The sequence below is a fragment of the Lactuca virosa genome, chromosome 8 (assembly GCF_052849685.1).
Source record: "Lactuca virosa cultivar CGN04683 chromosome 8, Lactuca_virosa_CGN04683_v6, whole genome shotgun sequence".
Classification (NCBI taxonomy): domain Eukaryota; kingdom Viridiplantae; phylum Streptophyta; class Magnoliopsida; order Asterales; family Asteraceae; genus Lactuca; species Lactuca virosa.
The window spans coordinates 102,728,748-102,800,836 of NC_136433.1; the positions used below are offsets into that span (position 1 = coordinate 102,728,748).

At 34.5% G+C, this 72,089-nt stretch overlaps 3 protein-coding genes and 3 long non-coding RNA genes across 6 annotated transcripts; 1 reads left to right on the forward strand and 5 right to left on the reverse strand.

Moving 5' to 3' along the window:
- The first annotated feature begins 4,397 nt into the window (after nt 1-4,397).
- Nucleotides 4,398-7,153, forward strand: LOC145128820 (uncharacterized). The gene is made up of 3 exons (XR_013717114.1): nt 4,398-4,747; nt 6,347-6,507; nt 6,895-7,153. It is a non-coding gene; the product is annotated as an uncharacterized LOC145128820 (long non-coding RNA).
- A 4,589-nt stretch (nt 7,154-11,742) lies between these two features.
- LOC145129212 (Pectin lyase-like superfamily protein) lies at nt 11,743-16,062 on the reverse strand. Its single transcript, XM_079063928.1, has 6 exons — nt 15,861-16,062; nt 15,410-15,466; nt 14,873-14,950; nt 12,687-13,433; nt 12,450-12,588; nt 11,743-12,371 (listed from the first exon to the last, which is right to left on the reverse strand). The coding sequence occupies exons 1-6, from the start codon at nt 15,938-15,940 to the stop codon at nt 12,153-12,155; spliced, it is 1,320 nt and encodes a 439-aa protein (XP_078920054.1). The 5' UTR covers nt 15,941-16,062; the 3' UTR covers nt 11,743-12,152.
- A 19,158-nt stretch (nt 16,063-35,220) lies between these two features.
- On the reverse strand, nt 35,221-36,207 carry LOC145128604 (uncharacterized). The gene is made up of 3 exons (XR_013717008.1): nt 35,844-36,207; nt 35,553-35,754; nt 35,221-35,453 (listed from the first exon to the last, which is right to left on the reverse strand). It is a non-coding gene; the product is annotated as an uncharacterized LOC145128604 (long non-coding RNA).
- Nucleotides 36,208-36,526: 319 nt separating this feature from the next.
- LOC145129033 (uncharacterized) lies at nt 36,527-38,103 on the reverse strand. The gene is made up of 4 exons (XR_013717249.1): nt 38,004-38,103; nt 37,586-37,828; nt 37,356-37,431; nt 36,527-36,573 (listed from the first exon to the last, which is right to left on the reverse strand). It is a non-coding gene; the product is annotated as an uncharacterized LOC145129033 (long non-coding RNA).
- An 8,541-nt stretch (nt 38,104-46,644) lies between these two features.
- LOC145129485 (RAF-like serine/threonine-protein kinase 20) lies at nt 46,645-51,548 on the reverse strand. Its single transcript, XM_079064225.1, has 9 exons — nt 51,323-51,548; nt 48,593-50,988; nt 48,417-48,503; nt 48,181-48,333; nt 47,909-48,072; nt 47,664-47,811; nt 47,459-47,581; nt 47,140-47,227; nt 46,645-47,032 (listed from the first exon to the last, which is right to left on the reverse strand). Exons 2-9 carry the CDS (start codon nt 50,684-50,686, stop codon nt 46,836-46,838), a joined length of 3,054 nt encoding a protein of 1,017 aa, XP_078920351.1. The 5' UTR covers nt 50,687-50,988; nt 51,323-51,548; the 3' UTR covers nt 46,645-46,835.
- Nucleotides 51,549-52,515: 967 nt separating this feature from the next.
- LOC145132342 (protein ROOT HAIR DEFECTIVE 3-like) lies at nt 52,516-58,324 on the reverse strand. The gene is made up of 23 exons (XM_079067095.1): nt 58,149-58,324; nt 57,432-57,581; nt 57,276-57,342; nt 57,100-57,202; nt 56,940-57,010; nt 56,730-56,793; nt 56,252-56,317; nt 56,122-56,169; nt 55,976-56,038; nt 55,828-55,884; nt 55,587-55,745; nt 55,424-55,492; nt 55,249-55,340; nt 54,900-54,978; nt 54,619-54,784; nt 54,282-54,406; nt 53,866-54,128; nt 53,668-53,764; nt 53,439-53,594; nt 53,229-53,333; nt 53,049-53,143; nt 52,857-52,953; nt 52,516-52,758 (listed from the first exon to the last, which is right to left on the reverse strand). Exons 1-23 carry the CDS (start codon nt 58,150-58,152, stop codon nt 52,657-52,659), a joined length of 2,298 nt encoding a protein of 765 aa, XP_078923221.1. The 5' UTR covers nt 58,153-58,324; the 3' UTR covers nt 52,516-52,656.
- Nucleotides 58,325-72,089: the final 13,765 nt, after the last annotated feature.

Consider the following 72,089-nt stretch of genomic DNA (forward strand, 5'->3'; position numbering starts at 1 on the left):
TCCTAAGCCCACTAATGGCCCAATTTGCTAAATTTGGCCCAACCATTCTAATGGGCCTTACCCTAAAGCCCAAACATAATCTTAGCCCATAATATCTAACTTCTAATGGCCCACTAAGGCCTAAAGGGCAAAGTCCAATGTATGGCCCAATCCGAGGCCCACAACACTCAAACCCTACATCTGTTGAGTACGCGGGGGTACTCATTTGTACGCTAAGCGTACAACTGTATGACTTGGACGCTGTGCGTACATGCATGTACGCCCAGCGTACTGCTCTGTTAAGTCACTTTTCCCATTAAGCACTCAATACTCCTATCCACAGGCTATAAGCACAGATCCAAGTCCTCTTCAACATCTTAGTCCATAAAGTCACTGACTTGGTGACTTTACATGACCCAAATAAGCCCAAACTCCAAAAATAGTATTCTACTTCCATGAAAGTGATCTTAACTCATGCATGAACCCATTAAGACATTCAAGATGGCAACTTTCTGCCTTAGGGACTCATTTAGCACTGAGAGTGGCAACTCTAAGCCTAGGAATTGGATTTGAACCATAAAGCTTCATCCTTGGGACCAAAAAGGTCCAAAAACTCAACATAATAGATCTAAGTATTCAAGAGGCAAGTTAAGACTTTATACCTCAAAATGGTATGAAATGAAGCACCAATCTCAGATCAACACCAAAATGCTCTCTAATGGCCTTCTAAGCTCCAAGAACACTCAAAGAAGGATTAGGGTTTCGTGGTGGCTGTCTAAGAGTGAAATGGAGGCTGACCATTGAGGCATATTATTCCTTTTATAGTGGCATACCCTAAAATTTAGGGTTCTAGTCTAAATGGAGTATTCCCCGCGTACCTCTATGTACGCCCGACGTACTCACGAACCACCCACGTCCATTTTACTCCTCTTCGCCGAGCGTACTTTCGTGCCTACCACCTTGCATGCATGGTACCTTCTTGCCACTTTTCTCCATTAGGGACCAATATTGCCAATAACTTCAAAGTGCTATAACTTCTTCGTTCTAAGTCCGTTTCCGACGAACTTTATATCCACGAAAAGATGGCGGGAAGCCCTACGCTCCTAGCTACACCCTAAGCCTAAAAACCTTTCTAATAAAACCCGAGACCCATCAAAGACTGAATCGTCACATTACGCTTATACCCTTGGCCTTCGAAGACACAATCGAACACTTTCAAAACCGGGTGTTACACAAAATCTAATAGAGTTAGCTCAAAGGACCGTTTGTTAAAACTTTTCGAACCACAAGGACCATCTGTGAGGGTTTTTGAACTTAAAGATCAAACTTTATATTTTTGAAAACCACAGGGACTATTTATGAAGTTTTGTGAAATTAGTATGTTCTTTCAATTTGAACCACCTTTTTCAACAAAAAGGTTACCTATAATGCTCTTGGCATATAAGATAATAAATCCAAAAATAAAATGCAGAAGAGAGAAAATGGAACAGACCTCTCACACATTAAGGTGATGTTTGTTTTTTTTGCAAAACCTCTTCTTGACCTATTAAGTTTGCGCCGTGCAGACAGCACGCAGACGTTTGGTCTTGCAGATTGTTTGTTTTTTAGAAGACCGCAGACCTAAAAAGGTATGCGCGTCATCTTCTTGGCGCAGATATAGACATATGTCTTCTAACATCTTCTAGCATTTTCTTTCCTCTTCCACAATCTGTATTTAACTTTTAAAAACTAAAATATTTTTTTTTGGTAATTATTATTATCGTTTTTCATTTTTTATACTTTTCCTCCTCCTTTCTTTTTATGTATTTATTTGTTACTGTATTTATTGTTTTTTTTATATCATAAGTATTAACCCAAATGTTTATGTATGTGATTATGTACATGTTTTTTTATTCAGATAATATATTTATCCAAATAATTTTGACATAGTTTTATAGATATTTTTATTTGTGTGCATGTTTACATTTAGTAGGTAAATCTGGTAATTTTTTTTATGTTATTTAGGATAGAAATAAACATCGATTAATTAGTTCATATATATAATATCAAAAATCTTAATGAAGTTTTATTTTTCAGTTATCATAATTTATACCACATTAATAACTTAATTCATTTAACTTTTTGATTATTGAATCCCAACATAGTTTTAACCATTCGAATCATCACAATGTCGAATTTTGTATCGGTTTCAGTTTATTATTTTCGATTTGCTGCTGATGATATATGGTCCATTAGCATGGCCTAGACTGCTCTAGAGCGCCAGCCTGGCCTGACGCGCCCCTGTCAACCCTGCCTGGCGTTCCCTTGCCAGCCTTGCCTGACACTCCCTTGCCAGTCGTGCTGGGGACTCTCCTACCGGCCCGGCCCGACGCTCCCTTGCCTAGTGCCCCCTTGTCGGCCTTTCCTAGTGTGCGCCCGCCAGCCCCGCCCGGTGCCTCCGGGCCGTTGCTGAGCTCCTTGCTAGTTGGGCCTGAACTGGGCTGGCCTAAGGCCTGACCTAATTCCCCTTGACCTAATTGTCCACTATAAATAGAATAGTGCCTCCTCCATAGATGAGGACTCTTCCCCCAAGTGGCTCAGCCGCCTCTAGACCTCTCCTCATGGCTCAGCTGCCACACTATACTCCGGCCGGGTGGCTCGGCCGCCACCCGCCGACGTCAGCCACTATACACCACCACCAGCACCAAGATGGTCCTCTCCAGCTAAGGAGAACCATTTCAGATCTACCAGCTGATCTAACTTGATCGTCGAAGTCGGCTCCTGGGGCACAGTCCCCGGGGCGGCTATAACGGTTTTGCTCTGTGATGTCCAGATCTCCGCCGCAACAGAAGACCAGAAGAGGCGTTTAAGATCTATGTCACATCAGTTGTGTTTTATCATATTTTTTATCGATTCGGTTTTTGCTCACCCCAAACTATATTTGTGAATTAGTTGTATGCTTTATTTAGTTGCTTAAGTTATAGTTGATGAAAATTTTAGTTTTTTTTGTAATATTTTTATGTTTAAAAAAACCGATATATCTAAATCTCAATTTATTTTAGCATGCAGACATTAAAAACCAAACAGTCTTCTTCTTTCAGACTGCAGTCATTTGGTCCATCTTTTCTCCTGCAGAGGTTTGTAGATATGGTCCGCAGATTGCAGACATTTTGTCTCCGAAAAAACAAACAACACCTAAGTTCCAGTGTATTTCTTCTCATTGTCTGTAAACCAATGCAGGTGCCTAACTCTCTCTCTCTCTATATATATATATATATATATATATATATATATATATATATATATATATATATATATATATATTCTAATATAAATGAATAGTTTTAATCTCCTTTTTCCAAGTGTCACTCTAATACAAGTCATCATTATTATTATGGCATGTGTCATGTAAATATATTAGGCAACTCATTTCAAAATTCAAATTTATATTTTCTAATTATATGTTAAATTTGAAGTTATAATAACTTTAAAAATTTGATATATCTCTTAATTAATAATTTATTTAAAATGATTTATTTAAAATAATTGATTAATAATTATAAATTCTTATTATGAAAGTTTAATTAATTTTATAACCCGTGGTTCGTACGGGTTATAAGTTAGTATTCTAATAAATAAATAAGTTTATTCTTTTATTGACAAGTGTCATACTATTAGAACTCGTCATTAATATTATATGTCAACTATAATGCCACTTGTCAACCTATTAATTATCAATTTTAAATTTCTCAATCTAATTACTTTAAATTAATAATTGATTCTCCATTTTAAATTTTAAATTTTAAATTTTTTTACTCTAATTATATTAAATTAATAACATTAGATTAAAAAATAAAATAAAATAAATATAGATTATAAGGTGATATAATTTCACATATTTATTTAAATCAACGATTATAACTTTATATAACTAAAAACATATCTCTTAAGTAATAATTTATTTAAAATAATTGATTAATAATTTTGATTTTTTAATATGAAAGTTTACTTAATTTTATAACCGTGGTTTTCACGAGTTATAAACTTATATATATATATATATATATATATATATATATATATATATATACATTATAAAGGAAATTTTACTATTTCTAAAAATAGCTTGAATATAATAATATTATTTTTTTAAGACGTTAAAACTATTAAGCTAAGAGTACAAGTAATCATTAATAAAATAATATTAAATTTTAAACACAATTCTATTTAGATTAAATTGTACAAAAAAATAATACATAAGTACAAGTATCCAATCCAGTCATTAAAAGATGTTACTCCTTCATTTTTGACGGGGCTCTTTATCTTTAGTATCTCTATTTTATTTTACCTGGTCCTCCGCCTTTATCTTCGGAAATAAATCCCAAATTATAAAACTCCAATTCTCCTTCATCGCATTTGTTTTCATGAATTCAAGATATACGTTTTTACTTCATCATCTTCGCAATTCATAGGCTTTCTTGATCTAGGGTTTTTATAGCCCTTCTAAAAACCCTAGCCCCAATCATGCTTATTGTCGCCATCACCAACCATCACCCCTGTGCTCATTGTCGCCACCAACAACCACCACTCCTGGCGGTCAAACCGCTAACCACCACCTGGTAACCCCCACAACTATCCATCATCATAGTTGTTAACCATCCATCGTCACCACCTCTATCGAACCATCTACCGTTTGTTGCATTCCTTTCTCGCCATTCAAGAAAATTCCAAAATGTTGAAAGCGACGATGGAAAGTTATGGGTTCTGTCAAATCCAAACTTGGTTCATGGTAATTTTTCTCATTTTGAATTATCGATACAACCTCTAAGTTTGTTTCTGTACAATAATTTTGGTTATGTTGTTTCTAATTGGTTTTTGTTGTATGTACGGTTTCTAAAATTCTTCACCTATAAATGATTAATTTGGTTTTTTGTGATTTTTCTCCGCTTATAGATAAAGCTCTCTCCAAATTCATCATCGTTTCTTCTCAATCTCTCTAAACCCTAGCCACCACCATTTTCCATCTTCCTTATCTCCATCTCTTCCTCCCTCGATAAGAAACTGTAAATTAGCTGACAATCAACACCGAACTTCGAACGGTAAAGACTAACAAAAAGGAGAAAGAGAAATTCAACTATTTTCTGCTTCAGGATCGTAAACAGACTCTTATTCATGATAGTATATGGGATAGAACCAAATTATATCGATTCAGTTTTCAAAACGATTTGAAAACCTAAATCTTGGTTCAGTACCGCATACGATTATTTTTCAAAATGATTGTGAATTCCTTTTCCATTAAATCTTTGCACGTCTCCTTAAGATTTCTCTGTGCAGTCGCTTTTCCCTATCTATTGCTCTTCTCAGGTCGGTTTTTATGGACTTTATGGTTTATTTTTTTATTTTGTTGCGGTTCAATTTAATGTTTATGGTTGGTGTTTTCCTCTACAAGCTTTATAATTATAACAATTTGCTAACATTGTGTTCCTTGTATGGTTTTAAATCTTATATTTATTTGGGTGTGAATGTTTATTTTGTTGATCTATACACCAACATATTTTTGGCCCAGAGACGCCTCAATTAGAAACAAAAAAAAAAGTAAGTTTACGTTTGATATTTGTTTTTCAAAAATCTTTTCAAATTTCAAATTCAGGGCATATAATGTTATTGAGAGTCAACGGCATAATTGGAATTTGACAAATGTTAATTTTGGTTTTAGTAGCGTGTAACTGATTGTTAAATCTAAATTCAAGTATAATGAAGTGAAATTGTATGCTTTATTGTTATTATCCTTATTGCTCTCAGTTTCTAATTGGAAATCTCCATCTTTACTGAACTGATTGTGTCACATATAAATAAAAAGAAAGGTGTGTAATTTATTTGTAATTTTGATTAAATTTTCCTTTTTAGCCATTTTCGTGGAATCTCCATTGTAATTAGAGGTGTGTATTCTATTTGTAATTTTGTTAAAGATATCTTTTTAATCCATTTTAATATTAGATTTAAGTTCAGTTGATGTTAACATGACATGTTTATTGAAGCCTATGGTTACATATGCTAGGTATTTTAGAAAAGAAAAAAGGATTGACCCATGGCATTTTAGGGAGTAGAGTAACCCCACCATCTTGTTTTACTATGGACATCATTTGTGGGCTGAAATGTCAAAAACCTTATATAAAAAAAATGTCATCCTAAAAAATAGTGGTTCTATATATCATCATTTATGTTACTCTTGAAATTCGTTTATTTTTATGTAGTTTTTGTTTGTTTTCATTTCAAAAAAATTAAAATAGACAAATAAACATGATTTGAAGATTGATGTAATTATTGTTTTACCCTTCAAGAATGGTTCAAGGTCACACATTTTGAATCTCAATTGTTTTTTTTTCAGTGTGCAACTTCTGTGGCAGGAGGTGGAATTTTGTGAAAATGGGCTAACAATGACTATCAGATCGGTGATCCGCATATGGTGATTTTCAACATAAGCTTGTTAGAGATGATATTTTAAATGATTGACATGCTGCTTGAAATGTAACTCCGTTTCCATTATCGGTAAATGAATATAAAGATCTTGTTATTATGAGTAAAGAGTAAAGTAGATTGTCTATATTGGTAAAAAGAGTAAATCATGTTTTTATTTCTCGCAGTTTACCCAATAGGAGCTGAATTTAATGTTTGTAATTTACTGTCGAAAACATTCTCATAAGTTGAAATGTTTTTTTGGGAAAGGATCCAATGATTCTTTTAGGATGAACCTCAAAATGTTTATTTTACCCTTTTTCTTTATTTTCTCTAGACTGCACAATAATCTTTTTGTGCCTCTTTTTGTATTTAAATGACTAAACTATTTTATGTGGCTATCAGTATCCTATTTGACTTCAAAAGTCAACATATTTTTCTTTTAATTGAGTAACTAATGCATTGTTTTTGGGCTTCAAGGTCTGAGATTTAAAGTTGATTTTAAAAAAAGACGAGAAATCCTTTCAACTTAAGGAAGGTCATTGGATGACCATAACCACCACTTACACAAATAAAGGCGATTTAGAGAGTATCAATGAGCTACAAAAAAGTGCAGGTGACTTTTAAAGCTAGGAAACAACATTGAACCATCCAAGATCGTTAGATGAAATGGTAGCTCTTCACCTGATTGGCGCTGCATTTTTCATCAAGATATGTGTAGTCAAGTAAAGATGGATAGAGTTAGCATGATCATTCACTTTCACTGCAAAATCATTTGATTTTGTTAATTTTCTTGATAAATGTTAAGTTTATGATGTCGATCCTATGTGACAAAATGGAACAATTTCAAAAATTACTTAATGAGACTTTTATATTAGAATCTTAGCATATGTTTAGGTTGATCATAATATCTCAATTGTTGCAAACAGGGCTCAAGAGATGTCAACTGGTTTATCTCAACCTAATGTTTAGCATATTTAACATTATGTCTAGGCATCTGAACATATTTAAATTAATTTTCTCACTCCGATTTATGCAGTTGTTCTAATTTGCTTTCGGTTTATACCATAAAAATATTTTTCTAATAAAATAAAGATAACATCTTAACATAACTAAATCCATCTCAACAGTAAAAGCTAAAACATTTCAACCGACTCACCTACCCCAACATATATGTCTACAATCCAAATCTGTCAAAAAAAAAAAAAAACCGTTTGAGCCATAAAATCTCCACAATCGATTCATTTTATTACATGTTTATATTTTCTGAATATGACATGTTTTCAAAAAGAAAATAATCAATGAAAGAAAACTGATTGCCGCCCGCCGCTATGCGCGGGTGTCCTGCTAGTATATATATATATATATATATATATATATATATATATATATATAGTCTTGGAGCTTTATGGCTGTCATATTGTTCAAGGAAGATCGACTCTTTCGATTATCAATTCATCGTATATTAGCTTGTTGTTTAAATTAATCATCGTTATTATGAAAAAAAGGTAAAGAAAAAGATAACGTATTCAACATTATACCGTCTAAAACCAGTTCATTTTAGCAAAGCTTGACAACTTTTTGTATTTTACCAAAACTATTTTTTGTTGAGAACAAATGTTAAATACAACGGTTTGAACAATCGAAAATAATAATAATAATAATAATAATAATAATAATAATAATAATAATAATAATAATAATAGTTTGTGGATTTTTCGAATGCGTATAGACAATTGAGGTTTTTATTGATATGAATTTGAAGTACTAAAATACAAGATGATTATTTTAAAAGGTACGTCGATGGGCTTCCTCGCCATCAGATGCAACTAGACGTGGTGTCGAAGAGGTGAAAAAAACCGGAAACCAAATGAAAGATCAAATTGCATCTCACGCCGAAAATGTAAGGGAAAAAAAATCAAGTTGCTTTTTATTTAATTTTTCGTTATTACCAAAGGGGACGTGATGTGGTTGTATCTCAACAATATCAGGTTTGCTGGTAAAATATCACTCAGCCAATAGGTTAAGGGCTATCAAATCAAATAAGTAAAAAATTATAATCACACATTTATTGATTTAAACTCATGAAATACAAGATAGTATTGAATGACCTTAGATGATTTACATCTATTTATTTATTTATATTTTCCCAATTTTGAAAAGATGGCAAACATAGCGGAGAAAGCGAAAAAAACCGTACAGGATGCATGGAATGGTACTAAAGAAAAGGCTCAAAAAATAGATGTAAATTTGGTAATGTCAAATTTGGTAATGCCAGGGAGTTATAGAGTTATAAAGACTAAGCAATCTTTCTTAATTATAACCAAATATTAAAATTTGGTAAAGTCAGGGAGTTATAAGAAAAATCATTTTAAAACTATAGTATTTAGTTTGCCGTTTGTATGTAAATTCATCGTTAAACATACAACTTAATTGTGTTTTCATTCAGCTGTAATGTTTTGTCAAAATACATGTTATTTTGTTTGTCCTTCCTAATGTTTTCCAATTAACGCCAAATTTGATCAATTGTATTTCTTATTAATCTAATATAAAAAATAAAGAAATGTTTATTGTGGAGTGAAGATATAATTGCATTAAGTCGATGTATGCGTTATGCATGTAACCATAGTTGTTTTGGTTAAAGCTTGATAGCGACCATGAAGCCCATCGCATTTTCACTAGAGCTGTCAAAAATCAATTCAACCCACCAACCCAACCCAAATCTAACCCAAAATTAGCGGGTTGGGTTCAGATTTTCAACTCATTTAACTTAAATGAGTCAACCCGTCTAACCCATTTAATTAAATAGGTTGGGTTGGTTAAAAATTATCAACCTGTTGTGAACCCTTCAACCCATTTAACTTTAATATATATATATATATATATATATATATATATATATATATAATTTAATATTTATTTGAATATTATCATGTATTAATCAAAGTATTAATTTGTAAATTATAATGTTGCATTATTATTATCTATGTTTAATAAAAGTCAATCCTAATTTTCATCCTCTTTTTAGCACCAATATCAACACTTTTAAATAAACATGTTGGGTTGAGTTGAAATTTTCAACCAAATTATTAAATGGGTTGAACCCGAACCCAACCCAAATCGACCCATTGCCACCTCTAATTTTCACATCAACAAAATGGGAAAATAATTGTAGTTTAATTTAAATCTGTTTTAAGTAAAAGAGAAACCAAAAGGCTTCTAATTCAGCGGTATCCGGTGTTGCCCACCCTCTTTGAGGTCGAGAGTTCAAGCCCCACTGTGGACATAAGTGAAATAATTTAGGAGTACATGTCAACATTTGATATGGTAGGAGGATGGATAGAAATAAAATATAAGAGGATATTTAATTTCTCTAAGTAAAATAGTAAATTAAATCGTCTATTCGTTGACATTGATAAATTGAAACAAAGTTTTTTTGAATTTTTGAAAGAATCAAGCCAATACAAAATGCAGTCATACATAGCCCATAGGGTATTGATACGAACAGGCCGCAAGTCTGCAACGGTGAACGGTCCATATTTGGACTTAAATTTGGGCTGCTATTTTTTACGCCAACTGGACTAGTGATATTTGGAGTAAATATACAGGGTTTAATCATGCTATATAAATATATATATATTTATGACTTCATCAACTAATTTTATTTTATTTTTGTTAGTAATTAGAAATTGCACCAAACTTATAAGTTTCATGTCTGTTTTTTTTTTTTTGCGCACATGGACATATTCTGTACATTACATGGTCACTTTTATAATTTATTTTCTATAAAAGAAAAATAATATTTCATTATACGAAAGTCTTGTGGCCAAAGTCTTAAATCCAAAGATTATACATGAATCATTCAATAAAAAAAATTGCACAATGACATTTTCTGTAAATTATTAGGATAACTTTGATAGTATTTTCTAGACTACGATTTAAAATTTTATATTTAAAATTTTATTATGATTTTAGTTCAAACTTTTAAAATGAAAATTATAATATTTTTTTTTACGATTTAACTTCTTTTAAGATTAACTTTACAACTTATTTTTTGAACTTTTTATAAAAAAAAAATTAACTTGTTGTACATGCTTTTTTACATTTTTTATAACTTTTTGAACCACATTTAACTTTTTATATCTTTCTTTTTTTTTTTAGAAAATTTTAAAATTATTCTAGAATCGTGTTAAAATTTTTCTATAACTAACACAATCACTAAAATGAAACCTATAGAACCAATTAAAAGAAAAAGTAGACTGAAACATATAAAATTAACTTTGTTATTTAATCTATTTCAAGATCGAATATAGGAAATAAGTTATATTACTCAAATACCAATGTTGGTTTTATGTGTTTCGATATTTTTTTGGTTGTTTTGTGGGTTCAATTTATTTCCAAATTCGGGCTACTTTTTGTTTTGATTGTAAAACAATTTAAAAAACGTTAAAAAGAATTGTAAAATGTTCTAAGCTACTGTAAATAGTTGTGAAATAACTTGTAGAAAAGGTTAAAAATGTTGTAAAAAAATTATAAAAATGTATAAAAAGTTTTAAATGATGTACAAAAAGTAGTAATTTTTTTTAAAGCTGTAAAAAGTAAACTTGTAAAGAAAAAGTATTTTGGGTCGAATTTAAAAAAAAATTTATAAAAATTTCAACCAAAATCGTAATGAAATTTAAAACTTAGTCCAAAAATATAAAATACAAGATGACATGATATATTTGATATAACATGTAAAACCAAAAAAAAAAATCTGTTATTGGTAACAAATTCAAAATAATTTGTTTAGCATAAAAGTAAGGGCAAAATACAGAAAAACACAACAATTTATCTATCAGTATTTAGAAGAACCTTTATATTTAGAAAATTTTTTATATTTTTAGTTACCTATCTACCAAAATATCTATTTTTTTAAAAAAATTATGGGTTGTTTTGTGACATAATATTTATCTTGTTCGTTTTTAGGTTGACAAAGAAAAAAATAAACCATGTCAGTTATTTTTGCTTGAGTAAATGATATATTTCTTATGTTTTACCATAGATAAACACACGTAGGTTATTTTGGTTTCCATCTTAACTTAAAAACAAAAAAAGATAAATATAATTTTACAAAACAATCAGTAAATTTTTTTACAAAACGAATATTTTGGTTAATGTTAAGGTAATTAAAAATATAAGGTTTTTTTCTGTATATAAACAAAATATATAAACAAAATATAAAAGTTTTTATGAATGTTAGTAAATAAATGATTATTATTATTTTTTTTTGTATTTTGCTAAATTCATATGTTCATATTCAATTTGCATCAAGTATTTGCAAATCACTTTCAGAGAATTAATCGCTGTGTTTATAACCGGATCTATTGAACAAGGAGTACATTTCTCTTGATGAAATAACAAGGCGGGGATTACAAATTGACAATCACTAATCACATTAATATGCTGTTTACTTGCTCTCCATCGAGACAAGTATCTGTAAACAACGCAAGTCTATGCAAATTTGCAGAGTTGGTAAACAGATTAGAACAACGCTTCTGTACCTGCTCCATGGAAGCCGGTCGAGGTTGAACTTTGAGCAATTGGAAGTAAACCGGTTGTTGTAAGTTACATCACACAGAGAAAATGTACAATCAATCAGATTATTTCCTTTAGGAAAAGTAAAAAATAATTGGGTTCTTATCTAATTCTCTTCCTTTCATTTTTGCGTTTTCATTTTTTAAAAGATTTTTATCGATCTAACACTGTCTACCTCGCCGGCAGATAAGTGCACCGGCGCCTGAGGTAAGAGTGGCCACCGCTGAAGACGGTTTAGCACTTAAACTTGACGCCTTTGCGTAACTCCCCCCTGCTCCGGCACCCGATGGTATAAAATATGCTCCGTTCAACATTAAGTCTCCGTCCGATCTCCAATTCCATTTCTTCCATTTTCCGGTTGTTACCACTCTCTTTGTCACCTGTTTAAAATATATAATAGTTAGCGATTTTTATATAAAATTATGAATGAGTAGTTTTAAATTTTAATCAGCAGGTACCTCTTTGGCATTAGGATTAGCCGGAGCAAGGTATCTGTTTCCTTGACTGTTAATTGTGGGGTTTGCACTTCCACCGATAGCATACATTTCCCAATGTGTGTAGTCGTTATTTACAACATGGAAATACCCATGTCTACACCTACACATATAATCAAAACAATTCAAGTCAATAAGGAATTAATTAACTTGTAGTCTAATTTTGTTCATTAATTATTACTTTGTTACTTAATTATGTACCTTGGCATTCTCTGAACAAGGCCTTCACCGAAATGGTTGTAAGCAACAGTCACCTGCATAACCTTGTCACGGACGTACGAGTCACTGTGACCCAGTAACATGACCTCATTGTGGTGAGTGAATAAATTATTAGAAATCGTAATAGCAGTTGAACCCATGATAGCATCGATTAACCCATCAGCACAGTTCGATAACGAGTTGTGGTCGATCCAGACATGACTAGCGCCAAATAGCGAAATCCCATCGCCGTCCGCTATCGTTCGCCAACCGTAATGCGACGGGGAGCTTCGAACCATGGCGTTTCCGGTCTGTTTACAGTCGTGGATGTGAAGACCGTGTATGATGATGTTTGTAACGTACTGGATTGTGATACACGCGCCGTTTGCGATATGGACGTTAACGCCACGAGCGTCGATTGTTTTGAAACTGTTCATGATTAGTTCTTGTTTTAGGGTAATAACCATGTCTCTCTTGAATACAATCCATAAAGGTTTGTCTTGGATGACAGCGTGTCGTAGAGTTCCTGGTTTGGGGTTGACGGCGTCGTCGTCGTTAGGGTTTGTGACGATGTAGAACCTCCCGTCACGGCCGCCGACGGCGTTGCGTCCAAATCCGATAGCACATTCAGCGAGGCGCTTGCGGTGGCGCTGCCAGTTGGGGTCGCACCGCCAGCAATCGTCCATAGGGTTTCCGGTGCCGCATGAAAAGTAGCCTAACTTCCTCCTTTCTGTACCATTACGAATGCTCCTGAAGATTGACGGTGGGTCGGTCAAAAATAAAAAATAAAAAAATAAAAAATCCAGTTGTTTTGCTGCATCATAATTAATTTTTTACTATTTTAATAGAGTCGACAATATATGTTGGCGGTGGATCAAATTAAACTAATAATATAATAGATATTGAGATGTGAAAGAGAAACTGAAATGGGGTAAAGGAAAAGGGAAAGATCGATACGGTGTATACGGAAAATACATGATTTTGTTGGTAGTGAGTAAATGCGTAGGTAGGGAATAGGGATGATAATAATTGATTGGGTATTGATGTAGCGTCGGTGAGGTGAAAGGTTTAAGAAAAAATTAGAAAGGTTATTAAATATGGGCATGGAAGTAGCGAGTTTCTAACTGATAAATAATAAAAATGACCCACGAGACTATGCAGGATATGTAAAGAGTGAAGACCAGATCTGGTATTTGTGGGACCTGGTCAAATTGGCATTTTCATTTTGCCATGAAATATTGAAATTTAATGTACATGCATGCAGGATTTAGAGTGTCTGGGCGAATAAAGGTAACACGTGAAGAGTATATATCTTTGTTTATCAAAATTGTGTTACTTACCCTAACTTGGCGTTTTGTCGTGCCATTCTACATGTTACCATTATATATTGGCCAATTGGGGCAAGCAAACAGAAAGAAAAGAGGAACTCTATAAAGCTAGGCAATCCATGTGAAACACTAAGTTAATCACGTGAATTAGAAAGCAAATGAAAAGTACACTAATATAATTACTTATAACTAGGAGCACGTAGTAGACAAATGCAACAAGGTAAAAACCAATAACAAATGAAAGATACACTAATATAATTACTTAAAGTAATTCGAAGAGTAAGAAAGTCGTTATTAGTCAAAATATAGCAACTTGATAATTAAGTTATTATTGTACCATTAACCATGAAGAAAGAAACTCGTCTTGTATTTGAAACGTGATGAAAATTAGAATATGGGGAGATAATCATCCACATGTATCCGTGCTATTATAATTTGTACCAACTTTATGGAGCTAATAGAGAAGTTACATCAGATTAATGTTGCTATTTGCTTTGCATCACGTTTTTTAATTTATAGAGTGATTATATTATCAGAAGGTGGGGACTGCAATAGGCTTATAGGCAAATAGACAACAGAGTAGAGGAGACCTTAACACTGTTTGGTGATAGAGGACGGACCATGTGATTCTTTTTAAAAATTATTATAGTACAAGCTGCATTTTACTTAACTGGTGCTATCTTTGATGTGTATGTATGTATGCATTCATGTATATGTATATGTATATGTGTGTGTATGTATATGTCCTTATTTTAGAAATCACTGATTCTAAGTCTGAACAAATGACCTTGGGGACACAAAAGGGAATATACCTAAAATTCAGGTACAGAGAGAAGAGAAAAGCGAAGAGAATAGACTCACATGCCAACCATGGAAGCCACCATTTCTGGATCATCAACAGCATCACCATTCTTGCTCATATCAAGGTTTTCGCTTGTCCTGTGAATTATATATATCAACGCAAGTTAATTAGTATTGTAATTTGTAAATGAAGCTACATGTGACAGAATTCTAAAGCATCGCATAAGAATATTTTTGAACAAATGGCTGTCATCTTCTGACAAAAAGAATAGAAACAGCAATCTCTGATTGACTTTAGTGACCGAACTTGGCCCTGTGTACTAGTTGCGATTTAAATTGAGATGATTAAATATCAAAATTTTGTCCATAAATTCATATAGTAATGTATTTCAAACAAAATTTTCATCTTCTTTGATAAAAATGTATCACCACCATATATACTAAGCTGAAGGCGTTTGTAAAATAACAATTTTTTATGAAAATATATAACACAGTAAAGTAAGAGATCCAATCTGAACAAGCAGGATCAACACAAATTTGTTATCGGTCTAATCAGTGCAATAATCTCCTACGAAGAAATGGAGTGCCTCAACTAACCTGTCAGCAATTGTTGAGTTGCTTACTAAGCTCTGCAACTCATGTTTCTCTTCTTCGCTGAAAGCACAAAAAACATCACTGAATCAAATCTGATATTTCTCTCAATTAATGCAGAATTGCAGATGTGCTAAAAGCAGCACTTAAAATGATTCAACAAGCACAGATATATGATTTCCAGTAGCTGAAAACACATGAACTTCAATTAATGAAATCCGATTTTTCTCCAAAGCTAATGAAGATGCGTCAAAAGCGACACTTTTAACAACGTTCTAATACGCACAGATGCAAAAATTAAACAGAAGAACATCAATGAATCAATTTCACTTTTCTCTGAAACTAACGAAAATGCATTACAGAGCAACACGTAATAAACAAACTTTCAGAGAGCAATGAAGTGATTTAGAAGAACTTAATACAAAACAAAGCTTCGCATCTCAATGTATCGAATTACCTAGAAACGGCATTGATGGAGACAACAATTGCAAGAAGTAGCAATGAGCAGAGCGCGAACAATTTCAAAGAGGCCGCCATTGTTACTCCAATTTTGAAACGAAGACGCAATCTGTCTCCGTATACCGTAACTTCAGTATGTGTTTCCCTAAGTAGAATTGCTTCGTAGAGAGAGAAGAATGGAAACAGAATGAGATGAGTCAATTGTCAAAGAAAACGCTGAACAGAGGAGTCCTATAAATAGGAAGGTGGAAAAGGGCGGACTTGGAGTTTGGTTAATTCCCTCTAACCCTGGTTAGGTTGTTTCTCACTCACGACTCTGGTCTCTGCCTTTATGACACTCAAAGGGTATTTTAGTCGTTACAAAATGTTCAAAAAGTAATTAATTGAGTTGATTTTGTTAACAAACTAATGAATTTGTCATTTTGTCTCTGAGATCATTGCATTTGCATCGTTTAAAAATGTAATGTAATTTTAACTAAATCCAGCAGCCGTATTCGTTTGAGATACAGGAAAATTCACCATAAACTTTTCTCGTTTTAGTTAATAATTAAAAACCATATATTTTGACAAATTTTCATCAAATAGTTAGATAAATATCATTTAAATAAACTTAAGTTTGTAAGCCGAAATGCATAACAGACTACAATTTCGCTTTCATCACAACTCAGTATTATCCATTTATTCATCTTATTTTCAATTTTGTATTAAGTTAATTTTACATTCTTGCACTTTATTACATCTAACATTTCATTTTCTGCACATTTCACATTTTAGTCTACTGTAGTACTTTTTATTTCTTATATTATTTTCCATTTAATCCATCTATATGCTTTGATTAGTATAAAATGAGTACTAATTATTATTTTAGGGTGTTTATTTGGTTATTGTTCTTTTTTTCATTTCTTATTGTAAATATAGGTTTAATGTTGAGATTGATATTGTGGAAAATCCGTTGGACTTTGTAATTGTTAGGTGCATTTCATGTACTTTTTTGCATATTTTTTGTCCAACATTATATAACATATTAATTAAGCTTATGGACAATGTCCAATATTGAGTTGTGGATAATCTTGCCTTTGTCGTTGGCTCCTGGTTTTGGTGTCGGCTTCGCTGCACTTTGTGGTTTTAACCGGCTTGCTTTTTTATCTGTATGGTAGAAGCTATGCTTCATCTTTGATTTCGGTTTATGCTTTCCGTTGTTTCTTGTATCACTTACGTGTTGTTTGTGTGTTACTTGTGCAAACATTGGAATTAGTGATCTTGTGTCACACACAATATTACTATCAGGTTAGTTTTTGATTGACCATTTTATATTTTTTTTAGTTGTTTTGTTGTTGTTTATGTCATATGTTCTTCTTTAGGTATGTTGTTTTATGATTTTGTTTTTATGTATGCTTTTTTTTTTGTGATTGTATCATTTTATTTTATTTTTGCTTTTCGGTTGTTTAGGTTTGCGTTCTTTTGTTTTTTTAATATAATTGTCTCTGTTATGTTTTATCGAAATGTGAGTTAGGGTTTTTGGTTATTGTTTTTTCATTGATGAGAGGTAGTAGTTGTAAGCTTAGTTGGATGTGTAGCTGCTAATTAGTTGTAATAGTTTAATGCTTTGTTAATATTGTTGGAAAGAGTGTCTAAGGTCATTAACTATTGCTAATATTTTTAATAATCATATGGTCTTTATGGGTTGCCCTCAAGACCCAAATTGAGTAGAATAAATAAAGAAAAAGTTAGTTTATTAATTATTATGGTTTAATAATTAATTAGAACGTAATTAGAAAATATTTCGAAAATTAATTAAACAGTTTAATTAATTAAAGGGTTGAATATTCATTAATCAATAGTTGATTAATCAAGAATGTTCCAGAACCCTTATGGGAGGGAGTAAGGGGTGGACGGAATTTCTCTTGGATAAGAGGAAATTTCGAAATTGGTATCTCATCCCACATAGGATGGAATACAAAACCTAGGAAGGGATCCAATGCTATAAATAGGGTCTTAGGGATTTTATTTTTCCTTGCATCTTGGCTTAAAGTTTCGATTCCCCTTATTTCTCCCTTATAAGGACAATTTCTAACTTTCTTGGGGTTTATGAAATTGACCATTCTCCTAGTTATTTTTATTCCAATCTTTGGTGTCATGGGGTGTGATACCATTAGAGAGATTTTGGTTTGGGTCCTCTCATCCAAGCAACTTCGAGGAAGGTAAGATCTCAAGCATGGAGATCAAATGCGACATAAGAGGGTATGCAATTCTTCTTTATGTTTTATGTTTTCATAGGGTAGCAGTAATAGTATGAAACTTAGATCCTAGGTTGCATGTGATAGGTTTATTAGGTTACAAAAAAATGTTCAATGCATAAAATCACTTAACAATTAAGAAGATGGCACATGCAACCTAAAAGGATCTATGTCTTTCACTTTGAAGGCAACATACTTTGAATAACAAAACTAACATAAACCCTAGCAATTTCGAAAATAAGAAATAAGGGTTAAGGGTTTACATAACTTTGATTTGTTGTAGCAAACAAATCACTTCAATCCTTCCTTTAAAGAGCTTGGAAAGCTAGCACACCAAAAGGATGATGCATCTACTGGCTCAGTAACGTCCCAAATTTCAAACCAAAATTTTCATTTAAAAATAAAAGTATTTTTTCAAATTACAACTTCAAAGATCTGGATAAAACCATTTGATTCAAAAACATTTATCAGAGTAACGTCAAAAGTTATTATGTGCGGAAATCTCCAATGGATGCGATGCAATCGAGCCGTGCGCCTCCTTTAATATAAGAAAACCTGAAAACATTTAAACTACAAACCTTAAGCACAAAGCCTAGAGAGTTCCCCAAAATACCACATATCATACAAGTAATGAGCCCGTCCCAACATACATGATGCGGGCCTAACCCATGTATTTGGGACCAACCCATATCATTCGGGCCCTACCCATATAAAACATACATAATTGGGCCCAACCCATAAAACATACATATACATGCAAGAGTCACAAAGACAGTTAGCATCCTACAAACATAATCCAATGGATCGGCATTGGTGCCTTCGGCTACGAGTACAGTGAAGAGACTCACCTCAATTTTGAAGACAAGATAAACCCCCCATTCGAGCCGACAATATCAACCCTTCATTGCTAAACATATCCACAATGAAACCCTAATTAATAATTAAGGAAATGATTAACCCACAAAAGGTCTAGGCTCACACTTAAACCTTTATTGGGAAAAATACCATTTTGCCCTCCAATACTAAGTCCAAAAGTCAAACCGGGGAAAAAGTCAACGGTCAATGCTTAGTTGACTTATGCCACGTGTAAATAAACTACGCCCTACATATAGAGGTTACGCACTGCATACAACCTCTGATCCTAAAAACTTCTATTAAGCTCTTAATACAACAAGCCAAACTCTCTGACTCCCAGATCTGATCTAAATAAATGTCTTAATGGTTGAAGTCTCTAACTTTATCCCTTTGCATGGCCAAGATGAACACATAATCTGATGACACCTTTTCCTCAAGAACTCATGCATGGATGGATGAGAGTTCCCCAAGCTCTCATTTTTATGACTCTATAACCTTAAAAACGTCATAAGGAGGCATTCAAATGGTCTCGAGTAACCCATACCTACAAGGACCAAGATTATGGGACAAAAAGCATAAAACCCATAAACTAATTAGATCTAACAAAAGGAACATCAAGATGCAAGCTTTATACCTCCTGGAGAATGTTGATGAAGTGCAAGTTCTGGATCTACAAAGCTTGAAGCTCACCAAATCTTCTTCCATGGACTCATCTCTTCAAAATTCACCCAAAAACACACTAAAAGCTCCAAGACTCACAAATGGCGGCTAAGGTTTCAAAGGAACGATATGAGGTGATGGAGGTTGGTTATGGGAGGGATCCCATGAAGTTAATGTCCTTAAATAGGGCTCAAAACCTAAGAATTAGGGTTTTTGTCAGCCACAGTTATGCCATGGATAACCTAAGTTATGCCATGCGTAACTCATTAAAAATGTTTTTCTTATTAGCCGCTACGCCATGTGTACTTAGATTACGCCCTACGTAGGGCAAAAACCGTCATCTTCCAACTCAACTTCAAATAGCCATAACTTCTTCGTTTCAACTCCATTTTCGGCGTTCTTTATATGCACAGAAAGGTATTGACGAGCCCCACAATTCTATCTAATTACTTATGGCTTAACACTTGTCAAACTAAAAACCATACTCCATGTAATAAGCTTGACGAATAACTTTTCCCATTTTATCCTTTGGTTCCCGCACACAAGTCAAGGGCTTAGATCTCATAACCAATCACTATCAACCTTCAATAAGGTCTAAAATTTACTTACTGTAAGCCCAAAGCCTTTACATGATCGAATATCGATCCACAACCATGAATTAAGAAATGACCCAAAACATGGTGTTATAACTCTCCCCCACTTAAATTAGATTTCATCATCGAATTCATTCCTTACTACTTCCTATGCCACACCAATCGACCGTGCCCGAACTTCCTGAATTCCAATTAGATATGCGAAGTCATCTCATATAGATGACCGTCTTCCAATACTGTTATCAAAGCCTAATCTTAGCCGAAATCACTTATCCTGACAAAGAAATGAACTCTAACATTATGTCCTCGTCCAACGAAAGAAAACCTAACTACTCTTCCCAAAGACCCCAAAACCTGAACCGTGTCTGAATTCCCGAAAAACAGAACCATCCCATCCCACATCCATAAAGACTCCAATCCACAACCCGAACCGATCGAAACCCTTCCGAACCTGAATTGTCTCGCTGAAAATTGGAAAAACAGGATCCTTGACCATTTATCAATGTAGAAACCTTACATCTGAAAACAAAGGTGACTCCCAACGCGAGTCTCACCCATAGGTGCCAAACCAATACATAACTCAAATCAAGATAACCAAAGATTCACATATTTGATCTATCCGAGATCTACTGATTCCACGCTAACCTTCTACTAACTGGGATGCAGAATCCTTAATCGTTCGCTGAGACTGACAATCTCACGCATGGTCACACAACGAGACTCCGCCTAAGAGTCTATTGATAAAGGCTACCCTAGCCTATCTACTACACGGATCCAATCCGTTGATCACATAGTTTCCCTAACCCAAACATGATCTAACACCTCCACTATGCTAGTCACTACCGGATCCCTACCTTATGAGTCACGTACTTACTGATTCATGATATACCATGACACCATTGATTCCATGTATGCAATTTATTAAATCTAAATGCTCCATGTATGCAGGACAGTAAATGCGCAAAAAATTTCCCATATCTTTTCAACCTGCTACACATTTTGACACAAATGGCTATGTATATTACAAAAGACAACCAGGTGTTTACCACGTGTTGCGAAAAGGAATGAAAATTGAGAAATGTTATGTAGTTATGTATAATAAGTGTTTATTCAGTCGCTTCAATGCACACATTAATGTTGAATAATGTAGTTGGAACACAATGACTAAGTACTTATTCAAGTATATTTCTAAAGGTGTTGATTGTGTAACTTTTTCTATATAAATAGTTGAAGTGGATGTAAATGAGATGAGTTTTGGATCAATTGTGGTTGTGAAAGAAATCCAGAATTTTGTTAATGGGCACTTTATCTGTCCTCATGAAGCATCATGGAGAATCTTTACTTTCCCAATTCACGAATGGCACCTAACAGTTCAAATTTTAGTTGTTCATTTAGAGAACATACTAAATACAATGTTTAAATAAAACACAGTCACTTATCAGAAACCCAAGTTTTGGCAGGAAAACTCTTACAACATACCAAAGGGCCTTTGGCCTAGCGGTAAGGAGTGGCTTTCTTATTTAAGAGGTCATGGGTTCAAGTTTCGTTTGAGACATAGGTGGTGATAGTTAGGAGTAGATTAGTTTGTCGTTTAAAAAAAGACACTCTTACAACATGGTTGCATAATAATTGCAAAGAACTGATAGTCAGTTGCTAACGTCAGCTACTGAAGCTTCTTGTTTAGTGCAAGAACTGGTAGTCAGCTACTGACATCCCGATTATGATAGGGTGTCATTTTCCCTTAACATGTAGCATAGATTCTTAGTCTGTGTGCTTACATTGACATGAGTTGCAAATTGTTGAGGTGTCATTTCGACCGACCTCATGCTTGTCATTGAGACTTTAGTATGGTGCTAAAACGGTAAACATATTTTAATATTCCAATCATGTCAAGGTGTTGTATGCTCTTCATAGATAATGTTACCACTTGCTTTGCATATACTGCAATAGGTTGCGGGTTTACCAAGTGAGATTTTGGTTAACCTTGAACTTTTCGATGAGTTTTCTTGTATGAAATAAGAAACGGAAGTTTAGTTGGGTGAAGTGGGATGTTACTTTAAACTCGAGAGGTAATGGGGTTTTAGATGATGGGAGTTTGTCCTCTTTTAATTTTGCTTTGTTATATACGTGGAGGTGATGTTTTTTTTAATGATTCTAACTCTCTTTGGGTTAGAGTCATTAAAGATTGTTATGGGTTGTTGGGTGGATTTGATAGGGGTCATGTTAGAAGTATTGGAAGGGGGTATGGACTGGGATTTTGGGTGTGATCAGTCAGTTGCATGACAGGGAAATTGTTTCATTGTCTTCTATGAGTAGAGTTGTGGGGAGTGGGGCGGATACGCAATTTTGAACATATTTTTGGTGTTGAAACGAACCCTTTCAAAATCGTTTTCCTAGATTGTTTTGTAACATCCCAAAAACCATAGTAATTTTCTTTAACATTTAAATGAAATAAAAGTCATTTTCATGAAAAAAAACATCATAAAATATTCGTTTCACAATATAAATCCAAAATCAGAGTGTTATATCAAACAACATCCCAATAAAACACGAAAGATGTCGAGGAGTGTGTACAGTCATGCCTTTATTTTTCCTCGATCCTCAGAAGTAGCTGAAACATTTAAATCCACAATTGTAAGCCACAGTTTAGCGAGTTCCCCCAAAATACTCCATCCAACAATACACATACAATGCATGCATACAAGGCCAACAACAGAGGGCTGGACCGCCACCTGAGCCTACTACATCGAGCTGGACCGCTCCCGAGCCTACAACAATGAGCTGGACCGCTCACTTTGGGCCTATAGTATTACACTGGACCGCCCGTGTCTCTTGGATTTCAACACATAGTTGGACCGCCCTCAACCTATCCACAATATGTCGACATATATAAGTAAAAGACAATAACCAACAAACAGTCACATGCAATCTGTAACGACCACATTTTCAAACCAAAATTTTCATTTTTAAAATATAGAAAAAAACAATTTTAACAAAATCAATCCCAAGAAAAGTCATAATGTCAATTACAATTCCACATCAAAATATCAGAGTGTCCCAACATGTCCAAACAAAATCTTTCGGCAAATGTGTACAATCAAGCATTCGCCTTCCCGCGATCCTCAAAAGTACCTGAAACACATTTACTCAATAATTGTAAGAACAAAGCTTAGTGAGTTCCCCAAGATATCATATACAATACAACATATAAAATAGTTATGAGTTATCAGCAACCCTGGAGACTATCCGAAGTCTCAATGGGCAACAACACGCCTCGTGGGTTATCAGCAACCCTAGAGACTACCCGAAGTCTCAACACACATAAACAACACATACACAATAGTCTCACTTAGATCCACCTGGTCATCATATATATACAGCTATTCTACCACATATGTAAGAATAAGTGAGGAGACTCACCTGATACTGATGACTGATAAATCTCACTCCCGAACTGTCGGGACTAGACTCCGCCTAATAAACATAACAAGTAACCCTAATCAGTTAAGGTCATTAACCCGACTCACAAGTCCAATTCCCACAACTACGCCCCTTAAAGGCAAAAAGACCATTTTGCCCTTCCATGGTCTAAAACCCTCAACTTTTGACCAAAGGTCAAAAGTCACAACAAGTCCAATGCATACGTTAGGCGTATGCTTCTTACGCACGACGTAGTCCACGAAACAAAAAGGGTCGGGGTCAGGCCTGGCTACGTTGGGCGTAGCCAGGAGTACGCTCAGCGTACGTCGTCTGATCCCAAAGACCACTTCCTAACGACTTAATCATTAAGACATGGAATCCAAACATAGATATGACCTCAAGAGAATGTCTTAATCCATAAAGTTCACAACTTTAAGCCTTTGCATGGCTGAATAAGGTTAAACCTCAAAACCCTAAATTAAACCATACTAAAAACCACCAAACTCTTGCATGAATAGAAAAAGGACAATCAAGCAAGCATTTTTATGACTCTAGATGTCCTAAAACACATGAAAGGACAACTAATATGCTCTGGAGTGTTGGATTAGGTGTCTAAGCTCAAAACTATAATTGGTATGTACTTGAACCGATACTAGCATGGTCCTTTTGGGTTGCCTTCACCATAGCAATTTGATAGGATGGATATTTGAGAAAGAGGTTATTTGTGATTTATTAATATATTATAAGATTAATATATTAATTGAGAAATCATATTATTTAATTGGTATTGATCAGAAATTAATTTGGAATTAATTTAGTGATCAAAAGAGACTGGATAAATTAACAGGGACTGATTAGGTAAATCAGTAATACTTATAGTTTGGGCTAATGATCCATATTAACTAGGGATGGACGAAATCTATGTAAAGGTCCATGAAGATTTCGTCCAAGGGGCATATCATATGGGTTATTGGATTGCTTAAGGCCTAAGCAAGTGAATTAGGGTTTCCAAGTTAAAACCCTAAGGATCCCGCACTATAAATAGAACCCCTAGCACTCCCAAAATCGGACAATGCTTCTAAAAAGAAACCCTAGCCGTTTTTTGGTGCCTCCTAACCTCTCTCTAATAATCCTCCATTGATCTTGGTGTTTGTGACTTATTAGAGGTATCACATTTGAGGTACTAAGCTCTTGAAAGCAAAGACCTACAAGCTACAACAAAGAGGTATTCATCCAACTTTGTTTTATGTATTCAATTTCGAAAATTGTATGCTAGAACTAGGGTTTATGCTTTGGATGATTATTGGCATGTATAACTTGAAAAAACCTAGATCCAAAGCATTAGGGTTGTATGTGCACCATAGGATTGTTATAGTGCTCAAAACTCATCAGTGGTATCAGAGCTTAGGGTGTTTTCTGTTATATTGATGCATTGGTTAACTATTCAAAGCTGAAGTAAATCGAAATCTGCACTCTGCATGATGAACTCAACTAGTCCATAGTAGGACTCGACGAGTTGGGGCAACTCGACGAGTCCATAGTAGGACTCGACGAGTTGGGGCAACTCGACGAGTCCATTATCTGACTCGACGAGTTGGCTCGTTTGTTGGCAAATTTTTCGGGATTTTGACCAGAATTGGAGTAAGATCATTACCATAAACTGTTTTGACTGATAAAATTCAATTTTTCTGATAAGGTAATGATTATCCTCATCCAATTGAAAGATAAATGTCAATTTTAAGATAATTAGTTGATTATGTGATAAAATAATTATTTGTAGAATTTGATTTGGATTATCTTGCCATATGATATTAGATTAGGTCAAATTTTGTGATAAAGAAAATTATGATTAGTTTAATTGTTTTCAAATTTGATCTAAGAGTTTTTTGAAAAGTTTCAAAATTTTCCCTCAAGTTTTGGAATTTAAAATTTGATTAAAAGTTTTGATTTTGAAATTGACATTTGATTAAAATTTGCCATCAAGTTTTGAAATTTAAACCTTAGAGTTTTAAAAGTTTAAAATTCAACCCTTATACTATTATAATATTAAAACCTTAATACTTATATATATATATATATATATATATATATATATATATATATATATATATGTATGTATATGTATAAGCCGAGTCAGTCTTACCGTTAGTAGGTCTCATTCACGAAGCTGGTCTATAAGGGGGTATAAGGAAATTGCCTATAAAATGGCGATTGAATGGGTGTCCACTCTCACCCACCGCTTCCTTTACTAGTGGAGGGTCGTTAGCCGAACGGGTAGGATAGGACATTAATTCTCATTAAGAAGTATAATGATAATTATGAAAGTAACTAAATGTTTTTCATAAATTCCCAATCTTAGTTACTTTAGGAAAACTGTGAAAATGGTGCTATTCCATGAAATTGCACTTTGCACCTTGTCAAGTCGTTAGTGGAGCATGTGTGGCTAACCGGCACACTAATTTGGACTAACAAGGGTGGCGAAGGGTAGCTCGAGAATTATCATAGATCAATGGAGTGTGTGTGGCTAACCGGGACGTTGATTAAATGATAAATGACATCGAGAGTACCACGCACATTTCCATAGTTATTTACACCGTGTTTGTGATCCTCGGTATCCCAGTCATAAACTTGAAGGGCATAATCGAGATTTAAACATGTCATTGAAAAGTTCAATGAATCTTAAAGAACTGGGAATTTCACATAAACTTAATTCTTTCAAATTTTAGTTTTGGGTGGTGAAATTGGTAAATCGTCATTTACCCCCCTTCAAATAATTTGCAATTGGATTACGGCATCCCTTTTCTAAATTGTGAATTATTGTGTTTGAGTCCTAGCCTTTATATTTCATTTGGGTGTTATGTAACGCCCGGGTTTCGAGGCTAAACATTAATAGATGATGTAATAGTCTAGGTCAACTATTGTAAATCTTTTTGAAGTAATAAAAATGAATTATTTGAGTATTATGTGAATTATGTTAATTTATGTGATTTATACTTAATTATAAAGGTATAATTAATAAAGAATAAAAATAAGTGTCAAAATTAAAGTGTGAGATAAACCCGATATCTTTACATAAAGTGGTGGTGGTCGAAACAAGGATTCCGGGGATATAAAGAACGCCCAAATCTGACTTCGTATGAGGAAGTTATGATTTTTCTAAGATTTGACATAGCAGTGCACGGCCCGAAACTCGAATTTTAGTTCGAGCGCTTTTTGGCTTACACGACCTAAATGAGAGTTGAAGATCTCATTAATAGGAACTCAACGACAAAAAGACAGACAAAAACGGAGTCCGTATGTAAAAGTTATGAATTTTGCGCGGACATTTAACAGTGTAATCACCTCCTACTGTTAAATTTAAGATCGGTCGAGAATTAGCCGACGGAGTAAAAAGGAAAGTTATAGATTTTATTTTTACCAATGCGTGGATATAAATAACGTCAAAAACGGAGCTCGTATGCTAAAGTTATGGACGAAGCTTAGTCTCTACTTTTCGAGCGCGGCGAATTCGATACAGTTTTGTAAATCCGAGATAGAATGAGAATTAGACAACGGGGTCTAAATGAAAGTTGTAGTACTCGTAAATACCAACGCGTGGATATAAATAACGTTGGAAACGGAGCTCGTATGTGAAAGATATGTACGAAGCTTAGTCGCTACTCTTCGTGCGCGATAAATACGATACAGTTTTTGTAAATCTGAGATAAAAGGAGAATTAGCCGACGGGGTCTAAATAAAAGTTGTAGTACTCGTAAATACCAACGCGTGGATAAAAAGAACGTAGAAAACGGAGCTCGTACGCGGAAGATACGGACGAAACTTAGGGGCTACTTTACTATAAAATCCCTATAAATAAAGGGTGAACTCTTCATATTTTCTTCACACCATAAGCCTTTCTTTCTCTCCATAACTTCTCTCTAGCCTCCCTAAACCCCTCCCAAGTCTAGAGAACCTCCCTAGCACGAGAAGGAAGCCCCGGAGCCCCCGACGGCTCCGAGAAGAAAAGCTTTCGGCTCGGAAACGCTGCTCCAACGAAACCCGGTTTTTAATAAAAACCCGTTGTTTTGTCGAGGAAAATTGTTTTAAGAGTAACGAAGCGTTGTCCGAGTGCAGAGTCACCATCTTTTCAGGTGTGTGCATAGTCACTTTCATCTTACACATAGATATGAAGTATTTAATATAAATTACGTGTTATGTGTGCATATTGTCTGAATACTTGTTGTCTATGCTGATGAAAGATTTTTATACATGTTTTAAATGATTTAAACTGTATATGTATTTTATATCTACAAAATGTTGGGGTAAAACATGGGTAGATGTAATAGACGATGTGTGATAAAATGATGAGAGGCCTCGATGTTGTTGTTTTTGATTCTGTCATCTAGCGGAGTATGGATGACAACCACAGACTCTTCTAGACAGTCCAGTGGAACGCTAGCAGGCTCGCAACCTGTAGGTGTTTGTGAACGATGTGTTCACCGGTGTACTCCATCCCCCTCATGGTTGCCTTTAGGACATTTATTGCTGAGGGACCCCCTTAGCAGTAGTGTCCATCCCGATGATGATCCTTAGGCTAGGTCCCTTATGATAGGTGTTTAGGGACGTAAAGTGAGGATAACGGGAACGGGTAATCAGGTTATTGTTAGTTGATGAAATTAATAAACTTATTTATTGTGGGTTGAAAACCCTATGTGCTCACCAGGCTCCCAAGTCTGACCCACTTAGTTTCTTGTATTACGGGTAGTGGTGCACGAGCATAGATATGATGTTTGGGATGAGAGATTATGGATATAGGCCTGTAGATATGAATAAATGTAGTAAGGCTTATATTGTACTGTTTATGCTTTTGATCTGTATCGAACATGACATCCCGAGGTTTTTAATGAAATACATTTCTACGAAAATGCTTTGATAAATCTTTATCATATTTTATTTTGGGAACAAATTCCACAACACTTTTATTTAAAATGTTACTCTGATTTTTAAACAAAGCATAAACAAAATCGGTCTTTTCTGGCCGTGAAAATGGGGATGTCACATGTTATATTAAGGAATTTCTATCTAATAAAACTTGTTCTTCTTTTTCAGATGTCTACTTCAAACAACACTTCTGGCTCTTTCTCCACTCATGAACTTATGTGGGACATTTTCGATGGGTCGAATTTCAACGACTGGATTCGAAACATTCGCATGGCCATTTGATACGAGGAAAAGGAATATGTCCTAGACAAAGAGCTAAAAGAGATTAATGAAGAAACTGCTACTCCTTAACAACTGGTTGAGTATAGGGCTCATGAGAAGGACGCGACAAAGGTGTCGTGCATCATGCTAGCCACTATGACTTCTGAGCTTCAGTAGTCCTACGAGGACTTATGGCCTTATGAGATGCACCAAGACTTGATGGAAAAGTACCATCAAAGGGCTCGACAAGAAAGGTACGCGATCATTGCCTCCATGATAACAACAAAAATGAAGGATGGAGAGTCCATCACGGACCACTTGCAAAATATGCAAAAATATGTGGACCGCTTGCTGAAGTTGAATGTCAACTTTGATAAAGAGTTGGCTATTGATATTATCCTACACTCTTTGCCTCCTTGTTATGATCAGTTCAGGATGACTTATCATATGAACAAGGAGGAAGTCACTTTAAGCAAGCTTCAAGGCCTACTAAGAACTACTGAAAGTAGTTTAAAAGGTAAGTCTGTTGTATCCATTCCTACTGTTGCTGCCCCAGTCCTGGCAATTGGACGTGGGAAAGGGAAGAAAAGGAAAGCTCCTTCAAAGAATCACAAAAGAAAGTCTCATGATGGATCCTCTTCAAGTGGGTCCAAAGGTGGTTCTGCTACTCCCTCATCCAATCCAAAGGAAGCAGAGTGCTTCCATTGTCATGAAAAAGGGCATTGGAAACAAAGCTGCCCTAAATATTTGCAGGACATTAAGGATGAGAAGATAAAGCGCACCTTCACAGCCATTTACACTATTTTGTCTAAAAACTCATCACATGCTAGTTCTTGGGTCCTTGATACAAGATGTGGTTTTCACATTTGTTCTGATTTGCAGGGTCTAAGAAGAAGTAGGGATGTGGAGCATGGGAAGATGAACCTGATCATGGGAAATAGGAAATCGTCGTCTGTCACCAAGATTGGAGTTTATTCTTTAGTGCTTAGTAGTGGGTTAGGGTTAGAATTGAATAATTGTTGCTACTCATTAGAAATAACGAGAAATATTATTTCCTTTCATGGTTTGTACAGATAAGGTTTTATATTTTCGTTTAATAATGAAATTGGCTCTATTAATGCTTTCTATAATGGTACTCTTTATTTTGAAGCATTGCCTTGTAATGCAGTGTATGAAACTGTGTTGGTTGTTGATAACTTAGGAAATGATGTGTTGCATATTGATTCGTCTAATGGTTTAGACAAAGCATGATTGTGGCATTGTCATATTGGACATGTCAACAAGAAGTGCATAACCCAAATCTAAAGGATGGAGTGTTGGAGTCTTTTGACCTTCGGTCAGATGACACGTGCGAGTCTTGTTTGCTTGGAAAGATGACCAAGTTTCCCTTCACTGGTTCTTGTGAAAGGGGTGAGGGTTTGTTGGATCTCATACATACAGATGTGTGTGGACCCTTTAGATCCACCACAAGGGATGCGAATCGCTTCTACGTGACTTTTATTGATGATTATAGCAGATATGGGTATATCTACTTAATCAAACATAAGTCAGAAACCTTTGAAAAGTTCAAAGAGTTTAAACAATAAGTAAAGAATCAATTCGGCAGGAAGATAAAGATGCTCAGATCTGATGGAGGTGGTGAGTATCTTAGTATCGAGTTCCACGAGTATCTCAAGGAATGTGGAATTGTTTCACAATTGACGCCGCCTAGGACACCAAAACTTAATGGTGTAGTTGAGAGGCACAATCGAACCTTGTTGGACATCATTCATTCCATGATGAGTCAAGCTTCGTTACCTATCTCATTCTGGGGGTATGCCTTAGAGACTGCCGCCCATATCCTTAATCTAGTCCCAACTAAGAAGGTTTCCAAAACACCTCACGAAATGTGGACATGGAAGGTTCCCTCGTTAGCACACATCAAGGTTTGGGGTTGCGAGGCTTTCGTAAGACAAGAGACTCATGACAAGCTCGAACCTCATAGTGAGCGTTGTATTTTCATCGGCTACCCACAGAAATCCTTTGGATATTTGTTCTATAGACCTAGTGAGAACGTGGTCTTCGCAGCACGAAGGGGTGTCTTTCGTGAAAGAGAACTCATATGCCAAGAGGATAGTGGGAGCCAAATTGACCATGAAGAACTTCAAGAGTCAAGCGATGAAGGAACCTCTAACACTAGCGCTCAACCTGAGGATGAGATTCCTGTTGAACCAGTTGACGAGTCCTTACCACTGAGACGTTCCAGTAGAGTTAGTGTTCCACCTGTGTTATATGGTTTTCATATAACAAGTGAAGGTGATATGTTTATCAGTGACAACACATTGGTAAATTTGGATGAACCTAACAACTACAAGGAAGCCATGGCGGGCCAAGAGTCTGTGAAGTGGAAAGAGGAAATGGACAGCGAGATTCAGTCCATGTACGACAATCAAGTTTGAAACCTGGTTGAAAATGTACCAGGTCGTAAGACGGTCGGGTGCAAGTGGATCTTCAAGAAAAAGACCGACATGGACGGGAAAGTACACACATGCTTTCGCCGTTGGCTCGATCATGTATGCGATGACATGTACTCTCCCTGATGTGGCTTTTGCTTTAAGCATGGTTAGTCGATATCAAGGGAATCCTGGTAGAGCTCACTGGATAGCGGTAAAGAACACTCTTAAGTACCTACGAAGGACTAAGGACTGGGTCCTTACCCTCGGTGGGAGTGATGACTTAAGAGTGACAGGGTATAGTGACGCCAACTTTCAGACCGGCAGAGATAATTTCCGCTCTCAGCCGGGCTGGGTATTTACCTTGAATGGAGGAGCAGTAACATGGAAAAGTTCCAAACGGGAGACTGTAGCTGATTCAACGTGCGAATCAGAGTACATAGCAGCAAGCGAAGCGTCGAAGGAGGCAATATGGCTAAAGAACTTCATTAGATACCTTGGAGTTGTACCAGCTATAAAGAAGCCTATGGAAATTTTCTGTGACAACGAGGGTGCGGTCGCCTTAACCAAGGAACCGAGGGATCAGGGCAGATCTAGACACATCGATAGAAAATATCACTTCATAAGACATCGGGTAGAAGAATGACCCCTCGTAGTAAAGAGGGTATCGTCAGAGGATAACCCATCAGATCCCCTTACGAAGGGATTGAGTATGGTTAAGCATTTGCAACATGCTACGAGCATTCGCCTAAGGGACGATATTAGTTTTAGTGATTAGATAGACGGTTAGAAACTTGTAATAAATAAATGTAATTGAAATTTGATGATTAAGTAATAAGAGTTTTATTTATAAGTAAAGTTTATTGTCTTTCGTCAATTGTTTAGTTTGTGTTTCACCTTTGCATGTTTTGACTTCCAGAATAATATGATTATTCGAACTATCAACAGTCAATCATACTTTGGAAGTAGGTTATGAGGTTAGACTGTCATGAATTGGCTTGTAGGTTGTCTAAGGTGTTTAGACATAGTAAAAGTTTGCTACAACGTTCGTGAGTGCTCTTGAAATAAGATTTGAGTATTGGATTAAACCCACGCTCACATGAATCACTTCATGGAATTTATCACGAGTGATTGTGAGGCAATAATATCGTATAGTCTTCAAACCGATATATATGAGTTGTTAATTACGATTTTGTTGTGCATTGATAGTACGAAAACGCGTCAGTAACTTGATGTTATAAAACGTATTGTTGTGTATAATTTAACAAGTGATTAGTACAAGTATATAAGTCGAAGTTTATCTGTTCCTTTTATCCTAAGAGGATTAAAAGCGATATCTTGGGCCCCTCGATGATTTTGTTTTGACTTATGTGTCGGGCCCGGTCAGGACTCAAATGATGTGTTCAATGAGGTTCTATGTCAAACAAATCAGAAATCGGGAAACAAACAGTTGGGCAATGAGTATGACTTTATTCCATGTCTTTGTCCACACGATATCTTGTAGAACAGAGGATTATATGATCCCTTATCTAAACGACGTGTCATTGACTAGGTCAGAGTTCGACAACGGCTTTTAAGAGCTACGATTGCTAATCGGATTTTAAAGTTACATTGGCAGTTATAGTTATTAGACTTATCCAACTGGGAGACTGTTGGATTAGGTGTCTAAGCCCATAACTATAATTGGTATGTACTTGACCCGATACTAGCATGGTCCTTTTGGGTTTCCTTCACCATAGCAATTTGATAGGATGAATATTTGAGAAAGAGGTTATTTGTGATTTATTAATATATTATAAGATTAATATATTAATTGAGAAATCATATTATTTAATTGGTATTGATCAGAAATTAATTTGGAATTAATTTAGTGATCAAAAGAGACTGGTTAAATTAACAGGGACTGATTAGGTAAATCAGTAATACTTGTAGTTTGGGCTAATGATCCATATTAACCATGGATGTACGAAATCTATGTAAAGGTCCATGAAGATTTCGTCCAATGGGCCTATCATATGGGTTATTGGACTGCTTAAGGCCTAAGCAAGTGAATTAGGGTTTCCAAGTTAAAACCTTAAGGATTTCGCACTATAAATAGAACCCCTAGCACTCCCAAAATCGGCCAATGCTTCTAAGAAGAAACCCTAGCCGTTTTTTTGGTGCCTCCTAGCCTCTCTCTCATAATCCTCCATTGCTCTTGGTGTTTGTGACTTATTAGAGGTACCACATTTGAGGTACTAAGCTCTTGAAAGCAAAGATCTACAAGATACAACAAAGAGGTATTCATCCAACTTTGTTTTATGTATTCAATTTCGAACATTGTATGCTAGAACTAGGGTTTATGCTTTGGATGATTATTTTCATGTATAACTTGAGAAAACCTAGATCCAAAGCATTAGGGTTGTATGTGCACCATAGGATTGTTATAGTGCTCAAAACCCATCATGGAGTACACCATACTCACAAAGATCCACGCTTAGGACAAAAAAACTTATAAATAACCTCATTAATAGATCTAGAAAGAAAAGCACCAAGGTATAAACTTTATACCTTTAGAAGATGCGCATGGTGAAGTAGAAGTTGGATCCAAAGACTAGAATGCACCACCTTCTTCTTAAAGAACTTCCTTCTCTACCAAGAAAACTCAAGAATCACAAACAAGCTCCAAAATCTCACTCACAAGGCTAGGGTTCGATATCTAGGGTTTAGAGGGAATGGAGGTTGGCTAATGAATGTCCAATGGTGGCATAATGTGTTTAAATAGGGGTCACAACTCAAAAATTAGGGTTTAGGAACACCACCGAGTACGCCCGACGTACTCCCTTTGCTGTGTTGACCTCCTCGCTGACTTACGCCCGACGTACTAGGCTCGTACGCCCAACGTAAGTGACCATAATGCAAACGATTATAAAAAACAAGGGCTAAAATGGAAATACCTAATAACGGATGTTACACAATCATTAAAAAATCTACTTTTTTAACAGATCACTACAACATATAACATCCTAACATACAAATGATTTATATTGTAGTACAAAGTATAATGAGAAAAATTCATCTAAATTAAAGTTGAATCTTAACAACCCTACTGATGGGAGCTAGATGAGTTTTTCCCCTCTCCGAACACCTACATCTCAAACCAATAATTATATTTAGATTATTTCCTGATAATACGTAACTTGGGCTCTAGGGTTTTTAAGGCAAAAACGAGATAAAAAGATGTTTTCTTGGTCCTGGACTTCAACAAAGACCAAGAAAAGTTAAGGACAAAAAAACTTATAAATAACCTCATTAAGAGATCTAGAAAGAAAAGCACCAAGGTATAAATTTTATACCTTTAGAAGATGTGCATGGTGAAGTAGAAGTTGGATCCAAAGACTAGAATGCACCACCTTCTTCTCAAAGAACTTCCTTCTCTACCAAGAAAACTCAAGAATCACAAACAAGCTCCAAAATCTCACTCACAAGGCTAGGGTTCGATATCTAGGGTTTAGAGGGAATGGAGGTTGGCTAATGAATGTCCAATGGTGGTATAATGTGTTTAAATAGGGGTCACAACTCAAAAATTAGGGTTTAGGAACACCATCGAGTACGCCCGACGTACTCCCTTCGCCGTGTTGACCTCCTCGCTGACTTACGCCCGGCGTACTAGGCTCGTACGCCCAACGTAAGTGACCATAATGCAAACGATTATAAAAAACAAGGGCTAAAATGGAAATACCTAATAACGGATGTTACACAATCATTAACAAATCTACTTTTTTAACAGATCACTACAACATATAACATCCTAACATACAAATGATCTATATTGTAGTACAAAGTATAATGAGAAAAATTCATCTAAATTAAAGTTGAATCTTAACAACCCTACTGATGGGAGCTAGATGAGTTTTTCCCCTCTCCGAACACCTACATCTCAAACCAATAATTATATTTAGATTATTTTCTGATAATATGTAACTTGGGCTCTAGGGTTTTTAAGGCAAAAACGAGATAAAAAGATGTTTTCTTGGTCCTGGACTTCAACAAAGACCCCATTGATGACTTGGTAGATAAGTAAGTGGTTATATATTTATCTTATGCACCTCTTTAGTCAAGATGACATCCTTTGATATCTCACTGCAGTCTTCTGTTCTATTAAGATGATTTTCTTGTGTAACATCCTTTTTTTCATACAGTGATTTGTTCTCGCCAAGTTCTGTTGTCTGTTCTGTTTTTTGCATCCATTAGTGTCAAAGTATGTCAATAAAGCACATAAGAAGTACAAGAAAAAAATGTTGTCAAATGTAGGGACGTTTTTCTGTCTGACCTCTTCACTTGAAATTTCTCTTGTTTCTGTTCCTTTTTCTTCATCCACATACGTTGCTGTTGTAAGACACTCTTCTTTCATGTTTGAATCTTCTGACTATGGGACCACTCCTGGGATTTGTACTTCAGAAACAGTTTCAAGATCTTCAAGGAAGATCTCTTTAGTTATTTCAGTCCACTCCTGGTCTTCCTCAATGTAGGCCCTTCAAGTTCTCACATAAAAAGTCAACATATTGATCAAATAAAAAAAAATCAAGGGACTAAGTGGAGGATGACCTCTTCAAGTTCTCACATAAATGAGGGTGGCAGTTTACAAGATGAAATGAGCATGTGCATGATCTTGTTGGTGGTTATACCTAATTCCACTAAATCTTGACAGAGTTAGCTGATAAGGTGATCCTGGTATAGCATGCCAGCATACTAGAGAACTTTTATCTGATGAGGAGATCGTAAAATCATCTGTTAATTGCTCAGAAAAGACTAGAGTTTCAGAGTTAGTTCTATAGTAAGAAAAAGAATTGTCCCTGTGTGTTGAATTCACTGTGGTTGATGATTGATCATGGTTATGATGATCATAACACATTGGGAAATTCATGACGATTCCAATACAAGATCAGAGATCTCTTCCAAATCGTCCAGTTTCTCCAATTTACACCTTTTTTCTTCACGAAATCTTTTGATGTTCAATCCTGCATAAAAGCAAACAGTTGCTATGCACGATAAGTGTTTGGACATTTTTGGACTCTTAATGCTAGTCAATTGTTGCATATGACATATCATATAAAAAAGATACAATAGAAGCTTATGCTAGTCAATTGTACAAAACAACCTATAACAAATATGAACAATGTCACGAAATGAAATTCCCTATCAGATTCATGAATTCAGAATCTAGAGAGAGAAATTGAAACAACCTCTATTGACATCAATTCTTCGGATCTGCTTATGTCAGTTGAACTCACCTTATGTCAATTGAATAGTTGACATAACATATCCCTAATCTTGTACTTCACCATATACACCTAAAAGTCAAAGAAATAATAATAAATTAATAAGTGAAACTAATTTCAATAGTCAAGACCCATGTCTTTGTTAATTTCCTCTAAACCTAATTACTTAGTCTAACTTTTACATTAGCACATCATTCACCTCTTAAACATAACATCTTAATATAACATTATCGGTTAATCCCCCAAACTCAAACCTATTTAATATTTAGATTAAAGTAGAATAATAAGAATTAGAATATTATTTCCCTTTAATATAAATGATCAACATAACATTAAGTCATTACCAATTCGATTTAATCTAACCAGACATAACTAGTTAGAGGTGCAAAAACTGTTTTTTTTTTTGGCAAACCTGTTCGTTTCAGGTCAAGAAAAGCATCTCCGGTTTAGGATAAATCCGGTTCATAACTAGGAAATACTCTATCCTATACATACCAGTTCGGACTGGATAAAACCGGATTGCCAGAAACCAGTTTGGAAAAAATCAAAATATTTTGGTTTTATTCTTTTGGTTCTTGATTTCGTTCCTTTTGACTTTTGTGGTCTCATTCATCAGCCCATAAAAAACAGAAGGAAAATGTTTGTTTGGAAAAAATCTTAAAACAGGGGCACCAAGTTTTCTTTTGAAACAATTGTTCCTTTCTTGTTGGTTCAGGTTGCACGAAAGACTAAGAGCAGCAAGCAACTAAAAAATTGGAAGAAATTTTCAAGAAACGACAACAAAACCGTAACACACCAGATAACTATGGTTTGTGCAGGAGTTTGACAGAACGTTAACTTTCGGGAGGACCTACCTTGCTCAATTCAGTTTCTAAAATTGACCAGTTAATTCTCTTCTTACCAGCTCCATGATTTCAGACTTTCAGTAATCTGCTACAAAGAAAAAAAAAGAGAAGTGGTTGTTAAATCGATATATAACTAATAATTGGAAGAAAATTTGGCACACATACACACACAATTAGAGAGGAATTTTAGCACACAGACACATAAAAATAGATTCATACCGGATGGAAAATAAGCTTACAGCATTTTGACCGAGTACGGTGCAGAGGATTCCGTCTGATGCGTTTGCTCGGCAGGCACGGATCATGTATGTAGGATCAATGTATTTCACATCAGCTGGATCCCCAATCTCCTTGAACAATTTGTTTATCTAAAAAAACAAATATCATTTCAATTTCATTCATTTGTTTCTTATATGAACGCCAATATCTCCAAGTACAACGTTCCCAGATGCATCCTTAGCATTTGTTTTCTCCACAAAGTTCTATACAAAACAATATCACAAATTGTAAGTTGAGCTGTCTTTTTTTCCAAATTTTTAATCAAATTACAATCTATTTTCTAAAAACAATATACATTTTATTATAATCTTATTTTTTTGTAAATGAAGAAAATATAATTAAATTATGTATGGAGTAGAGTTAGAAGTTAGAACTAACCTGACCGGCTCCCTCTGCTACACAGATGACAACTGATCCCTTTGTCTCGAGTAGATACTTTAGATGTTTTAGGACACCATGTGGCCCATGCAACTCAAAGGGTACCTTTAATTTATAAAACAATTCATATCAATATCTCAAAAGTTTAACTAATGACAAAAATAACCTTGTCAATGCAGCGATCAGCATCCAGAAGATAACAGAATTAACAGAAAGATAACATAATTATTACTAATATATACCTGTCAAAGTAAACATCTTTGCAGCTGGAGAATGACTTGATGAAGGTAGATTAAAAGCTTTACCACAAGGATCAAACACATATAAAAAGCCACCAGAGACAACTAAAGGAAAATCAGTTATAGAATAACAGCTCATTAACCCTAATCCATAATTAAGCATGTCACCCCTTAAACCCCATGGAGGAAGAAACTGGAGGCTAGATATTTCCTCTCTACTCAAACTTGCTCCTTCCAGTACAGCAACAATGGCAGGCCCTTGAAAATCTTCTGTAAAAAAAATTATTTTAAATTTTTTAAATTCAATTGGCCATAAAGCAAAACTAAATAGTCTGATAACTTTATACCTAAATTTTGTTGCATCATGATTGTGATGGATGTTGGTGTTTGTCAAAAATTATATGAAGATTTTTGGCTTTACAGCAGTCTGCAAGCTCAATAAGATCATATAAAAAGAAATCTTTCCCTCCATATAATTCAAGAAGATCATGGATTTTTGCATAGTCCATACAGGGTAAATCTTTTTTCATTTCCTTACTGACTAAAGAGATGGAACGAAGGGATTGAATCCCTAGCCTATTAGCCAGATCATGACTGATACTCGAGTGTATGATATGTTTTCCCAGAGGGGTATTATTTTCCAACCAAGGTGCATCATTATACATCACATCCCTTGCAACCATGAGAACCCCTCGAGAATCAGGCACCAACAATGGAGTGTTGGAAGATTCAAACATTGATCTCTCTGATTGACAACCATGGATGAAGCGAGCCACATCTGTGATTTAGGTCTGACAGTATCCGATGCTACAATTTGATGAGCTGGCACTAACCATGGAAGTCCGGTTAAAGGTGGGTCAACAGAAATAGGACACCATCTGATGGTTTTTAGTTCAGACCAAAACTCATCTCCTAGCATTTCATCGAACAACTTGCCTACATAATCTTCATGAAATGCATCAGGAGTGTTTCTTGAGTAGTCATCTGCTTCATCATCTGGACCAAACTCATTAAAACTGAATTCTACTTCCTCAGTTGAAAACTTGAGTGCCAATGCATCTAAGCAACCAAGTAGTCTCTTTCCATTTACAACAGCCTCTGGTTCCATTTTATCATGCAACATAGACACTGATTTAGCAGAATCAAGCAAACCCTGGCAAAAGAAAAACATTAAGAACAAGAATGTTTGAAGAATGATTAAGAACTAAACAACACATGGGTGTCTTCAAAGTCAAGATCAAGAACTAAAGACGATGGAATTTTCTAAAAAAGAAAAACATTAAGAACAAGAACACAGGAAAAAGGATTAGATGTGTAAGAATCATAGCCCTAATTTGTTTACTAATCATAGATAAAAATGCCCAGATTGGGAAGGAAAATAAACATGCAGGTTCCAAGAATCAAGAAAACCGAACAGTTTATGAAGGTCTTATAAAATCAAAGAGCTAAATCCACATAAAGTCTAACACTGAAAGAAGAACAAGAAAGGGTTTTGAAAGATTAAAGATGCAAAAACATGAAAGAAGAAATTATACTCTATGGAAGACTTACCTAAACTCGCAGGAGAAGAAGTGTTTGTGCAATCAGAGTAGTTTTAGGGTTCCTTTGGTTACTCCCTTCACATCTCCGATAATCTTCATCTATGGAGGAGAGAGATGAGAGAAAACCCGGTGGAGGGGGAGAGACGAGAAGGTGGATGCATCGATTAGGGAGAAAACAAACTCAGAGAGTGGAGTGATGTCGGATTTAGGAGAAGTTGTACCAGTTTTAGGGAGAAATCGAACCAGTTGGTCTTGGATGTTGATCTTCTTTGCCGGGATTACTGGCTCGTGAATAGAGAGAAAGGTTAGGGTTTCTTGATTGAGAGAAAGGTTAGGATTGATAGAATTTATGATAAAGATCTTGCGGAAGGAGTTGATAAAGCCCGAGGCTGTGACGATGACCATATGGGATAACGAACGGCTGACTCCGGTAATGGGGAGGTTCTTGATTGAGAGAACCTGAACTAATTCGAAGTTGAATTCATAGATTTTGATCTAAGGCACCGTTTCTCAAGAACAAATTAGGATTCTTAATATTTAGGGATTTATGATTTAGGGTGATTTAGGGAGTCGCAGTAAGCGGGATGTTTAATTTTTTTTGGGAATGGAAAATGGTTATGAATGATTTAGGGTTCTTAGCAGAGGATTTTAGAAGGAGAAGGAGTATCAGGCGGGGTGTTTAATTTTTGTGGGATTTCATTTCCCAAAAAAAATACGGAGAACGCGCCTTCTTAAAAAAATATAAAGCGACACTTTTACACGACACGCTTTTTATGATAGGTGCCCTCCGTATTTCTTTTTTTTTCTTTTCTGACACTAATTTCAGGGCACGCATAAATGCGTGTCCTCTATCCTTCAAATTTTAAAAGAGATGACATTATTTTTAGGGCGCACGCTTTTGCGTATCGTAAATCACTGTGTGTCATTGTTTGCGCGTCATTAAAGGTCTGTTTTCTAGTAGTGTTAAAAACTTCCATTTTTCCCATTGAAGAGTTCAATGGTCATTGAACTCCAAATCTATTGAATGCCAAGATGGCATCTCACAATGGTAGAGTTTCATCCATTGAATGACACATAAACTTGCCACCTCATTCAACTCTCTCATTGAACTCACCATTGTGGATGCTCTTAGAAAGGATCAAACTCATTTATTACCCAAAGTTTTCCCGAAATATGAGTGTTTATGAGATTTTACAAGCATTTGAGGCTACATTCATGATTCTAGCTGACCACTCTAGACTTTAAGTGTTAAAGGAGTTAAAATACGTCGTTAGAGACAATTAAAAAGGCTTAGAACCCACTAAACCCGACAACAAGGACAAAAATTGAAATCTCGTGATATCCTGTTTTCTCGGCTGTATAGGGTTGCCGGAGGGTCCTCCGGCCACCACAACACCGAGGATGGGACCAAAAAAACTATTATGGACGAAGTGAGACAAAATTATACCTCAGGGATGGCCTGGTTCGAGCTCCAGAGTCGAATATCTTCCAAGAACCCTAATTTTTGCAGCCTAACTCTCCTTTAAAAATCTGTAAAACACAACCCATAAAAGGAGAGAAATGGTTCGATCGGTCAAAGGGGAAAGGCATTAGAGGAATTAGGACAACATGTCTTGGAAGATTCGACTTTTGCATGTGCTAAAAAGGGACAACAAACAGACGCATGGGCTGCTTCGCTGAAGCTGTTTGGAGAAGAAGGGGACAAAGCTGTTCCCAAAAATGGCAGCTTTGGTCCCTGAATTAATCCATGCTGGCAAAATCTACCCCAAAAACCTAATTGTCTACTTAAAAGGTTTCTGAAAATTACCATTCACCCCTAGACATATATAACGTTTATTCCAAGAAAAATGATTTATTCGAAATAAAATGATATATTTTATATTATTATTATCAATATTACTTAATTATTATCATTATTTTTTTTATTATATTTTATTATTATTATTATTATTATTATTATTATTATTATCTTTAAACTATTAAAAAGAACCACGTACAAGAAATCAAAACGGACATTACATGTTCTCTCTTACGGACAGTCAAAATACGGTTGTCAAAGACTTTTGGTTTATGTAGAATTTGAGATTTTCTTGAAGACATGATATTTAGGGTGGTGGAGAGAACACTCACCAATCTACTTTGATGTCTTTGTTGGAGGAGGTCACCATCACTGATTCTTTGTATAAATAGAGGTGTGATTTGGAGCCGTCGGATGATCACTGATTCTTTGTTTAAATGGAGGTGTGATTTGGAGCCGTCGGATGATTTTACAGTCAGTGCGACAACTTATTGATAGTGTAGTTCTACCAACTATTTGACACACCTACTAGGTGGAACCAGTTTGTTCCTATAAAAGTCAACATTTTTGTTTGGCGGTTAGTTATTGATCATCTTCCTATTCGAATGAACTTGGATAAAATAGGGATTAACGTTGACTCAACTTTGTATCCTATTTGTTCTAGCCATTTAGAAGATGTCAATCATTTATTCTTCACTTATGATTTGGCTCATGAGATATGGCAAAAAATGCGGGTTTGGATAGACATGGATATTTCTTATTTTTCGGACATCACATATATGTTTCAATGGATTGATTTTGCATATTGTGGTCCAGTTCAAATGGAAAATCTTGGAATCGATTTTTATGATAATTCTTTGGGTTTTGTGATCTTACAAAAACGTTATAGTATTCCTGCAACAGTGTAGAAAAGCTACCATATTTGATAATATTGTAGCTTTTGCATTTAAATGGTTTTGCCACATAGAAATACTAAGGCCAATCATAGATGGACTGTACTGTGTTTCAAAAACCTGATCATATAATTTTGAGCTATTTTGTTCTTTTTTGCTAGCATCTGAGTTAGTAATTTTTATTTAGTTTATGCGTTAAAAATGGTAAAGACTAAATATTGACAAAATAAAAAACTTTAAGTGACATGTGAACAACAAAATTAAGGACGAAAACGAGAGAGCACAATAGTTTCATGAACTTCTCAATTTTTTCTCTGTTTTTATTTTTAAAACGAAACGTATATTGCCACTATAGATAGAAAAGTATGGATGATAATGTTAATATTATAATTTGTTTATTTCTTAAATGAGAATTACAAAAAAAGTATATAAAGATAATACCTAAACCTTAATCCTACATACTAACAGTTAAAGCTAAAAAAAATATATAAAAAAACAAAACAAATAGATTAACTACGATTGATTTGAATAAAAATCGTCCAACCTAAAATTCATAATATTTTGGTTTATATAATGCAATTGCTACATTTCTTTTTCTCGCTGGAAATAAGCTATATGCTGCAGCATTAGCAACTTTGAGTCTTTGATGTGTCATGTGCTTTACGATTTGTTAGGCTTCGAGCTAGGTACTAGTCCAATATGACGTATAATTTAATTGTATGGACTTAAATTGTAATTTAAAATTCGATCTAAGCTATTATTAGTCCTTTTTTATATCATTAATGAGATGAATTGGAGTGCACAAAATGACTCTAAAAGGTGGGAAAATCCACCCATGGTGCATCACAAGTAAAACCCTTTTCAAACCAAAAATTAATTGATTTATGAACAAAACCATCAAAAGTCAAGACATCCCCTTCTTCATGTGTCAATTCTTTCCCACATTCCCATTTTTCTTCACCAAACCAACTTCTTCCTTTTGTAGCATTTTGCGGGAGAAAATAATTATACATTATTTTAGTTATGTTTTTATTTGATTTTATCGTTTTATTATATTAGGTAAAAGTAATTATATGGTTTAAATAAGGCTAAATGGTCTTTCCAACTTTTCAAACATAAGTTTTTCATATGTTTTGGAGTGGGCTAAGGGTAGTACTGTCGGCCATGTCATCCCGAGGTCGGACAGTACCACCAAAATGGTGTTGCAACGGGTAAACTAATTCATTCTACCATTTTTAGTTCAAGCTTTAGTTGGTTGTATTTTATGTATAAAAACTTATTGCAAAATAGTTTTATATATTTATAATATTTGATGAACTAATTTTGTATGATTTTAATTAGCATGTATTTATTTAAAATTAAACATGTATGGGTTGAGAGGGATGAGAGCGATAGATTTCCAAATTGAAACATGGGTCGGTTGGAAAGGATGAAAGTTATAGATTTTCATGTATGTATGGTGAGAGATGAAAGTAAAAGAAAATAGAAATTTATCAACTAAAAAGGGATGAAAAGTGTTTAAATATTTTAAAGAGACACAACTTTTTAAACAATCTTACTAAAAATTAGAATAATGAAAACCGTATGTTACCTTAATTTATATATATATATATATATATATATATATATATATATATATATATATATATATATATATAAATTAAGGTAACATACGGTTTTCATTATTCTAATTTTTAGTAAGATTGTTTATATATATATATATATATATATATATATAAAACCAATCTTATAATTTTTTTTTGTCAATTAGGTCACATACGTGACAAAAGTAAAACTTAGGAGTCGGAGTTGCTACAATTGCTTCAGCGAGAGTTGCTATTAGTATTGGAAACGTCCTTAATTAGCTTATCGATTCATTTCGTAGCACAAAATCCATCGTTTTTTTTAATGGCAACATTTTGTTCAAAGAACCCGGACTATCAAGAAACTAGCACGGGAAAAATCGCATAATAGTAAGAATCGGGTCTTGAAGCCAACCTACCCAATTAATGTTTTTTCATACACCTAGCATTACACCAAAAGAACGACTTAATTACTATACTACTAAAAATAAGAGCCACTTTCAGTTTTGTCATTCCAAAAATCCAAGAGCTTCTGAAGTCCCAAATAGCCTACCAAGCCACATAAAAAACACCTTTGAAAATGCGTTTAGCAAAAGAAGAAAGTCATAGTGTCTTGAACCAATCCAACCAATCTACATAAGACGTTAAACCAGGAACCAAAGTACCCCACCAACGATCATTTGAGAAATAATAAATCTTTCTAATATCATATATGTATCAATAATATATTAATATTGATGTAATAAACGCAATATATTTGTCATAATTTTAATCGTCATAGTTTTATTCTTGCGACACGCACGAGCTTTCATCTAGTTTAATATAATTCGACCGTTCAAAACCCCGCAATTGGTATCTTTATCTTCCAAATTTTGTTTTTTTACTTCTTACTAGTATTAATACAAATTGATCGCTAAAATCTAATAAACTTATTATAAGATAATTAAATAATAAAGTTGGTGGTACAAATTAATCTAGAAATTCAAAAACATTGAGGGGTGACTAGGTTTGCTAATGATTGTTAGAGTTACAAAGAGCACTTCAAACATGTTGGCAAACCACTAAGTTTTACTCCAACCATGGGTTTTAGTGACTTCAACACATTGGTTTACCAAATCCATGTATTTTCAAAATCATTTGAATAAATTTTATGTATTTTACAAGAAGGTGAATAAATTACAATTATAAATATCTGTTATCTATTTTGTAACACAACCTTTAGGATTATCCAAACAATCGTACTTATGATATTCACACTTCGGTATATATTAAACCGATCTAACAAATCTCAAATATGTTGCTTCTATAAGCCAAGATCTACATGTATGCGAATAGTTTGTAGCATGGAACAATGACCATTCTCTTGTTTGTTTAGTGAATTAGTGATATTGATAGATATAAATATAACATATCTTTTGAAACTTTTTCAAAACCAGATATGATATTTATTTTTGGGTAGGAATCCAATCCATGTTTCATTTTGTATAGGTAATCACAACGAAAATTTAATTTTTCTTTAAATTTTAAACATAAATAATAAACCACTAATATGAAGAGTAACAAGCGTTGAAGACATTTGATCGTGGATTCATGGTATGAACTACGAAGTGGTAGATTGAGTTGGGTTCAAATCCATCATTAAACCCTTTAAAGGGGTTTTGGGGTTCACGGCGACTTCCCATAAAACCTTGCCAAAATTTATTTCCACCAAATAAACCTTTTGTTTAGGGTCAAACACTTCATTAATAGTGGGGGTGAAAGCTATCTACTTTGGAAAGAAAATAAATGTCTAACACATCTCTTTCCCATTTTCTTCAAATTATAAAAATATAAATAATATTGCTTCTTAAGACTTATTTTTCCTCTTCTATACATTTTTGTAAGCTTCAACTTTATATTTGCATTTGTTTACAGTTAAGGTAACAAATTCAATTGAAAGCTAATCACAGGGTATGGTTTGCAAAAATAGTTGGTAAGGGACAGCTGAAAGTTGTAGTTTTTAATTGTATAAAAGTATTAGACAGATTGTATCCTTTAAAATGTGTAAAATACACAAAAGAACATGTGAATAAAAAACTCAATATTGAAATATAAAAGCTCATAAAAACTATTGAAATATTTTTTGGATTAAAAGTTGTTAATTTCTAAAATAAAAGTTGTATACTCGTACTCTGGTTGGATTTTTTTTTTTTTCTTTAATTTGGGTTTCTTTTAAAATCAAAAATAAAAACACATGATAGCCCGTACCAAAGACGACTTGAGCACCTTTAATGGAAATTAAAATAAAAAAAACTTATTAAAGTGATCGAAAATCCCTTAAAATCTATATGAATACATACAACTTTCCAAAATATTGTATCTATGGAAAGATATATTATTATTTTATTGAAATAAAAAATGTTAGCGAATCAATCCAACTCATTTTAAGTGACACCTAAGATTTAGAAATAATGTTGAGACATATTTGTATTGCTTGAAGTTGTAAGAATTATTTTTTATGGCAAATGATTGGTTAACCTCCCAGTATATGAAATTGATGATTGAAAATCAAGATGTATAATCATAATGATAAGCAGAAACAGATTACTGAAGTGAAAGGAGCATAATACTATCCGTAAACTTTTATACTATTCACACAAACCGTCGAAAAAGAATGAACAAATGACAAAATTCATGAGCAATCAAAATTCAAAACATATGGAACGGATGAAAAACAGTATGTGTTTAGTATTTACTGCTTTACTTACTTACTAGTGAAGAAGTGAAGTGAAGTGAAGTCTATGCATGCGACTGTGAGCCCTTTTTGGGCCCATTTTGTTGAAGGGCCTTGGACATGGCCCGCAGTCGGTTTGTGATTTCAGTAAATGAAGGTCGGATGGTGGGGTCCACGGACCAGCATTGCTCCATCAACTTCTTCCATTCAGGATCACACTTTTCTGGTATAATAGGCCGAAGGGTATCCTTCACGATCCCCCCTGTCAAAACATGAAATGAAATGGCAATTAACAAACAAATTAACCAAAGTACATTGCAATTTCTTGTTTGTTTGTTCAAGTAGAGAAGAAGAGAAGAGCTTGCTTACCTATGATTGCCCCACAATGCATATTTGCATAAGGTTCTTCACCAGTTAGGATCTCCCACATAGTAATGCCAAATGAGAACACATCAACCTATTAATTAATTAATTAATACCAAGACAAGAATTAACTTATTTAAATGCAAAAGATAGCATTCTACGTTCATCTCTTCCTGTTACAACATATACACTGAAAAGCTACCCAATCCAGATTCCAGTGGCAAGCAATCATTGCAATTTTCATTGCTATCATATTCATTGGGTGGATTTTTCACAAATAAATAAAAGTTTGTTGCTATTTTATTTTATGAGGTATACTACTGACCTTTTCAGAGACTCGGGTAGTGCTACCATTTAATAATTCTGGTGCCATCCATGGTAAAGTTCCTCTCACACCACCTGAAACTAGAGTATTCCGTTTGATCCTTGACAATCCAAAGTCTCCAACCTGCAAATACTTAAGGATTCATATTACAAAACCAAAAAAAGAAAATTGAAAATTTAACAATGCTAGTAGTAGTTTTAATTACCTTACAAACAGGTCGTTGTGGATCACGCATATTAACCAACAAATTGTCACATTTTAGATCAAAATGGACAATGTTTTTGGAATGCAAATATTCCATCCCAAAAGCTGCATCCATGGTTATTATGAGCTTTTTACGACGATCAAGTGACCTTAAATGAGATCAAAAAAATTCAACACACTTAAGACACAAAGCTAGGAACCAACCAATGGTTTCATTTTCATGAGAGATAAAAGTGAATTTTTTACCTGTCTTTTTTTACCAGGACATTTCTCAGAGATCCATTTGCCATAAATTCAGTAACAGTAGCTAAAGTTCCACCAGCCCCATCTGGTACAACTCCATAAAATGCAACCACGTTTGGATGATGAAGATTTGAAAGGATCCGTGCTTCTCTCCAGAAATCATTCGTCTGGACAATTGGAAGTCCATGAGTATTTATTTATAGGAGTTAAATAGAAAGAAAAAAAAAATGCAACCACTCTAAGGGCAAAATAGTAATTATAGATGGATGACCCACCAGCCGTTCTTCCTCAGATGATCTCCCAGCGAAGCAGCTTTTCTTGATTCTTTTAATAGCAACATCTGATCCACGCCATCTGCCATGATATACAGTTCCATATGTTCCAGATCCTAATTCTCTTAGTTCTTCGAGTTCAGCATTCTTTATGATCTGTATGTATGTATGTATGTATATGTATATTTATATTTATGTATGTATGTAGGCATATGTGGGTGTAGAATATAGTGTTGTACCTGGAGGCCATACATATCAGCTTCCATTTCAGCTATCAATGCATTACTGAATGGGCCATCCTTACCTCCTTTATCTGTTGCAGCATTCTGCAAAAGATATGGAAATACCTTAACTAAAGGTCAACTGCCTATTACTTTAAAACTGGATCTTAATATCTGGTAGAAAAAGCGCATACCTCGACATTGGAATCTGAGAAAGTGCTTTCAGCTTCTGTTGCATTTGAGGATTGAGCTTCAGTGCTGATTGCATCTAACAGAGGAGAATTGCTTGCAGCATCAGTCATATTTCCCAAAAGGTCAGGCAACTCCAGTTGATTATCTTTCATGTCCTTGATAAATGAAACTTCCATTTCTTTCTGCATTTTATTGTAATATGCTTCATGATCCGAGTTACCAACTTCTTGTTTGGTGTAGATAAAAAAGTCTTCATCCATCAGTGAAACTTCCCTCCTATGACCAGCAGCTGTAGTTGGATTCTGCATCAATGGCAGTTGAACAGCATATTCATGAGATACATTATCGGATAAGCCAGGAATTAGATCAGTCAAAGATTTTTCAGGGTTATGGGCCCATTGCGTACTGATTCCCTGTTGACCATTTTCAATTCCATTTGTTACATGCTGCTGATTCTCAGTAATTCTTTGGCTGTTAATAGCATGCTTTACATTAGTTGCAGCTGATGCAGGAATGACATGGTTCGAGACATTCAGGTCAAGCAGTACAGAAGATATCTGATCAGAATTGACCTTTAAAGGCTTTAATGGTTTACAGATGTCACCGTTAGCAGTTGCAGATGAAATGTTCTTAGAAAAGTTTGCAGCTTCATAGAAACTTTGGATGTTTTCCTTGGAATTGTTTTGCACTCCAAGAATTTTCCTTGGATCTTCCTTTGCTGCTTGGATCTTCTCATCTATGCAATTTGCATCACATGCTCTCTTCAAAGATTCAGAACCAAAAGGAGTTTGCAAAGAATCCGTCTGATTGTAAGAAACAGTCGGTATCTCAATTACAACATTTTCATGTTGTTCAACAGATTCCAGCTGTGCCTGTATCAATGGTGGTGCAAAGCCTAATGTAGAAGAGCTTCCTTGAAGTTCCTGGAGCTGAGTATCAGAAAATGCATGTGGGATCCCAGGATGAAGCCCATTAGCATTAAGCCCCAAAGGTATATCTGTTGTATCAGTAGGTTGTGGAATAGGAATGTCAGAATGAAATGCTCGGCCCTTGAGTACTGGGATCTCAATACTTGGATTTTTGTTTGCTTGTGCATGACCATTCATCAGATCCTTTTGTGGCACTAGATCAGAAGAACTGAGAGGAAAGTTTTCAGGAGACTTGGTGATAACTAGTTGTTGAGTGACATTTGAGTTATTGAGGCCAATGCTATCTTCCAAGATATCAAAAGAGGGGGGATGCTTCTGAGGAAAGCTTGGGTTGTGATCAACTATTCCATTGACTGCAACAACATACTGATAATCTGGATTTTGCTGCTGATTACCATTGGATTCAATTGTACATGTAGTTTCAGAATCACTATGAGGAATCAAGAATATCCTGAGTCGTTGGGAACCATCAAGGTTTCCTAGGGCATTGTACTCCTCTATCATATTCTGAAGGTCTTCATTAGAAGACACGGATATAAGAGAATCAAGATCCTCTCCTGGAAGCTGGTACTTGATTGTGTGTGGTTGATTGCAATATTCACTAGTTCGCTTAATAAGCTCTTCCCATGATATATTCTTTTGTATGGAAACAATACGTGTGTCACCTCCCACATATCTCAGTTTCCCATCACTAGGGCGAGGCAAGATTTTACCACCATATCCGCAGATAAACTTAATCTTTTCTCTTTGAGAATCATCTGAAACTCCTGATCCTGAAGCTCGGGGAGCCAAAGAGGGAACCAAATCAGTGATAATGGCTGATGGAGCACTTGGCCTAGAAAGAGATCCTTTAACAGATGTACTCTCGGCCATACCAGAACTACATGCAGAATCCACCCTCTGCAACCCAAGCATAACACTAAGTTCCTCGTAAACAAGATGATGGTTGCCATTATCCTTTGATAATGTCCCATTGCTCAGGGCGTAACCATTATGAACTTGTCTTACAGTGCCACGATCCTGAAGAAATTCCATGGAGAACTCCTCACCTGTCCTTATAGATATGTTGTTCTTTGAAATCTTCCCAGCCAACACCCCATCATTTAAAACAGAATGCGGTTCTTGCTTAAGCCATTGACCAGAAGAGCATGGAACCTCAGTGGTCATGGCAGTAACTATATTCTATGATCACTCTCAATTTCACCAGAATTGTGCACTTACAGTTTAGATTCCATTTGTTCCCTTTTGATCAAGAAAATACTATGTAAAACTGAAGCACCAGGTCACTTATGCTATATGCAAATGTCCACCACCAGATCCTAGTTTCATCAGACTACATAGCCATTCAGGAAACTTCCCTGGCTAATCCTCTATAGAGTTTGTAATTCGTACTCCCTTTGTTGTTTTCCCAAACTCTAATGCATCCAAGGTTTATCTTGTTCTAGCGCTCCACTGAATCTATTGCGACACTGTAAGAATAAAACAACGATTATATAATTTGAGCAAAACTAAAACGAGTTGATAATTCCAAAATCACAGATGCTGCATGAAATTCGATAATTTAACCCTACAGCAATCCAACTAAATCCTAGAATTTCAAGGAACATATCTGTATATCTAACACACAGTACTAATCAACCAATAACCTAAGCTGAAGAAAAACGACGATCATAAAACTAAAAATCTCGTAATCATCGATTACCCTGCTAATCGATAACTTAAGATCAAATCAAAACATAGAATTGATAAGAGCAACGATCGGCACATAATTAAGCTATCGAATTATCAAAATTATAAGATTACCTGTTTTCTTCGCTGTCAATGTTGAGGTTGATTCCTTTTGTTTTACTTCAGAAAAAGTGAATTCGGATACTGTATTAGGTATCTGAAGTGGTATATTATATAGGTCTTGTGGTTGAATCAAAGGAAAGTTTTTGAATTGCAATTCGAGGGGAGAATTGGTAATGGCGGAGACAAGTGGACGCCATCAAAGCTAAAGATGGATCTAATTCTAATTCTAAACCCCCTTTTTCGGGGGCGGAGTACTTCAAGTTATTCACTTTTTGAATTTAATAATAATCAGATTATTTGTTAATTTTTAATGTGATAATTATTTTTTATATTTTTCTTGGTCCCTAATTGGTGATAATCCATTTAAAACGTTTGATTCATGTTAATCGGATAAAAAAAATTCCTTTGGAATGACGAAAACCATGTATACTCTTAAACCTGCCAAAACACCCTTTGTAGGTTAACTCAATGTTTTTACATCAATTGAAACATGAGGCAAGTGATGTCCAGCCTAGCTGGGTTGATGCACCGGGTTTTATACCCATGTGGCGCGTGAGGTCGGGAGTTCTATTCCCTTAAACTACCTCTTGTGGTGCCACATGTGGGGAATTTTTCCTTGGAAATCCCTATGGAGGCTGGGTTGCCCTGTAAAGGAGCTCGAACCCGGGGTGCCCGTTGAAATATTACGAGTAGGCTCCACTTAATTCGTTTGCCGTTTCCAAAAAAAATTGAAACATGAGAAACTAAAAGAATTCCAAGAAAGTTTAAAATTCTCAAAAATATAAATATATGTTAATCTAAAGTCTAAACAAATCTGAAATAGAAAAGGCTGCATTATATAAATTTAGAATTTTAAAATATGTATTTTGGATGATGTTTTGTAACAACTAAGCCTATCATTATAAAAAAGATTTTGATTTGATTCGATTTTGTTGGAATCATGAACCAAACTTTCCATCTTTTTCGGCTTTTTTTTGCACATATCAAAAGCAACAAATTTTGAAACTAATCAATTCAACCCTCATTTTAGATACTAAGATACACTTGTTTTGGTAATTAATTTTTTTGTCTAAATTTATGTTAAATAACGGAAACCAATACAATCAATATAAAAGAAAAAACTTTTAAAATAATTCTTACAAAGAAGCTTAGGGATTATTTTTGTTTGTTACAAAAAGTATTAGATATTATTTCAATAAACAAATAATTCCAATACAAAATTAATCAAACTTAAAAGTAGTTCAACGTGGTAAAACTACACATATCTGTACAATAAAATACAAAAACAAATATAATTTTTGTTTTTACCAAGATGAACTAATTCATCAATCTGTTTGGGGATTACTTTAGTGTGGTGGTGGTTGGCGTTGGCCGGCATCGGAGAGTTTTCTGATGAGGTTTAAGATAGTTGGAATAAGCTTAGTGGACAACGAGAGAAACCCGTGAAACTGTAATAGGAAAGTAGGATACTTGTTATAAATAATAAGCAAATCAATGAAACTACATTGATATTCTTGCATTTAACCAAAATGAGAAAATAACAAACCACGCCGTGTTGGAATTCGGAAGCTATGTCTAGTTGAACCCATAAGGCTTTTATAAGCAAAAAGGTGATGAATATTAAGATCAGGTAAAATGGATTCCTGAAAACAAAAAAAAAATACAATTTGGTAATGAGTCAGTCATAATAGCTAAATAGATAATATGATATGCTGAAATGAAAAGAAAAGAAAAGAACCTTAAAAGAGTTATGAATTCATTGAATCCCAGCACAAATAAGGCAAGGATAGCCCATGGGGGCGGCATCCAATTGTTATTTTGCTTGTTAGCTTTCTGAAAGAAAAACAAAAAGCATTCATTCAATAATAAACCACATTATTTTCTCAAACCTACCTCCCCTAAAATAACAAAATCATACCTGGGCAGAAATAGCTTGACTGACAGCATACTCTGTCTCCTTTTGAAATTGGGTCCACAAAGATTTACACTGGACAGGAGTTATCAATGTCTTGTCTACTGGAATCTGGGTGTAAATTAATTAACCAAAGGCAAAAACATATATGTAATATAAGGATCATTCAATTTCAAAGAATGAATTACAATCACATAAGTTAAGTTATATACCTACCTTTTCCCATTTGCTTGTTGCCAAAGGGTCTTGCACATTGGAGTTTTTATCAGACGCTTGGGCGGGGTCCGCTAAAGCCACAAGTAGTATACCCTGAATTTTATCACCATAATCCTCCAAACGAATTGCCGCCAACACAGATAGTAACTTCAAAGACTGAAACATTTATTATATTAGAAAATCATATTTATGATTTTTTTATCTAATGTTCAAATAATTCAATTCTTACAGAAGTGCGAGCAGTTTTATTGATTGCACGAATATCTTCTTTTCCCGTCCAGACACGTGGCATTAGATCATTATCATGGTTGAATATAGTTGTAAACCTGTGTGTGTGTAGTTTATTAGTATTACGTTATCACAAACTACCTTTCTAAAACAGGGGGTGGGTTGGAATAATTAATAATTAATGAAATATATAACATACCTCTCTTTCATGCGGTTTAGAACTTTAGCAGCTTCTTCTTTAGTCTTCCCTTCAACTACTTCTACTGTATAATTCTCCAATCTTGAAAGTAGATTTTTTTTCGCGGATTCTTCCATTTCTAAACCAGAAAGTGCATCAGAAAACTCAAACACAGCTGTCTCGCTCTCGTTTCTAAGAAGCTTCCTGATTGCATGCCACGTGTCATCAGCAGCCCCTTCTAGAAGAGCTTCCACAGGTCCATATAATGCCGTCTTTACTTTTGACTGCATAACAATTCGTTTATTTAGTTGAGAACTTGAGTCCTGGGACCAAAAATTCTAATTTTTGCATCACTCCCAGACTAAAAGCATTTCAAACTCTATCTTGTCTTCTTATGTCCTATACTGTCTAACAAATGAAATGGGGCATACTATTACCTCATATAATGCAGTAAGATCAGAAATCTTAGCAGTCTTTACATCAGCAATATGTGAATCAATATCATGAGAAAGTTTAACCCTTGCTTTGGAGGAGTCCCAATCAGCTTGCTTAATGATCACACCTTTAGATTCAATGTATTAATCACATAAAATCATAAACCAAATAACTATTTTCATTCGTTATTTCCAATCATGCATAAAAACATTCATCTAATAATAATATAATGAACTTGTTGGGGATCAAATGAATATATATATATATATATATATATATATATATATATATATATATATATATATATATATATATATATATATATATATATATATATACCTTTGCTTTGTTCATCAAATGATTTCATTGATGAGATTGTGCAATCGTGGGCAGCAACTTTAAACCCTTGTCCTTTATTCAAAGCATCTTCAAATGCTTTTATGAATTTTTCCAGTGTCTCAGACCTTATGTGATGCATTGTTGATTGGTAGGCTGGTTCAACAAGCTTAACAAAAACATAACATAAGAAGAAAAATTAGGAAAATTGATGTGATGAAGAAGCAACATCTATTATCAGCAATACAGAAGATAAATTAAAATTATGTCACAAAGATATTTACCTGTAGCAATTTCTCTTCCAATTGTTTTCGCTTACAATTCCTAACACCTTCGTCGAAAAACCCAGCCTCACTGTCATAACTGAAAACAAATTGCAGATAAAATAAATACTTCAATATATATATATATATATATATATATATATATATATATATATATATATATATATATATATATATGAAAAACCCAGCCTCACTGTCATGACTAAAAACAAATTGCAGATAAAATAAATACTTCAAATATATATATATATATATATATATATATATATATATATATATATATATATATATATATATATACACTTAAACACATGCATTAATTAAAGAAGTAGATATGTGCATTGCATACCCTGCAAGGTAAATGTCAAGTAGTGAACTAATCTTATTCCCAAAGTGAGGCTCAAATTGAGTCTTTACGGTGTTCTCTAGCTCACACCACTCCTGGAATAAACAATTAATTAAGTTCCCATATAAAAAATAAAACAAAATTTGGAACTATTTTAATAAAAAAAAAAATAGTGAACCTTGTTTTCAGCAAATGCGGAGTGCTTCTCGGTAGCAATTTCTTCACAACGTACAGTGGCCACCATAACCTACCCAAATATTTCAAAAAGAAAAATTACAACATCCTGAAAAAGTATATTTATAATATTTACTAGAAGCATTTAATTTTGCATAATGTTGTACCTTGTGAGCAGGAAGGTCAAGATCCCTATTTTCCTTTATAATTTTCCAGATTTGTTCAGCACTAAAAGAAAAACCTGAAGCAGGAACAACTCCTTGTCTGTCACCTGCAAGCCCTCCAGGTGCAATAGATTGATAGAATCTTTTTCTAAGGTTTCCCACCTTCCATTTTTTTTTTAAAAATGAAAAATTAGAAAAATGCATCTTATATAAAACAGAATGTGATTAAACTAACAAGTTCTACCTGCTCTTTGAATTGTTCTTCCTTCTCTTCAAAACTAGAAAGAGCAACAACTTCTATCTGGTCATTTATTTGATTGGTAAGATAAAAATGTAATAATCAATAGATGGTAAGTGAAACAAAACAGTGAGTGATATCTTTGGTATCTTACATTAAAAAATGCTTTTAGTGGTGTTTCCTTGTGGACTTCTGGCTTGGGTACAGAATCCCATATCTAAACCCAATGCAACATTTAAAAATCAAACTTAAGACTTCAATAATTATATAATCATTTTCTTTTACTTAACAGATATTTACCTTTTGGATATCTTCCCTCAGTACAGGCTCTAAATTTTCCAAAGGCGTCTTTAAAGAAACAAAATGAAAAGTTTTTACAAGAAATACCAAAAAACTTTGAGAAAGATGAGTGTGAGCATGGCACACTTACTCGTGTTTTGTCACGTATGACAAAAATCAATGTTGTTTTCCGCGGACTAAATAATCGTGTCATCACCTAAAAATGGAAAATCATAACTTAAGAAAGTTGGGCAATATATATAAAATGAGCAATGTAATTTCATTTACTTGTATATTAGAGCATTCTACTTCCATTTCTTCCTATCAGTATTGTACTTTGATAAACCTACCCAATTATAGCAATATCATCCAAACACAAAGTAATTTTCACTGTTGTAATTAGGTAGGTTTTTCAAATTAGAATGTCCTAATAAGAAATTGAAAGTACAATGCTATAATTACGTAGGTTTACAAAGTACAATGTTTAATAGGAAAAATTGGAAGTACATTGTTGGAATAGAGAAAAATAGAAGTAAGTTGCTATAATAAACAAATAAATAAAGTATGTTGCTATTTCTTGCATTTTATCCATATAAGAACAACTATAGGAAGAAGTACACATGATATACCTGGAATACAGTTTTTAGCAGAGGTTTGTTTGCAGCATGCTCACGACCAATATCATGACACCACCTAATAACAGAAAAGTTCGTTGTGAAACATGATAAAGTTTACATAACTTTCTAGACAATGCATATATATATATATATATATATATATATATATATATATATATATATATATATATATATATTAATATAAACTATCAGTACACTTACATGTTAATAAGCACTATGTCTGAAACAGCAAGTGCAAAAAGTGCACTTTGTTTTTCAAATGCAGTGTCATCCTAAAAAAAGAAAACAAAAGCTTATTGAATAAGAGTGAGCCATAGTAAAAATTTAACTAATGAAAGAGAAGTATCAATTATTATGTAACCTCTCCTCTTTCTCTTCCATCAGTACCCTCAAGATCCATGACAACAGTGCAAGGTTCGATTCCCGTGCATCTTGCCATCCAAATACCTTTGGTGGTTTGAGACCTGATATGAATGAACCACAGTCAGAATACTTGAGATAAAACCAAAGTAATAATTGAATGGAATGGATGCATGCCTTCCCTTAAAAGCATCCATTTCCAGGAAGTTGGTATGGAATAAATGATTTAGAAGTGTGCTTTTCCCTGTTCAAAACAATAGGTGTGCTTAAAATATTCAATATATACTGACTTACTTTAACTCACACAATATCAATATGTCTACTTCAACATACCACTACTTTGTGGGCCCATGATGGAAACAATTGCATACGAAAGTCCACATTCAGAAAGTTTTACTTCCTTCATAAATTTCTCGAGTCCAGTTGCATTAAAAGTACCATCTCCATCTATCAGGTGGGTAGAACAACAGGAGGCAGCTGATTCTGAAAAGGAGAACATATGCACGTGTATATATAACATCATTAGCCCATTATATTTTTCATCATAGTTCAAAAGCAGAAACTTGCAATGCAACACAATCACAACAAAAAGCATTCAATCCCAAATTAGTTGTGATAATAGGAACTTGGAATGTTTGTCGATCAACCAATTCTAAAAAGCGCCCTTCAATTAACAATGGAATTTGTGGACCAAATTCAACTAGCGTTTATACCTACTAATGAATTGCTTGAAATTTTACCAAATATGCGGCCTCAAATGTGATAATGTCAAGTTATGATGATAAAAAAATCTACGTGAATCAGAAATGCGTAGGTTTTTCATCGTCAAACAGCACATGCATCTAAAAAGGAACATCAATTTGTAGTTAATGCAAACGATGGCAATTAATGTGGCCATGGACATTGAAACGCTCAACAACGTAACAAATTGGAATTCAATTGCCGAAATAAAATCGATTTTGTAACCATCCAATACAAACAGATAGATAACGAGAAAGATCACATATGATGACAACAACTTAAAAAGACACAAAGATTAGATGGCATTACCCATTGTAGAGTCCCGTGTATTGAATCAAACGATGATCGACGAATATGTCATTGATTCTGTTGAAACTGAGATTCGATGACGATGAAGATTGAAGGAAGTCGATCATCAATACGACGATCGGATCGTCAACATTGTGTTCGTAGGGAAGGGGGTGTCATGAAAGTTCCGATCATGAAGTTTGAAGGTTCGGAAATTAAAGGGGAATGTTTATAAATATTTAAAGGTTGATAGACTTTGATTTTCCATGCAATATTCTCAAAAAAAGTATTTTATTTCTTTTTGAATGTGATAATAGACAAAAAGTTTATCGAAGTTCGTAAAAAAGCATAAATAAATAATTCAACTTAAATTTATGCTATTTATATCAAATGTTGGTATAACGCAATAACTATACAATTTTGTTTGACTAACTTTAAAATTAGGACATAATACCTAAAAAGTCGTGATTTATTAGAAAAATTGTTGTATGAAAATATTGGTAAAAAAACAAATTATTTTCATTGACAGTATTTTGTCCGGTGATTTTTTTTTACGGAAATGAGAGGGCAATATCATCCCGGAAAATTATTATAAACTAGGTTTAAACCCGTGAAAACCACGGTTGAGAAAGAAAAAAAATATTGATAATTCTAAATCGTAATAACTAATCAATATCAAAATTAATACATCCTATTCATCAATCTTCAAATATAAGTTTTTTTAACATGAATTTGCGTTGCATATCATAGTTAAATCATATGTATGTGCATTTTTCTAAATTGAGATTGAAATTATTTCCCTTAGAAAACTAATAAAATAGATGGACTTATCACATAAGTCTACTTTAGTTAATTAAACCACAAAACGAATGTTTAAATTAATATGTTAATCATTTAGTAATAGCACAACATACATGTCTTTTTGGGTAGTTAATTAAATCACAAAATGAATGTTTAAATCAATATGTTAATCACTTAGTAATAGCACAACATACATGTCTTTTTGGGTGTTAAGACTCAAGACTACAAGCCGAGTGACCATTTTGACACATTTCTTAACAAAACATAAACTGGTAACAAAATAAATGGAAAGTACAAATGGGTATTATCTTATTATAGCATATTCACAACATTGAGAGGGACTCCTTTGTGTATTTGGCCAAAAAAAAGATCCAAAAATTTATAAAATGGGCCAATTTATAACAAGTATTTTCTATTCTACCATCATAATTTCATTGACACGTTCACTTGGGACAACTATATTCAATTTCACAGACACCTAACATGCATCATAAAATAAATGTGGTAAAATCCAACATAAATCGTAATAAACAATATTTATAAAATGATTTAAATACATCTATTATATTGCTATAAGTTTTGATAAAGATATTGAGATTACCTTTCCTTATGGGATCCCTGTTATACATCATGTTAGTTAGACTGGTAAACAAATCATAAGAAGAATTTGTTGGCAGGTTGAATAGTTAGCCATTTGACCGACTCATAATTATTTCTGAATTGATCACTCTTCCAATAGTCACTTTAACTTTTCGCCTCATCCAGATCCAATTGCAAATTACAAAAATGTGAAAATGTGCTACTGAATTCACCTGATCCAAAGTGTGAACAATAATAAAATTAGAGGAAATTAGCAAGATAGGGTGATGGTGTGCTACTGAATTCACATGATCCAAATCCAATTGCAAATTACAAAAATAAGTTTGACTTTTCTGTCATGCATTTCATCCAACACCTTATAAGTGTCATAAAGTTCTTCAATCACTTGATTGTTCATACTTCGTTGATAGACCATAAAGAAGCAAATGATAAAACAAAAGTTAATAACTTGTTATACTCATGAGACTGCTTGTTTCCTTTCTTCTCATGGACAACCCCATTTTATCAAATCGAGCATTCAGATCACAAATTACAGTTAATTCTAGCTAGACCTCATTTATCAATTCTACGTCTTCAAACATCTTCAAAATAATTAAAAATCTAATACATAAAATCAAATCGAAATTCCATTTCAAAAACTAGATATATCAAAATCAAAAGAGTTATAAGAAAATAGTCCAACCTTATGAAATTAATTAACAAAACTTGTTATCACAAACCAAAAAAAAAACTTGTTATCACAAACCAAACAGATTTTATTGACAAATTTGTTGTCACTTTGAAATTTTGCAGATCTGATCCTGGTTCCTCCATTTGCAAGTGAGGTGCGTCTCATTAAAATACCTAGGGTTTGCAATGACACTCCTAGAAGTTCAAAATCAAATACGTATATTTCCATTCGTGGCTTTATTATCTATATCATCCCAAAAATTTCATAAAATTTAAACTTTTCAAAACAATCCTTTTGAAATAGAAGTGTTTACAAAAACCTTTGTTCCCAAAACTTTATTTAAAATCACTACAAGAAAAATGTGATTTTGCTAGGGAAGGTTGCTATGGAACGTATTTTCGTTGTTAATCTGCAATGGATCGTGCTATGGAATGTCGTTCCATAGCAATGTTGCTACCACATTGTCTACGGATTTTATTTCTGGTAGCGAGAGTGGGAGTTGCTAGAGAAAATGTTACCGACTCCATATCCGTTGGTATTATGCTACCGATAGTTCTATGGAACAAAAATTCGTAGCAATTTTCCAACGACATTTGTTACCAAATCACTTTCCGTTGTACTGCTGCTATGGAATTTATCATCGTGGTTAATATGCAACGGAGTTTGTGACGGAAACCAATTTCATAGTTGAATTGCTATGGAAGTACCATTCGTAGGTATTTGCTAGGAAATTCTGCTATGGAATATGATTTCGTTTGCTTGTTTTGCTATGGAACAAAACGCGTAGCTAATTTGTGACAGCATTTATTGAGATGTTGTATGCTTAATTAATTTTTGAATTGGTAATATGTGGCATAAACTAATGGCTAAAAAATGTAAAAATGAATAGATATTGCTGGCAAGCAGACTCGAACTTAAGCTTATGCTAGAAAAGGGCGCGGTTAAGCCAGTTGTGCTAATCAAGTTGTGTATAATTTATTGAAAACATAGTATTATAATGAATAATTAACACCGAATTCATTACAAAGTTATTTTTAATTACATTAACCGGGCATGTTAAAGTATATATAATCTATGTAGATTATTTTCCTTAATAACAAATTCATTACAAACTTATTTTTAATTACATTAACTATACTTCATCACAAAAATAACATGGGTTTTACAAATACTTCATCCTACTCAAACAACATAGCAAGCAAAAATGACTAAAATGCCCTTTTAACAGAACCAAAATAAAATTATAGTAGTACTATACAACTTCATATACAATACAATAAGAACACTAATATTCAATGTCCATTCTATTATCAACCATTAATATTTTTAAGAAATATACAAAACCTACCATACTCTACATACCAACGACAAACCGTGCAATATCTTTGTCGATCCTCATCCTCTTCATGGCCTATTGCCAATGCACCTTAAACAGAATGACGTGGGTCTTGACATTGGAATGTGATGTTATTCGTTGTAAGTCTATGAACAACATCAATAGGCCGCAACAACTCTTTGGCACTATCAACAACACCCGTGAACTGCCCAGCCAAAATAGGCATCAAGTAATTGTAAACCTACACATTAAAATATCTATCAATTAATCCAATGTACCCTTTTCAATAAAACAGTAAATATTATACAACACAACACAACTAAATACTAACCACAAACTACAAACATGCCTTAATTAACTATATATATAATTTAATTTACATATATACCATATATACATACCTTCATCACATTGATGAGGCCCTCTTGAAATTCAGATCATTCCAAGTAAATAAATTGCCTCAAGATGATCTTTATCTGCTGCTTTTCTCAACAAAGTCAATCCTAAATCAAAATTGCCATAATAAAAGCACTCATCCTGTTGACAGAATAACAATATCAATATATAACATCTATGACACAAAATATTAATAAATGATATATTTAGATTACATATAATTACTGAAATTACACATACAATTCATTGTCTATACATGGCTTCAATGTTATTATGCAATGCACATGTGCGTATAAATGAATCAGCTTTCAGAGTTTTGGGACCCATTCCTTCAAACATGTCAATGCATGCTGTTCTGTACACTTGAGGATCACCCCTTGCTTCATACATCTTCTTTGAACTTTAAAAATTTAAATACACAGTAAATAACAAACAAATAAAGTTTTATTTCATCAAATATACATTCAGTAGTTGATGTTTATTGATAATTACCAAAGTCTTGCAGAGACGATGTCTTTCGCAGATTCTGACCCTAATACTACAAATATCCGATTCAAAAGCTCCAGTGGGAGATCATCTAACGAAATGCGACTTCTAGTATTCGACATTCTACTTACAAAATACACATTGGAGTAGTTGATTTCAATTTATTTTTTTAAAAATTAAGCGTAAATATGAAAGACAGTGTAACAGGGTATGGAAAAAAACTTACTTTATGCTGATTTGGTCGAGAGGAGTACAGGAGTCTCTATTATCGGAGAAAATCGTTTTTGAGAACGATTATTCTAAGACGATTTGGGGGTTTTAGTGTTTGTATACAGATTTATCGTCCGGAAAAGTTGAGAAGTTATGAATGGTTGAAGAACTGGAACGACGGCGTGACGTCAGATGTATGATGGCGCCTTAACAATTTAGAGTGCAAAAAGACCAAATTGCCCCTGAAATCATTCCAAATATTTGTATACTAAGGGTATTTGTGTCAAAACACATATTCCAATATTATAGCCTTTTATAGCTAGGTAATATTGGACTTTTGATTGTTAAAATGAAAAAGACAAAAATAACATATATATCATAATCCATAATGTAATACATTTATATTAACATTTCACCAAATTACTAGTATATATTCATGTACTAATATACATATTAAAAGTGGAAAAAGATTTTAATAGTAAACTTATTTACATTAGATTTTAGACACAATACTTTTCTTTTGTTGCCACTTTTAGTCCCTATCTTTATAGTAACTTTTTTTACTTTGATTTCAGCCACAATACTTTTTCTTTGTTGCCACTTTTAGTCCATATGTTTATTCCTTTCCACTTTTAGTCCATATGTTTATTCCTTTACACTTTTACCCTATGAAAAGCATGGGTACTCCACTAGTTGATATTAAACCAAATTACCAAGTCCAAAATAAAATACATGTTTGTTTATGCCTTTACAAATATATTTTATATGTATTTAATACTAGGAAAGAACAAACATTTGCTACATAAAACTATAATCACAATACAATATAAACACTAATATTAAAAGTCCAAAAACATTATTCAAATTTCAAACATTATTTAAACATCATTCAAACATCATTCCAAACTTTAACTCTTTTAGTCCCTTATATTAAACCAAAAGAATCTACATAGCATTAATTGTCATAATATGAAAGTACATATCAACAAACTACTCATAAATTATACCAAACTCCCTAGAAAACCTAACGAAACAAGCATCCCATAAACAAATGTCAAACATAAACACCCATTTGTATCCATTCACAAAAGCGTCTGACACACTACATGTCACACCCCCAAACCAAGGATGGCGGAAACGTCCGGGGGTGGAGGACTTCATGTATAGTATCACAACAACGAGTATAATAGTGCTCAAAGTAAATACAACCATCATAAATATAATTGAAAAAGTTACACCAAAGTATATGTTTACATGTTTCAAATCAATTACATTATGATGACAAAATAAACTGTTTGACGATTTAACGTCCCATCCTCAAAATGATGTTGATTTCATGTTTCACTGATTTCCTGAGAATATAAGTAGGTTTGAAAAAGTGTCAACAATTAAGTTGGTGAGTTCATAAGAGTTTTGTTTGAGGAAGAAACCGTTTTCCTTGTAAAAGCGATAGAGTTTGGTTTCCAGAAAATCCAATATTTTCTTAGTTAAGTGTGAGAAGAATGTTCCTATGTTATGTGATAATGAACCCTAGAACGAACCATAGATCCCTTCTATAATCACTTAGCGTATATAAGTTATATAAAATTTAAGTTAAATAAACCGTCGAATATAATGGGTCTGCCCTAGGTCCACAACCAAACAAGGAACAGGAGGTAAGGCGGGCCCACCAATTCTAAGTCGATTGTGACTAGATTCTTATATAACTCTAGCATATACACTTAGCAATTATAGTTGAAGTCTAACAATTCTAGATGAAATAGTTTTTAATAGAAATATGTTTCCGAAGAAAATCCAATATTTTCTTTGTTAATTGTGAGAAGAATGTTCCTATGTTATGTGATAATGAACCCTAGAAGGACCTATAGATTCCTTCTATAATCGCCCAGCACATACAAGTTATATAAAATTTAAGTTAAATAAACCGTTGAATATAATGGGTCTGCCCTAGGTCCACAACCAAACAAGGAACAGGAGATAAGGCGGGCCCACCAATTCTAAGTCGATCGTAACTAGATTCTTATATAACTCGGGCATATACACTTAGCAATTATAGCTGAATTCTAACAATTCTAGATGAAATATAGTTTTAATATCATAAATCTATTTTGTGTGAACCTGGTACTTTGTATTTGTACCCCTTTTTGGTACGAAACCGGTACTTTGTATTTGTACCCCCTTTCCGTATGAAAACCTGGTACTTTGTATTTGTACCCCTTTTTGTATGAAACCGGTACTTTGTATTTGTACCCCTTTTCGTATGAAAACCTGGTACTTTGTATTTGTACCCCTTTTTGTATAAAACCGGTACTTTGTATTTGTACCCCTTTTCGTATGAAAACCTTTTGTAATGTAAATGAACATAAACTATACCTATTATAGTTTATCAAAATGTTTGAAATGTATATGCAACCTAACTATACCTATTATAGTTTAGTATGCTTGTTTGTGGTGTATAAGAACCATTTTCTATGTAAGTCGAATGTATAGCAAAATATAACTATGTGTTATCATGCCTTATTTTGGTACTAATGGTAATAATGGAGGATTCTTACAATTCAGTGAGTATTTTCTGTTATATAATTATACCACAACAAGAAACACATGTAAAATATGAAATCTTCAAATATTAACACTTTGCTCAACAAGTTACAAAGTGTGATGAAAGTTATAAGCTGTTATCTAGATTTTTACCTTTCTACACTGTTTTAGAAAAATCCTAGAAGAATCATACGAAGTCAAAAACTGATTCCGTAAATTCTGAGAGTTCACAAAATGTGTCTAGTTTATTCATAATTTTTATTATGATTTTTAGAAGTCTTTAACTTGTGTTAAAATGTTCATATTCACAAACTGGTCCGAATTTGTTTCTGAAATGATAGGCAGTTTTGTAAAAATCACCATAAATCGTAGAAAAATCGTATGGAGATGTGCAAATAGTCATTTTAAAGGTATGAACCTGAACTATTTGAACCTAATACAGTTTTGAAAACTAAAATGTTTAAGTTGACCAAAACAGTCCGTAAATGGAGTTGAACTTTTCTGATGAAGGCTGTTAAATGAGTTTAGTTGTGTTCTTGGTGTTTTAACTTGTATTCCCCCCCCCCCCCTTATAACTTAAGAAAAACATGAAACGATAGGGGTATGAACTCACCTTATGTGTTCTTAGAGGATAGATGTTGGAGAAGAGAAGTGTTCAACTCAAGAACACTTAAAAGATGCCTTGATGAATCGAGAACCAAGAGTGGAAGAAAGCTTGATGATCAGCCTTGGAAGTCTCGAAATTGAGAGAGGATGGTGAGAGAATTTGGAGTGTGATCCTTGGAGGAAAAATGAGAGAATGAAGGAAGTGTGAGGAGAGAGGGTGGGTTGTCCCACTCTTAGGACGTGGGAATGGCTGGAGATTGATGGAAAAGTACAAGGAAGTGACTAGGTATGGTGGGGAGGACAATGGCTGGTCATGGAGTGGGTATGGGTGGTTGCTTGTGTCATAAACTAAAGCAAAGTCAACACTCCACCAATAATATCCCACCTACTCTTCTTGGATAAGTATTATGCCCCAAAACGTGATTAATTATGAAATAATGGGTTTTATATGTTAAAATATGATTTTGGGTGAAAACCCCACGCTAAAATAATTAAAATCGAGCTTAGAACGTAAAACTAGTCGAAAACCGGGAAGAAAGGCGAAGTCTGCGAAGCTTCTCGCATGGGGGACCGAAGGTGCGAGGGTTCGCTCCTTTAGAGGGTGGGACCGAAGCTCGGTTGTAAGGATAGGACCGAAGGTGCATGAAGCGAAATGGCCCGAGGGAGAGATGAGGCGAAGGCGAAAGGAGGGTTCGGTCCGAGAGGACCTTCGGGTTCGGCTCTTCCAGCTTCGGTTCTTAGCAGGTTCGGTCCCTATAGGGGACCTTCGGTTCTAAGAGGGTTCGCCCCATAAAGAGGGGTTTCGGTTCCTTAAGGCTATTTTGCCCATTTTTATCCCGTTTTAAGTGGTTTTTGACCCGATTAAGGGTCGGGATGACCCGAAAAATTATAAAAAGTTAAAAGAGATTTTGAGAGAGATTTGGGAGAGATTTCACATTCTTGGAGAGATTTCTCATACATAGAGAGATTTGGGAGAGATTTCACATTCTTGGAGAGATTTCTCATACAGAGAGAGATTTGGGAGAGATTTCTTTTGTGACCTTTTTGAGTGTTTGGCTCCGTAATTCAAGGTTTGTAAAACCTCTTTAAGTCTCGTTATGATTGTTATACACTCTCGAGGGGTATGGAATAATGTTTTATCGAGTAGAGTCATCACTTACCCTAATTAGGGTTTAGAATTTCCGAACACGTGAAAACTCTAAGTGATAATTTGTATGAGGATATCGACTTGTACAATAAGAAACATAATGGAAACCCTAATATACAAGGGTTAGACGAGTTGACCGGTTTGACTTGTTGACTTTAGTTGATTTTGACTTGGCCAAAAATTGACGGTTGTCACATCATCCCCCGTTAGAAAGAATTTCGTCCCGAAATTAGCGTTTCGACTGGGACTTCAAGAATTTGGAGGAAAGATGGGGGAAACTTTTCGTAGTACAAGAAATTGATTATGGTGAGGAACAACCCGCCTGATGTCACATGACGACCTTGGAATTTCTTATTGTAACTTGAGCTGAGTCAATTTAAAAGGAGTTTATTGTTTTGGAATGATAGAGTATTCTATGTGTGCTTTTATGCTCCCTGTTTTATCCTTGGTATTACCACTATGAATATTTTATAACGTAGTTAGCGAGTTCCATCATTACGAATGTTTCAACAAATTGTGACGAAATTTGCATTATAAGTCCTACCAGTTCTTTTATAGTCGCTTGGTGTAAACTAGTCGTATATCATTAAGATTGCAAGGGCATTCGGATGGGTGACCCTGCCTTAAGCCCACAACCAAACAAGGAACAGGGAATGAGGCGGAATCACACATTCTAAGTCCATAGAATCTTAATGATATATGACCATAATGTTTACACTAGCCATCATAGATTCACTAGTAAAAACCCTGCGTTTTTATATAGATGATAAGACTTATTTGGGTTTTGACGTGTTCTCGAGATTCATGGTTGATATACTTTAATCGATGCTAGTTTTAGTAATAAAAAGTAATTTAGAATTTAAACGTCGATGTTAGAAACACGTACTGATATTTACGGGTGGTTCCGGGGTGGTCTCTCATGTAGTGATCGCGAGCACCCTTCCACCATCACCAGCATTTTGTGCTCTTGGGCAGTCCCTTTTAAAGTGTCCCGTTTCGCCGCACTTGTAACAGGCTGAGTTTACTCCAAAGCCAGGGACCTGGTTGATGGGTCGTGCTGGTGCCTTACAGAAACGGACAGTGTGCCCCTCTCTGTCGCAATTTTTGCAATGCATCTTCCGGCAAGCCCCAGTGTGATGGAAGTTACACTTGTTGCATTTCGGAAGGGTTCCAGCGTATTGTTTTATGGGAGCTGGCGTGGCGAGGGTTGTGGCAGCATGAACAACAACGCTCTGTTGCTTCTTAGTGAAGTCCTGGGCTGGTTGGTCCTTTTTGTTGTCCCAGAACTTTCTTTTGTTGTTCCCTCCTCTTTCTTGATTAGGGGTGGTTGTCGTAGTAAGGGTAGTTTTGTAAAAACTCATATTAAAAAGAAAAATCAATTTCTATTTTAATTAATCAAGGTTGTAAAAATCGCTCGTCGGGAGCTCGACGGTCGACTGACGATAAGCGATTAATCAGACTCAGCAGGGATTAATCGGGGACCCTAAATTATTAATAAAATTATTTAAAAAATTAATATTTCCTACAAAATTAAGTATTTGAAAATTTTAAATTTTAATACACAACCGGCATAAATGATATATGTTGACCAATGGCCCATATGTCATCCATATGTCAACCATGGACACCATAATCAACTACCATGTTGACTAATGGCCCATATGTCAACCATGGACACCATAAGCAACAACCATGTTGACTAATGGCCCATATGTCATCCATATGTCAACCATGGACACCATAATCAACTACCATGTTGACCAATGGCCCATATGTCAACCATGGACACCATAAGCAACAACCATGTTGACCAATGGCCCATATGTCATCCATATGTCAACCATGGACACCATAAGCAACAACCATGTTGACCAATGGCTCATATGTCATCCATATGTCAACCATGGACACCATAAGCAACTACCATGTTGACCAATGGCCCATATGTCATCCGTATGTCAATCATGGACACCATAAGCAACAACCATGTTGACTAATGGCCCATATGTCATCCATATGTCAACCATGGACACCATAAGCAACTACCATGTTGACCAATGGCCCATATGCCAACCATGGACACCATAAGCAACAACCATGTTGACCAATGGCCCATATGTCATCCATATGTCAACCATGGACACCATAAGCAACTAACATGTTGACCAATGGCCCATATGTTAACCATGGACACCATAAGCAACAACCATGCTGACCAATGGCCCATATGTCATCCATATGTCAACCATGGACACCATAAGCAACTTCCATGTTGACCATATGTCATCCATATGTCAACCATGGACACCATAAGCAACAACCATGTTGACCAATGGCCCATATCTCATCCATATGTCAACCATGGACACCTTAAGCAACTACCATGTTGACCAATGGCCCATATGTCAACCATGGACACCATAAGCAACAACCATGTTCACCAATGGCCCATATGTCATCCATATGTCAACCATGGACACCATAAGCAACAACCGTGTTGACCAATGGCCCATATGTCATCCATATGTCAACCATGGACACCATAAGCAACTACCATGTTGACCAATGGCTCATATGTCATTCGTATGTCAACCATTGACACCATAAGCAACAACCATGTTGACCAATAGCCCATATGTCATCCGTATGTCAACCATGGACACCATAAGCAACTACCATGTTGAACAATGGCCCATATGTCAACCATGGACACCTTAAGCAACTACCATGTTGACCAATGGCCCATATGTCTGTTGGATTAGTGTCTAAGTCCATAACTATTTTGGTATGTACTTGACCCGATTATGAGCATGGTCCTTTTGGGTTGCCTTCACCATAGCAATATGTAGGATGAAACAAGGAGAGAAAGGTTTAATTATGATTTATTAATATATTATAAGAATAATATATTAAAGGAGAGATCATATTGTTTAATTAATATTAGTCAAGAATTAATTAAGAATTAATTTAGTGGCTAAAAGAGATTAATTAAACTTAAGGGACTGGATTTGTAATTATAAGATAATTACAATTGGGCTATGGATCACCTAATAATATATAGGTTCGACGAATTCTATGGGAAGCCCATTAGAAATCGTCCAAGGGATATGTTAAAGGAGTCCATGGGCTGCTTAGGGCCTAAGCAGCCAGATTAGGGTTTCCTAGTTGTAAACCCTAATAGCCTACATGTATTTAAAGGACCCTTAAGCCCCCAAAATGTGGACAAGTAATCCTTTAGGGTTTCCAGCCGTTTTGGTGCCTCCTCTCTCCTCCCTCTTCATCCAAGTTGCTTAGTGGTGTTTGTGACTCCATTAGAGGTGCAACACTTGAGGCACTAAGCTTTCTGAAGCCAATCAAAGAAAGGATTGATTGTTATTGCTATATAACAATCAAAGGTAATTACTAAACCCTTATTTCAGTTCTTATTTGATAGATCTAGGGTTTGTAAGTCTTGGATTCATTGCATGAACAATAGAGAAACCTAGATCCAAGCATTAGGGTTTGTATGAGCACATAGGATTGTTCTTATTCATAAAACCCATCAGTGGTATTAGAGCCTTGATTGGTTTCTGTTGTATGTGATGCAATTGTCGTTTTTCTGCTGAAAATCAATTTTTTTGCCTCTGCCCGACTCAACTCGGCGAGTCAGTATTTGGACTCGGCGAGTTGGCCCTACTCGGCGAGTTCAGGACTGACTCGGCGAGTCCGGGAGTCTGACAGAGTATATTTCGGGATTTACTTGTTGTTTTGCTGTAGGATTGATGCCAAAATCGTTTTTTGATAGTAAAATCCGAATTTTATTGTATGTAAATGATTATCCTTACCAAAACAAAACATAATTTCAAATCTTTTGAATAATAGTTTCTTTATATGATAAATATAGATTATTCAAATTATTTGGTAATTATCTTGTGACTAAAATTGGATTAGGTCAAATATAGATAATCACTAAATTAATTGTTTGATTTATATTATTTGTTATTTGATCCCTAGTAAGTTTGAATAGTTTCAAATTACTCCCTTTAGGTTTTATAGTTTAAATTTGAACTTAAAAGTTTTGTCTTTGAAATTTAAATAGTTAAACCCTAATGTTTTGAAAAGTTTCAAAACTTGCCCTCATGTTTTGGAATTTAAAATTTTGATTAAAAGTTTAATGTTGAAATATTTAAATTCTAAAACCTAATGTTTTGAAATGTTTCAAAACTTGCCCTCAAATTTTGGAATTTAAAATTTTGATTAATAGTTTAATTATGTAATATTTAAATTCTAAAACTCTAGTATTTTGAAAAGTTCAAATTACACCCTCATGGTTTTGTTAAGTTAATTAAAAGAGAAAGTTAATAAAACCACCTAGTATTTTAAAAGTGTAAAATACACCCTATACTATATATATGTAACATTAAAAGTCTAATATTATATATATGAGTAAAGAGTCAGTCTTACCTTTAGTAGGCCTCATTCACGAAGCTGGTCTATAAGGGGTGTTTAAGGAAATTGCCTATAAAATGGCGATTGAATGGGTATCCACTCTTACCCACCGCACTCTTGACTAGTGGAGGGTCGTTAGCCGAACGGGTAGGATAGGACGAAACCTTCCATTATAAGTATAATGAAGTACAAAGTAACTAAATGTTTTTACAAATTCCCAATCTTAGTTACTTTAGGGCAAAATGTGAATTTGTATGCTAATCCATGGAATTACACTTCGTACCCTTGTCAAACGTTAGTGGAGCGTGTGTGGCTAACCGGCACACTAATTTGGGATTGACATTGGTGGCAAAGGGTGGCTCGATGTTTATCATAGATCAATGGAGCGTGTGTGGCTAACCGGCACATTGATTAGGTGATAGTAGCAATTGGGTGCACCACGTGATTCGTATGGTTATTCACACCTTGTTTGTGATCCTCGGCATCCCAGTCACAAATAGAAGGGCATAATCGAGATTAAACATGCCATTGAAAAGTTCAATGAATCTCAAAAGATCTAGGAGTTTCAATTCATTTAAAACTTAAAAGTCTTTTTCGTTTTTCATGGTGGAAATTGGTAAATCGTCATTTACCTACCTTCAAATATTCTGCAACTAGATTACGGCATCCCTCTTCTAGGTTGTAGAGTATTGTGTTGGATCCTAGCCTTGATGTTTCATTTGGGTGTTACATCATGGACTC

Excerpts from the sequence above, each read along its gene's own strand:
- LOC145129212 (XM_079063928.1), bottom strand. The coding sequence starts at position 15,940 with ATGGCGGCCTCTTTGAAATTGTTCGCGCTCTGCTCATTGCTACTTCTT. Across the intron at positions 15,467-15,860 it reads TCCATCAATGCCGTTTCTAG|CGAAGAAGAGAAACATGAGT; the intron begins GTAATTCGATAC and ends TTGTGCTTTCAG. Across the intron at positions 12,589-12,686 it reads CTTGTTCAGAGAATGCCAAG|GTGTAGACATGGGTATTTCC; the intron begins GTACATAATTAA and ends TTATATGTGTAG.
- LOC145129485 (XM_079064225.1), bottom strand. The coding sequence starts at position 50,686 with ATGACCACTGAGGTTCCATGCTCTTCTGGTCAATGGCTTAAGCAAGAA. Across the intron at positions 48,504-48,592 it reads TCTCAGATTCCAATGTCGAG|AATGCTGCAACAGATAAAGG; the intron begins GTATGCGCTTTT and ends TATCTTTTGCAG. Across the intron at positions 48,334-48,416 it reads CTGATATGTATGGCCTCCAG|ATCATAAAGAATGCTGAACT; the intron begins GTACAACACTAT and ends ACATACATACAG.
- LOC145132342 (XM_079067095.1), bottom strand. Across the intron at positions 57,011-57,099 it reads ATGGAAGAGAAAGAGGAGAG|GATGACACTGCATTTGAAAA; the intron begins GTTACATAATAA and ends TTCTTTTTTTAG. Across the intron at positions 54,129-54,281 it reads ATCTTACTGCATTATATGAG|TCAAAAGTAAAGACGGCATT; the intron begins GTAATAGTATGC and ends ATTGTTATGCAG.